The sequence below is a fragment of the Rhipicephalus microplus genome, chromosome 9, assembly GCF_043290135.1.
Source record: "Rhipicephalus microplus isolate Deutch F79 chromosome 9, USDA_Rmic, whole genome shotgun sequence".
NCBI classification, from domain to species: Eukaryota; Metazoa; Arthropoda; class Arachnida; order Ixodida; family Ixodidae; genus Rhipicephalus; species Rhipicephalus microplus.
The window spans coordinates 40,106,029-40,172,588 of record NC_134708.1 but is presented as its reverse complement, the minus strand read 5'-3'; the positions used below and the strand labels follow the sequence as shown (position 1 = coordinate 40,172,588).

Below are 66,560 nucleotides of genomic sequence, written 5' to 3'. Positions count from 1 at the left end.
AGCCTCACCAACGTCACTCTCTCGTCGAACCGCGAGAGCGTCCCTGTCACCTACAGCGCTTTCTCATGCGGCTTGCCCCTGCTCGTCGTTGCTTCGGCAGTGGCTGTGGACCTGACTCTTCCTGACAGCGCGCTGTCACCCCGTTACGGCCACCTCGTCTGCTGGATAGGCTCGTTTTGGGGCCTGGTCGTCTACTTCCTGGTGCCTGTGACGATTCTACTGCTGTGTTGTCTCGCGTTTTACTTCAGGGTCGTGTTATACGTCCGTCAGACGTCTATTGCACAGAGAGCCTTCAATGGAATCAGGGACCACAAGCGGGCCCACGCGGGGCTCTTCGTGCGGCTGGCTCTGGTCATGGGATCTCCCTGGGCACTCGCCTTCCTGGCAACCTTTGTAGAGTCGGTCGTTCTGGACTGCTTCGTGAGTTTCTTGGTTGGCTTGCAGGGTGTCTACCTGTTCGTAGCCTTCAAGGACTACCGCTTCTTCCTGTCGTCGATTCGGAAGCGGGTCGCAGGCAGTTACTCTAGCGATGTTTCCAGCTAGTCCAACGGTAAAGAGCGTTCCTCTGGGAAAAGTACGGGAGCGTAACAACACGGTAGATGTACTAAATTCGTGGTCAAACAGACTGAATACGAGCACCGGTAGATTATGCACTGTTCACAGGCACTTTTCAAAGACAGAAGTACATCTTGATGAGAACCTGTACTGTTCAAAGCCACGTCAGGTGCAGAAGTGCTTTCACGTGCAGGCTGAGAACTCCCGCTGCAGTTTCAGGTAAACCTTTCAAAGATTGAGAATGAGTTGTAGGTCACATTGTACGGGCTTAGAAACAACGATACACGAGCCTAGCTTCAAGACAGCTCCCGCTTATACGCGTCTTGAAGTGTTCTCTAGTTATGGCGTGAAGCACGAGAACTACCTTTATCTTTGAAGAGTCGCCCCTCAGCTGTACGTAAAAGACCTATGCAGGGCCACCTCCTCTAAATACCACCACCAGATCTGCTAGCGCAGAGAAAAGCCGCAGCAACTTCACAAGGCGAACCTGGATGATGAAATCGGAATGATTCATTCCCACTAATCGAAAGAATTGTCGATAAAGCTTGATTGGGGTGCCTAATAAATATTTAGAACTACAAATGATTCTGATGCTTTTTGTGAAAAAACATTATAACCTCAATGATGCCAACACATTGACTGCCTTTGGGCGTCACAGGCAGCGGCTGCACTTTACGGTATATGTCTCACAACAAGACCTGCCTCAGCGCTAATTTGCGCGTTAATTTTTGTAATGGACATGTGTTTCATAGCAATAACTTCAGAAAGCCATGGAGCTGTTCTGGAGTTACACTTGAGCAAGTGGGTTCAAGTCTTCTGAAGGTTGACGTAACAGCGCGAAATTCTCAATGAACACACCACCATGGGTCTACAACGGTGATGGACAGTTTTGGCGTGACGCTGGTTTATGTAGACTAATTACAGTGAAATAATTGAGATATGTCATCCAGTGTGTACTGTCCACTGTGTTTACAACAACGGTGGTGTCATTCCGTGCAAGCGCAATAATGTTTGCTCACTTGAAGCTATAACTACCTCCATTGGCTCTGTCTTACATTTTCTTAGAGCAATGGTCTAAATCGTGCAGTTCGCAGACCTTTTCCTGACGGTCCGCGGCTTTACGTCGTATAAAATTTTGTCACCTTGCTAGACATACTATTGCACTATTACTATATATTTGTGACCTTGCTAGACATGCCTATTGCGATTATTAGTGCCTTGCTTTGGTGCGCCACGGAGGTGGAACTGGTCTCAAGTGGGCTTTTTTTGAAAGAGCACCGTGGAACGAAGAATCGATATTTTAGAATTGACGCATAGATTTTAGTGAGTGGCAAGGCTGATATCAGTTTGTTTCTCGAAACCTGAAGTGAAATCTCTTTCAGAAATGACTCATGCACGAGATACGGGAAAGGTGTTCTTTCAAATGGCCACATTATACCCCATTTTGTTCAAACTCTCATCCTCAACCCTCCCACTGCTTTATCCATCTTCACTGTCCGGGCCCTTGTAGGGCTAAATTTTGGGACTTCGTCCCATTAGCTGAGGTTAATTTGAGGCCCATGTTTTAGAGCGAAAGCTTTACTGCACCATATCTCTTGAAGTCGTGCATCCCGTCCTAAGGACCTTTAACCTGTGGAACACGATAGTAACAGGCGTGACGTCCCACCACGTCTTTCACTGCAGAGAGGTCTCTGAAAAACCGTCTTTCTTGGAGTTTTTTTTTTTTTGAAAAACAAACGAGACGTACTTTCCGCTCGAGATAAATGGGTCTACAAGAGTTGAAATTTCATCGATATATTTTACTTCAAAGCCGCGGCTATTCAACACTGGGGTAGGTATATGTACTTTACGCAGTATCTAAAAACATCGACTTTTCGCTTCGTTCTTTGTCCTAGGTAAGTTAGGCATGGTCTCGATGCAGGGTGACTTTGTGTTGCAAATTGAACAGGTCATATCTGTCAACCTTCCTAATTCGCTTACCTCACTGGCAGCTTATAAAAATTTTGATAAAGTTGTAACGTTCGTCCAGGAGAGTGCCAAAAAAACAAATGCTTCGGGTCACTTCAGCTAACGCTAAGGAGATCACTGGCCACAACCCAACCAGGATCACCGGCACCCTTTTGATCCAGTGTAGAATGAGAGTCCTTTGACATAATTGTAGCAGTATCGATCGTAGTAAAGAACCTTGGAGTTCTGTAGTGTTGACATTTTGAGTACGTGCCGCGTATTTCCGTCACGCTTATCGACTCTTTTGGCCACGGATAACCGACGCCGATAACTCGTACTCCATCACCCACTTCTATAGCTTGAGTGTGCGTGCCGCCGAAGCCACGTTATCACCAGACTATTGCGACCTTCACTTTACACATCCACACGCGTGTGTATGTTTTCTTTCGCCGTCACACGTGCTCTATTCTCTTGCCTCGTATATCAATATAAATAGCCTAAATTTTGACTTGCGCCTTTACCTGTCTTTGAGGGTCTAGACAGCTTGACGATACGCGGGAGAGCGACATCTGCTCGGTCATATTCAGTTTCGCTGAGCGAGAGTCGTTAAAAGACGATTTGATGACAAAACGTTAGAAAATGTCGCTGGACATGACGTGCTCACTTCAGTGCACTTTTATTACAAATAAGGCTTGCTACAAAAGCGAGGTTACAATAAGGGTATTAGGTAAGGGCTCTTACATGACGGCTGTGCGACGATTTCTCCTGACCTCAAGTGGCGATATTATATCCTTACATAACTTGCACTGGTATAAACACCGTTCCGCGTTATACATACATACATACATGCATACATACATACATACATACATACATACATACATACATACATTCATACATACATACATACATACATACATACATACATACATACATACATACATACATACATACATACATACATACATACATACATACATACATACATACATACATACATACATACATACATACATACATACATACATACATACATACATACATACATACATACATACATACATACATACATACATACATACATACATACATACATACATACATATATTGTGGCAGTACTTGTAGTGGCCTTTATTACAAGCGCATGTCTGGTTTCCTCATTGAAGCGTGAGCAAAAAACTATTATTTTCAAAACCCAAGTGTGATGATTCACTGACCTACACGAAGAGGGTGAATATTATAATAAAGAGTGTTGCCTAAGAGAATGTTATCTTGTACTGATTATGCCACAGAACTTACGCGCACAACCTCCTGACCTGACGCTATCAGCTATCAATATAACGCGATGAAAGAAGTTTGATGGGAAAGTAGATTACAAAAGGTGAGCCAGGAAATGCTTATTTTGTACACCAAGCTGTTCATGTTGGGCTCGTGTTGACATTGTTTTCCTGTTCAGCTCTGATTGTTAGTTCTCAGAACCCAGGCTGTCAGCCGAGAAGCAGTGATATTCTTTTGGTTTAGCAGAGTGTAAGGTTGGTCGAGTTGTGCTGTTTGAATGGACGTCGTCTGCTGGTTGCCGTGAGCTGAATACACAACATCACAGGTTTACGTATGCACTCACCCAAGACGACTGCATGGAATACGCAAGACATCCTTTTTTTTCCACTCCCATCGGGCATATTATTGCACCCAATGTGGTTTCTTACCGTCTCAAGGATCGGAAACACTGCAAGGTTTTGGACTCCAGATGCATATGCACTGCTTTCGGAACAAACGAAAAGATGTCATGTTATAACGTCATCATGTAATACCACATTATTTGACGTCATGGTGACCTCCCTGAAGCTTGGGATATTTGTTACACTATTATAACTTCATACAGAGATCTCAGCACGTGAATATGAGTATTGAATTAGACCGGGTTGTTGCCGCAGACGTCGACTTTCAGTTTTCGTGTTTAACGAGGCACCTAAGGTGTACGCCCTAATAAGAACACGACGTACATCTAGAGATATTGAAGGGTGCTTTCTCCACCTCTAATTTTGTCGGGGTGCCGCCGTAGCCATCCTAGTCGATTGTCAGAAATTGGAAACTTGAGTATTGAGCTGAGAATGCAGTGCCCGAAGTCACGTGGTCGCGTTTGTTTCGCCGGCATCTTATCGTGCTACGCCTTCAAGCAGCCAGCCTTTTTTGACATGCGAAAAGATGCAATTTCAAGCACATTACCAGAAGCACAAGGAGCTTTCGATCCGTAAAGACAACGGCTAGGAGCAAATTGTCTCCACAAGCGCGTGTTAAGTTGGGCACACAAGAGATACAACAGGGAGAACCCTCAATGGTGGAAATAATGGTGGCATTGGCAACCCTCAGTGGTGGCAATAAGCGAATTGTGTTCGCTTTATGATAGACATTAAGACACAAAGAATCAGCCGAGCCTGGTGGCCAGGGTATTGTCGGCGGCCAAGGCCGATGGCATCCTGGAATCCTGGGCTGATGATGATGTCCACATAGGGCGAAGATATTGCCTCCATTTTATGTAGATAAAATTAGCAGCTCTTATTTAATAGGCTAGTATTTCATCTGAGTGTTAAAATGAATTATATGCTTCGTTAGTGGTCCTAATCTTCGCGATGATTATATGTAAAGGTGTGAAACGTACGGGGAGCAATACAACAGCACGTCTTCTTTCTCTTTGTTGCCTGATGAGTCGTGGTTTTGTGTTTTTTTCGCTAAAATGCAACGACTTTCGATCAACCTACTGATAGCCGCAATGCTGACACTTACTGAAGGTTTTTTTTTTGCATCCTTCGCCAGCTGTGTCTGGATGTGCCAGCATCGTCCTGAAAACGTATACGTTCCAGTGTGAACCTTAAGATGAAAAGAAAAGGCGTGTCTTGCTCCTAAATTTGTTCTTCATCGGGCATGAAGTGACATCGCTCCCCTTAAAGTGGTGACCGAAAGGTAGAAACACCTGCGATCGCGATCTTTGATATACCACCGCCAGGTGTCGTCCCGTCAGAAACAGGCTTCTGAAAACGGCTGAAAACACGCCGGGCCATACATTTTGCATAAATGGTGCTTCGACTGATCTCGTAGTTGCCCAGGTCTAAATATTCTTGCTACAGTGTACCTTCATAGTATTAAAGCCCCTAGTGCTATAAATATATAACCAAACAAATGGGAAACGCGAATCTGCGGGCACCCATGCCATACGGCGTCATCCAGGTCTTATCTGGGCAAAAGAAAAATACAAATATAGCGTAAGTTTCTCATTCATCATCTTATCTATATAGGTCAGAGTTCACTTGAATGGGCTTGTTTGTTTGAAAGCTACGTACTCAGGTAGCAGTCACAGTGTGATGCTCATTTACTGAATCCGGCATGAGCGTTACTTTTAGGCGGCAAATCGGCTATACGGTGACCATCCTCGGCTGGACACTGTGGTTAGTCACAACCAACACCGTGACTGGCCACTTCGCTCCCAAGACCCCAGAGACAAAGAATCCATGTAACAGCAGCTTCCAATTCACCATGCTCACGTGGTTGCACAAGGATCTACCGGCGCCTGATCTAAAGAAGCTCGCTCACAGCGTTCAACAGTTTTACGGCTGCTCAGAAGACCTCATCAGCTGCCGCGTAAACGTGAACCTGGTCGTGTGCACTTGCGCACATAACTGCAGAAAGTACGGCGACTGCTGCTGGAACGTTTCTGTTTCCTACACTTCAGGTACGCAGATGTCAAGAACTTCGTGCGCAGAAGTACAAGTCTCACCCACAAAGAAGATTCAGGTTAACATGATCACTGGCTGCCCGGTTACATGGCCTAACGACGACATACGACATGCGCGTGAAAGGCCGGAGTCCTTTGCGGATACGTCTTATATTGTCCCAGCAAAAAGCATCGGTAGTGCGACATACAGGTAAGCCCGGCGCTTCGGCTTGTCACCTTAGTATGTTTCACTGTTTTTGGAGGAAAACAGCACGAAGGATGAAAGCGCAGGCAGAGAGAGACACGTGCAACAGCGCTGCAGCGTTGTCCTTCTCTCCCTGGTCTTTCGTCCTGGGCGTTGTTTCCCTCTAATATGTCGCACCAACATGCCGAAGCGACCACTTTAGATGTTCCAGTAGCGCAGAGTTTCGAGTGGTCTTGTTATTCAGAGTGTTAGCGCATCCGTACTTGCTCTTATTAACAACACACAGAATGAAAAAGGCAAGAGGCACCCAGCAACATTGCAATGCGAATTTAATGTTTGGACAATGATAAAAAAACGCATCTCTTACGAGTACAGCTCTTAAAGCTTGAGGTGAAACATCGTCTTCCACAAGGATTCTCTGCGCCACTGCTTTTAACGCACCGTTGCTTACCCAGCCGAGACAGTCCGAGCAGCCGCCGCGCCGATTTTGCCGCAGTGCGAGCCGAATACGAATGACGAAAGTCCCACGCTACTACCAGGGCAGCCACACCCAGCTTTACACGTTACCTCTCGCGCTGAAGTTTGAACATTCTCACGTGGTCTGTTTCGCATTATCTATCACACGGTTTTTCGATGAGCACTGCATGGGCCCGGCCCAGCCCGAAAGCCCGGGCCCGGCCTGGCTCACGGGCTGGGTATGGTTTTGTTGGATCGGGCTCGGGCTTTTGAGCATCGGGGCCGGGTCGGGCTGGCGTTTGCGAAAGCCTCTGATTATGCTCGGGTCTCATGCGCATTGGTATGATGGCGTTTGTGCGCTGTTTTGCTTTTTTTGTGGGGTTTAACGTCCCGATGCCGCCCAAGCTATGTGAGACGCCGTGGTTGAGGGCTCCGGGCAGGTAAAAACACCTGGAGTGCATCACCATGCACGGAAATTGCACAGTACGAGACGTATGGCACTTTGCGCCAACGCTATGCTACACGTGATTTCAAGAAACTCTTAATGTGAGTTTCCACCATTCATTGAAAGGCGGTCTTGGATACTGTTTAATAAAATACTTGTAAGGTGCCATTGCTGCAAGAGCAATGGTACATTGCCCAGATTAGTGTATATAATATGTGCGCGTTTGTATCCAGGGATACATTTCGAGTATGCAGCTATGCTCTCATAACCGCCACGCCTATTTCCGCCTGCGTCACTTCGTAGACTGATAAACGCCATCGGAGAGTCAGTGATATACCAGGAGCTTTTTTAGTGTGTGTATAAGTGCAAGATGCGGAATGACTGCTCTGCCAGTCGATGCAAATGTTGCCGATTTCTTGTGCTCCCAGGGTAGTTTCAAATGCTTCGCGTTTAGCAAATAGCAAGTAATAATTAGCATTTAGCTCAGATGCCCATAGTATAGAGCATATTATTGCTTACTTGTACGATTACCTTCGTTTTTGCAATATTTCGTCAGTAATTTCTAAGTGTCCTAATTTGTCGAAGCGCGAGCGCATGGCCCTCAATGACACGGACGTGCTCCAGCGGCAGATGTCAGAAATAACTCTAAGAAGTGTCATGATTATGATGATAATTTGCTGCTGTTTCCATTGTAAGATGGTATTGTACTGGCGCGGGTTTATCGACACATTTTACGGCATAAATGTCTAAACGCTTAAGTGACATTTCATGTTAACGAGTTTTTCTTTATTTTTTGGAACATTTTCTATCAGCTTTTGTCGTTCTTTGATAATAACGGAAAAGTAAAACGCATCGAAAGTGGATAAATGATCCGAACTAGCCCTTGTAAAGAAAGATTACACACACAGGTTGTACGTGCTTGGCTTATCTCTCGTTGGTGTCCGTAGAGGTACAAATTTCTCACGTCGCATACTTTCGCGAGTTCCTTAGTTGCTGCATTATCGGAACCTCAAGGGGTCCACATGCACTGAGTACCATATGTTTGTTAACAATTCTAAGAATTCCTCTCGCTTTGCTTATGGAAGTGTGTCTGCTGGACATGGGGCTTTTGAATGCGAAGCATTTCTTTGGGTGCTGCAGGCAATTCTAGTATCTATCTATATTTCTATATATATATATATATATATATATATATATATATATATATATATATATATATATATATATATATATATATATATATATATATATATATATATATATATATATATATATATATATATATATATATATATATATATATATATATATATATATATATATATATATATATATATATATACATATATATAACGATGCTACCGTTGCCATACACCAATACACTTCGTACAAACTCTCGTATACCACTAACCACTACACAGTAACCACTATATTTCACTTTCACATTGTACCGGCTCCTATGAATAAGGGATACGCCATCTTTTCTTTTTTTTTACTTGTCTATTCTCGGCCATAGTAAATCGCGTTATCTGTACACAGAGTTACACCTTCGCACTTTTGTAGCGATTGTGGTTTATTTTTTCCAGATGCACAGTCGTATAGAGTGAAGAGGTACTTAGTACAGTTGAATCATAACTGAATATTTAGTTCGTTTTCTACAAGCTGATTACGCTACTGGCAGTGCGGCCACCCTGACCTCGCATGTTACCCTGATATTTTATCAACTTGGTGCTCTGTGGTTTCAGGAATGGATTCTGCCCCTGGTGTAACAACGACATCGTTAATGCGACCTTCTGGAGAGTTGCGCAGTACGAAGCTGATAGAGGAGTCCACAACTTGCCTCTAGAAGTCGCTAACGTGGTTGCTTGGGCGATTCGGTACGACATGATTCACACAAAAAACGGCACCAATAACGAGGAACAAGAAAAGAAGGAGACAGACAGCGGCACTGTCACAAGTAACCCATCCCTCAGGCCTTGTAACCAAACCATTGCTGTCAACACATGCCCTGAAAACGTTACCGAGGTCGTGTCCCTGAAATGCAAGGCCTGCTATGCACCTGTGCGGAACGCAAAAAACCCAGATTCGCCAGTGTGCAAGAATGCCTACTGCGCCCTCTGCAACGCCGTAAAGGTGTTATTGCTGTCTCGCAGTCCACCTACCCACGCTCCATCTCTTCTACTTCGCACGCTGAAGCCAGTCATACGGACACTTCAATGCTATGCTAATTACGGCGGCCGCTGTTACATCAGATGCTCTCCAGAAGATTTTATCGCACGTGAAAGTTTAGAACTTCACCGAGACATCGCAGCAAGCGACGTGTCAATGGAACTGCATTCTCCATTGGGATACAGGCCAAAGTGGCAAAGTAAACACAGTATTGAGCACTATGTCGTTTTCATTTGCACGAACCTCTCCATAATATTTCTCGTCCTCAAGATTGTCGTGTTCTGCGTTTACAAGGAGGCTCGCAGATCCTCGTCCGTTTGCATCATGTGTCTCGTAGTGACCTTGCTGGTCGCCCAAGTGCTCTTGCTCGTCACCAAGTGTGCAAACCTCGCGAAGTACTTTTGTTTCACCGGAGCTGTGCTCGCCCACTACTTTTTTCTCAGTACATTCTTGTGGACATGTGTTCTCTCTTACGACATCTGGAAGAGCCTGACAACCACCAAGACGTCTTCAAGCAGTGGCGGCAGACTGAACTTGTACTGTCTTCTCGCCTGGGGCGTGCCCTTGCTTGTAGTCAGCGCTGCCTTAACCGTGAATCAAGTGGCTCCTGGTTCGGTGTTGTCTCCCAGATACGGTCACCCTATATGCTTTATTGGCTCTTTCTTTGGGCTCATGCTCTACTTTTTTGTGCCCATGGCTGCTCTAGTGTTATTCTGTCACGTTCTTTACTTCAAGACGGTCCGCTACATTCGCAAAACATCTTCCGCGGCGGTATGCGCGGACAGCACTCGGCAACCCGTGTGTAAGGACAGCCGGAGGCATGGTCAACAACGGATAAACCTCGCGCTATTTGTCCGCCTGTCCTTCATCATGGGCGCACCGTGGGTGGTGGCCCTAGCTGGATCGTTTGTTCACAGCCTAATCATCGACTCTGTAGTGAATGGCTTGGTCGGTTTGCAAGGAGTGTACTTGTTCTTCGGCTTTAAGGACTACCGCTATATTTGGTTGTCCCTTCGTAAGAGAACCACGAAGCCAGCTGCTGTCGTGAACGCTTGAACGTTGACCACAGCCAAGGAAAAGTACGCAACAATCGGAGAGTGTCTTCCAATAAGTAAATCATGTGACCACCACGATGACCCTATGATGCAAGGATTTCTGTGTTTGTTTCGTTAAGTTAATAGCAACCTGTGCAATAATAAGCAGCCTTGTTTTCTTGTGTGGGACGGTGGCATCGTGCAAGGTATTGGGCACACACTGTCAAAAGCCAAAGAAGACTGTCTAACAATCGCGTATAGAATGTCTCACTGTGGCATCGCTTCCGAGACTTCCGCTAAGTATGTTGGTCCGGAACGCAGATCTCGAAGACGCGTTTTTGCTTTGACAAGACAGTGGTATCGTTGTTGCAGCTCTTTTGGTGATAAAGATATGAAGGCAGCGAAGGCGCGAATCGCCCACGTGACAACTGTGAGACAAGAGTTCGTGCGTATATATGCTGGATTCGTTTCTTAAATTAGTCTTGTTTGTTTACTACCGATAAATAGTGAGCTGTGACTTAGAGAACTGCTGTGCAGGCACACTTGATAATGTCTAACAGCACCAGTGTTCTGCAGCTTTTTCAATGCAAGGCGCTTCGAATCAGAATAGTATGCTGCCTTCTTGATGCCATGCTAATATTTTCGTAATAAAAAAATATGTCCAAGCTTGGTTGCTCAGCAGAATGATCGCTCTTTTTCTATCGTACTTCGGATAGTTTCCAAGCCTTTGCGACCGAATAGCGATAATTACAACAACTTCACAGAACAAGACGTGGTATATAGTTGCGCGTGTAGAATAACAGCAGGAAATTTGGTGATGCTATCATTCAGCTCTCGGGTAAACGAACGTTCAAACAGACTTGCTACCAATCTGGAGAGACTTTTTTACAAATTGAGTAGCACTTACTTTATTGTTTTGTTTGTTTGTTCCATAAACACATGAGCAGACATACCGAAGTTCTCTCACAGTTTTAGATCCTCCAGAGTCTGTATTTATTTATTCACGTATTTGTTGGTATATGCAACCACTGTTACTGGGTACAATTGCTGGACTGCACGGAAAAGTCACGGACGAAGGAGGGTGCACAGAACAGGTGCAAACTTTAACTGTAAAACGAAAGTTAAAAACAGCTCAATGTCAACAAACATCAGCCTCAAACGTGCCCATAAATCACTTACAAAAATGAAAAAAAGTATTACCATATCAAAAGGCAAACAAGAAACAGCTGATAGTGATACGAAATATAACAAGATCGGCAAAGGCATGCGCACAGAGTGCAAACTGGCAAAACTCACTGTCCAATAGGGAGACTATGTTTGATTACGCAGCACCATCTAAAATTTCAGCTTCTTAGGAATCAAAGTGAGCGAAAGCGTCCAAATGCATTTGTCACTTCTAGCAACGAAGAAGGCCTCAAATATTTCCCTTTCGATTTTATCGTTGAACCCGCAGAAGATTAGTGTCTCCCTTTGGTGCTAGAAAAGATTCTAACCACGTAACGCTTGGCAACTCTTTCACATTGAAAAATGTTGTTAAGCATTATATTAGATAGGTATATATTACCGCTAGCTTGATTGCGGGGATTAAAGGAATAGCGTTACCGTGCCGCAAGTGTTCGTCAGACAGCGCCTTGTAGTTTAGCGGGGTAAGTTTTACGCGGTTGACTTGTCCCAGCTGGGAACGTGGCAAGACCTAGCGGAGGCTGAATAAGTTAAAAAACAGTGAAAAGCAAAAAAAAAAGAAACGGGAATGTTTGTTTGTGTCACTGCGCGAAGTAATGTTACAAGTTTTTTAGTAATAATAAAAATAAATAAATATGAAGCATGCACCAAACGTGAAAGTATTTACGTTGCCGATATGTTCACATTGATATTCAAGTTAGGCCTAGACAACGTTTATAGAGCCTGTTCAGTTTGAAAACTCGGCAGTGTTGCGCGGTGCCAATGCAGGCAGTCGCTGGAAGTGGCGCCGTAGACGCAACAGGCTTCAGCCAGTCCAGCAACGTGCGCCGGATAGAGTGTGTGGTTAGCTGCAGTAGGTCTGTGTCCACGTGTACGCAGACTGATAATATTTTGCATGCTGTTGTGTTCTATGCAGCGTAGATGTTCGGTCGTCTGCAATGCCGACTTGTTGTGTGCGTGTATACACAAGCGGCTATAGCAATAACAAGTGCCCGAGACACTTCTGACCTTCACATGATCCGTCTCTCCGTCCAACCCGGGCTCGCGCTATTACCCCGTCTTTACAGAAGGCTGTTGCAAGAATCACGAGTTTGCGATGTGCATTTTCACGCCGAAGACACCTCGAAAACCTACAGCAGCGTCGTCCATTGGCAAAATGTCGAAAACGTTCGCGGTAATGAAGTGCCGCCTTGTACGGGGAAGTGTGCCTCATATTTTTCCTAAATGCCTTAGCACCTTCGAAGCACCAAAAAGTATTCCAGATAGAGAGAGGATGGTCGAACAAAAATAAAAGTGTTTCAAGTGTGGTTAACCACCATGCGAGCCGTGTGCCCATGTCTTTGCTGATCATTGTTACATTTCTTATGACTCTCGATAGTTTGTTGGTTTGGCGTTTGAACTGTAGTCTTTCGATACGGTATCTTTTATTCACTTATTTTATTGTACTGATTTATGACACATGATTTATGATTTATTTTATTGTACTGATTCATGATTTATCGCGGATCGGGATGTAGGGAACGGGCCCAGAAGGTCCATTCCGATCCTCGAACAAATGGATTGTCGTAGCGGCAGACTACATGACGCGCTACGCAGAGACCACCGCTCTTCCTAGGGGAACTGCACAAGAAGTTGCAAAGTTCTTTATTAACTAAATTGTGCTGCGACATGGAGCCCCTGAGGTCCTAATCACGGACCGCGGAACGACCTTCACTGCGGAGCTCATGCAAGGAATCTTACGCTACAGCAACACAGATCACCGAAGAACGACGGCGTACCACCCCCAAACGAATGGACTAACGGAACGGCTCAATAAGACAATCGCGGATATGCTGTCTATGTACGTCGACGTTGAACATAAGACGTGGGACGAAGTCCTCCCGTACGTCACGTTTGCGTACAACACGGCTATCCAAGAAACCACGCAGATGACACCGTTCGAGCTCGTCTACGGAAGACGGCCGACTACGATGCTCGACGCCATGCTTCCGCACGTAGAAGACGACGGCCTCAACGCCGACGTCCAAGGATACCTCCAACGTGCGGAGGAGGCCCGCCAGCTCGCTCGAGCTCGTATAACGGACCAGCAACTGGTGGATGCCGGACGCTACAATCTCCGACGCCGAGACGCCGAGTACCATCCTGGAGATCGTGTGTGGGTTTGGACTCCCATTAGACGACGTGGACTCAGTGAGAAACTTCTACGACGCTATTTCGGACCCTACCAGATTCTACGACGTGTTGGTGAACTAACGTACGAAGTGATCCCCGATGGGGACTCCCGTACATCACGACGACGCACGCGGCCCGAAGTCGTCCATGTGGTTGGCTTAAAACCTTTCTACGGACGATGACGAACTTTAATTTGTGTGGACTGTCCCTTATGTTAGCATCGGGTCGATGCACTCTTAGAGGGGGGGGGGGGTAATGCCGCGAACCATGCATTAGGTTTGTTTATTTGTGTTTTGTTTTTTCGGCCTGGCTGCGCCGGCCTGTGCTATCGCCGTTTTCACAGCGTTTCGAACAAACGGTACCACAGCGTTTCGAACAAACACTATCGAACAACGATTCAGGCGTTGTTCGATAGAAACAGAGCAGCGGTTAAAATCATGTGACTACCAGTGAAACTACGGCAATTGTGCAGGAAGACGTCAGGTACACGCTGACACCACCTTTTTGGACAAGCGATCCCGGTTTCCTCTGGGAAGTGAAGACCTTCGGCAGAGCATGCCAACCCGCCACGCTAAGCCTCGCGGCGAAGCGGAACGCGGAGTCCTGGCAGCCAGCTCTCGGCCGACGCGTTGCGCTGCATCTGCCCGAACCCCAACGGACAACGACCCGGAACTAGCCCAGGCACTTATGGACATGGATGACCAAGACATCGAAACCCAAGTGAGCTCTGCGGTGGACGCCAACGAAGATTTCCTTTCACCTGACGAGGTGCTACAAGGAGAATCTACTAGCGACGCCGAGAACAAGGAAAAAGACTCTGCGGAGGAACGCGACGACGAAGCCAAGAATGGTCAGTGGCAGGTAGCTATGTCATTGCGACAGCGAAAACGCATCAGAAAACAAGAACGCGCTGCGAAAGATGACAGCGTTGCTCGAGGCGAAACTGAGAGCAACAGCTCCGGCGCTAGAACGCTTGCAGAAGAGCAACGCGGAAGAGCATCTGAAAGGGGCCGGCGACGAACGCGCGCAGCGCCGCTGCCCAAAAACGATATGAAGATTATTATGCGGCCCAGACCAGGGTTAGTTGTGAAGGAACTGAAAGCATACCAGGTTGCGCGAGCGATAGAACTTGCGAGCGGTGACCCGGAGGCCTGTAACAGCCACAAATTTCTGCTTCGCCTTCGCAACGGATCAAACATAATTATTGCAAGCACTCCGTACGAAGATGTAGCAGAAAGGATCTTGAAGATAAAGACACTGGAGCTCAATGGCACCAACCATCCCGTGAACACCTACATATCCACTCCTGCTGGATACCTGAAAGGAGTGGTACACGGATTAGAACGCGAAACGCCAGAAGCTGAACTCCTGAGCCATCTCCGAGTGCGCACTCAAGGAGTGACAATTGTTCAAGCCCGCATGCTCGGACAGTCACAAACTGCAGTGATCACGTTTGATGGACCAATACTGCCGCGCTTCGTGTATTATTACGGTGGCGAAATGCCGTGCGTGCCTTATCAACCCACACGGCAGTACTGTAAACTCTGCAAGAGCCAGGGACATAGGACGGATGTTTGTCCCACACCAATGACAAAGGCGTGCAGTAACTGTCGCCTAAGAGACCCACCTGAGGACCACACTTGCGATCCGGAATGTGCCCTGTGCGGCGGACGCCATCCCACGGCGGCATCGGAGTGCACCAAGAAACTCAAACGCGTCCCTCAAAAGGGCCGGTCGCTGCTGTCGCACCAACACAGCACACCAAAAACCACTGGCATACTCAAGAGACGCTGGTTCAGCACGGACCGCGAGGACTCTGCACCACCAAGCAGGGCCCGTTCCAGTTCCCGATCCAGATCTCGATCTACATCCCGATCCAGGTCCGGCTCTCGAGACTGCTCCAACTCCAGGAATGGTGGCCACAAGCAGGCCCAAGCAAAGCAACAGCACAAAGGCAAGAAGGCGCAGAAAAAGGAAGAGAAGAACCAGGTGAGCTGGGCAGCAAAATCCTCCCAACACTCACACCAAACACCACAACTCACGCGCTTAGAACGTGAGTTAGAGATAATGCGGGTGAGAATAGGTGACCTAGAACGCGAAAATAGGGAACTAAAAAAGCAACAAACGCAGCACCCGCAACAAAACTCTATACCCACCCAGAGTGGCCAGAAATCGCAGACGCAACCGAATGCAGGAGGTGACTCAATGATTACGTCGTCGATGCTGAAAGAAACATTAAAGGAAGTTATACCGACAGTTATAGAGCAAGTAATGATAAATGTAGATAGAAAGCTCGAGATTCTGGACAAGAAAATCCAGGCACAACACGTCGAATTCACGAAAGCCTTGCGAAAGCATGCCACAGGCATCAACATCAGAGAAAAAGCTGAGAAAATTTACAACAGGCCCGGATTGTCGGCCATGAACCAGGAGACGCATAATGGCTAATCATCAAACGCAGCGGTCAGAAAAGTGCGAAATATGGCAGTGGAACTGCCGTGGTTTCCGGCGGAAAAGAGTGCAACTGTTGCAGCTGGTGGCGTCGCAACAAAAGCCACCTGCTGTCATAGCAGTCCAGGAAGCCGGAACACAACCAAAATTACGGGGCTACGAAACTTATAGTACCAGGGACGCAGAATGGAAAGTTGCTACATTAGTCGATAACTCAATTACAGCAATATGTCATCAGCCCATTGAAGAGGCGGATATCCCGCATATCATAACAGAAATAATCTACAAAGGAAGCCATGGAAAGAGCGCCTTCATACTTAATATCTATAGTCCCCCAAGACAAAAGAGAGCAACGTTCGACAAGCTCTTTCAAGAGACAGCAAAACTGGCGAAAGGGAATCCATTAATCATAGTTGGGGATTTTAATGCCAGGCATGCAAGCTGGGGATATAAGATGCAAGACACCAAAGGCAAGAATATCGCAAGACAAATAGAGAAACTGGAAATGACTCTGTTAACTGACCCTGCAATACCAACGAGGATAGGCAACAGCATATCCATGGACACAAGTCCGGACTTGACGATAGTACAAAACTGCTACAGCGTGGACTGGTACAACACCCTTGAAAACCTGGGCAGTGATCATTACATACTAAGCACCACAATCCGCACCAGCCGAATCCGCAAACACATCGGCACAGCCAAAATTACAGACTGGCACGCATATAGAAAAGCGCTAAAAGCGCACGTGACCGCCATAGACGACTTGGACGAGTGGTGCAAAGTAATTCGAAATGAAAAGCAAATGTACACCAAAACTGTCGCCAGAACAGATGATACCCCTGAAGTAGACGCTCACCTTCTCCACCTGTGGGAAGCAAGAAGAAACCTCACTAAAAGATGGAAAAGGCAAAAGCGAAATAAGAAACTCAAAGCGAAAATTGAAGAAATAACGCAGCAAGCCGAACAGTACGCTAATCAACTCGCGACAGCCAACTGGGAACAATTTTGCGATTCACTAAATGGAACCCTAGGAACAGCAAAGACATGGAATATCCTAAGAGCCATGATTGACCCTCTGAAAACTAAACGCGAAGGACAAAAATCTCTAGAAAGATTATTGCACACATATCCAGGCACAAGAGATGACCTGCTTCAAGACATCTATATTAAGTGTTTCGGCGCCCGAGCCATCACAGCCCCTTACCAGGCTAAATACACTGGGCTCCCAAACTCAGAACTGGATGCACCTTTCACGCATGCCGAGGTCAGAGCGGCAATCGTCAGCATGAAACGCAACACAGCGCCTGGGGCGGACCAAGTCACCAACGCCATGATTCGCAACATGAATGACGAAGCCATAACAGCGCTTCTAAACTTCATTAACAAACACTGGGTGAATGGCACTATACCACAACAATGGAAGCATGCTGTAATCATTATGATACCCAAACCAGGAAAGAAATTGGCAATAGAAAACCTCAGGCCAATCTCTCTTACCTCGTGCTTAGGCAAAGTGTTTGAGAGATTAATAAATGCCAGACTTCAACGGCACCTTGAACAAAATAACTTGTTGCCAAACACCATGTTTGGTTTCCGCTCGAACCTTTCGACACAGGACATCCTTCTGCTTTTAAAGGAGGAAGTACTAACAAATGTTCCAAAAGCAGGAGAAAATATTGTCATGGCCATTGACATAAAAGGCGCTTTTGACAACGTAAGCCATAAGGCCATATTAGATGGGCTAGCAGCGACAAACTGCGGTCAAAGGACGTACAAATATGTACAGAACTTCCTTACTAAAAGAACCGCTGTTATCAGATTAGGAGAACACGAATCCAATGTCTTCCACCCACCGAGCAAAGGCACACCACAAGGCGCTGTGATCTCGCCTACGCTTTTCAACATAGCCATGATTGGTCTAGCCAAAAAACTGGAAGGTATTCCCGACATCCGACACTCCTTCTATGCGGATGACATCACTGTATGGACAACCAAGGGTAGCTTGGCGGAAAAAGAAGAGCGGCTTCAACTGGCAGCTAAAACTATCGAAGATTACACTAAAGAAAGGGGGCTTCAGTGCTCAGCAGACAAATCGGAACTCATTCGGTTCTCCAAGAGTAAAAAACAAAGGACAGACCCGAGCCTCCGCCTTGAGGTCAAGCTAGACGGCAATATTATACCAGAGAAAACAACTGTTCAGATCTTAGGGATGTGGTTACAGTCCAATCAACGATGTCTCCACACACTGAATATGCTTAAACGAACAGTTCAACAAATTGTTCGTATGATAGTTCGAATAACGAACAATCGTGCTGGACTGAAAGAACAAGACGTGCTTCGTTTGGTAAAGAGCTTAGTCATCAGCAGATTAACATACTCGCTACCCTACCACAACATGAATAGAGAGGAGAAAGAAAAAGCAGACAAAATAATAAGGATGGCGTATAAAGCAGCTCTGCGACTACCACAAAGCACTTCAACTGCGAAGCTATTAGCGCTCGGACTTCACAATACATTTGATGAGTTGGCTGAGGCACAAGTAACCACCCAGATTAACCGCCTGCTACAGACGACAACCGGCAGAAAACTTCTTCAGAGGATCGGCCTCGGCGAACAAGTACAGGCACGTGGAAGAGCTAAGGAATTGTCGTGCTCAGTCAGAGCCTGGTACAAAATATGCCCCCTACCGAAGAACATGGACCCAGTTTTACATGCTGGAAGACGTAAAGCAAGAGCCGCTTACATAGATAAACAGACAAAATATCTGAATACGGCGAGGTTTACTGACGCTGCACCATATCAGGTAAATGCAAAGAACATGGTGGCCGTGGTCACAGACCGAAAAGGAAACGTCACAAGTTGTGCCTCAATAGCCCAAGCCTCTATCACAGAAGCGGAAGAGATAGCGATTGCGCTGGCAATCAAGGAGGGCAGGGAGCGAAAAACCCCAATGACAATAATCACAGACTCGAAGGCTGCATGTAGAAATTACGAAAAAGGTAGAATATGTATGAAGGCCTTCCAAATTCTAACCAAAGCTCACAAGGACTTCCCAATTGAATACACCCAAACCATTATCTGGGCGCCGGGGCACGAGGGCGTCACCGGGAACCAGTTTGCGGATGAGGCGGCTCGAGGCTTCACAGATTACCGAGCTTCCTTGCACACTGCAATAGAGGATCCAACGCCCCTAGACCCTAACTTTGGTGCAATTCTTCAGTATTACAGGGACAATAGAAAAGTGTATCCAGCACCGCATAAGAAACTTACAGCAATGGAATCGGTGGCATTACGCAGAATCCAAACAAACACATACACGAACTTACACAGGCTGCATGTATTCTACCCCACAGCATACAAAGATATATGTCCGTGGTGTGGGGCCACACCAACTCTGTTTCACATCACGTGGGAGTGTACGCATCACAATGAAGAACACCACAACATGAACAACACAGAGGAACAATGGGAGGCGCTGCTGTCCAGCTCGGCCATTGTTGATCAGCGCTGGCTGGTCCAACGGGTAGAGATGATGGCTAGGGCCAGCGGAGCCCTGGAATAGGGGCCCGACCATTTGGAATGCTCCGCGTTATGCGCAAATAAAGTTTTCTCTCTCTCTCTCTCTCGATAGAAACAACGCTTCAAGCGTTGTTTGTTAGAAACGCTGTTAGAACGAACAGCGTTTCTGACAAACGCTATCACGGCGTTCCCGATACAATTCGACTATTCGAGAAACCCTCGCACCGAGGGATATAAATTCCCGCACAGCCGATGCCGCGTCATTCGATCGCCGACGCTCACTAGTGTGCCCGTCGTTTGGCTGGCCGCTGCTTCGCCGCCTGTGTATTTTTTCAGTTGTAAGGGGAACACAGGTTCGCCCCAATAAACTTGTTTTCCTCATAGACAACTGTGTCGTCCTTTGCTGCGTGACAATATATATGAGTGGTTAGATGAGCACGTGTTGACGAAACCGTCAGATGAACAGACAAAGATTTGTCTTAATGAGACGCTTCCAGGAAAGCTAACTCAGCGGCAAGTAACGTCACCTTGAATCTAGATTTCACTGTTGTATCACCCAACAAGGGTGTCCAGCCGAATTCAGTATACAATGCAGAGAAAAGCAGGTCGAGAAAGACAAAGATGAGTTATCAACTCTTGCAGCTGTCTGTGCTTCTCAAATGAATAACATCGTATTTGACATTCAGCAAAGCTTCAACCTGGGGCAGCCGGTACGATGTTCTAAAGTAAACAGTTGCGTGAGTGAAGGGCAGGAAGGATGACAGAAAACAGTGCAGAGTATGAAATGTCTCGATTGCTCAGCGCAACTACATTGCAACGTACTTGCAGTGGTATTTCATTTGGGTTATCTTTATAAACTTGCTTTCTGCGTAAAATACGCTAAAAAAGAGGTTCCGCTTCATCGGCTTATCTAATACGGCCTATCTATACCTTCAAGGTCTCGTGCCAGTCAACGCTACGAGACGTAGTGCCCTTTCATAGATATCCATTAGGCGTATTTGTTTTCCCAAAAGGTGCTCCGTTTCTGTTGCTCTGGCTGCGGTGCCCTCAGAGGCAGCCTAAGTGCGATATGCGCGGAATGAATCATTTCGTGTCAAAGGCGCTGTGCGCGTGCGTGCGTGTGTCCTCGTGGGCCTTCCTTCATCCTTGTTTTTTTGCGGCACCATACTAATCATATATACGCCATATTGAATGGCCCGCGTGTGAATCTTGAATCGTGCAAAGCGTGACCCTTGATAAAGCGTGGGGAAGTTCCGCATCTTTCCGTGGAGGTGCTTCGACGTGCCCCGGCTGAGGAAGCGTCAAACACCAGAGACAAGAGGATACCGAAGGCTTCGCAGTTGGGGTATAAGGAACACCATATAAAGTTAAGTAAGAAACGTTAAAAAATTGTCTTTTGAGTTGTCAGTAAGTGCCTACTGCTGTTCTTTTGTTACAGTCTTGAGTCATACGACGCAGATCCAGTCAATTCCCAGAACAGATAGTCAAGGTAGGTTACCCTAGTTCAAAATACATTTCATTGAAACATGAGACAGAGTAGTGCACTGAAGTAAACGGTGTGTTGCACGTAACCAACTGATAACGTGTACTACTCGATGACTGACATTATTATGAAGAAGACTCAGGTTGACACGGACCAGATGGGCGTCAGGAGTTTTGTTTAGTTGGGGTGCGGAAATTTTCCATCTTTGTGTATATTCGTGCGTGTCATTCTTTTAGCGCATCATTCTTTTTTGAATTCGCGCGAACCAAATCATCCCAGTGATTGTTTAATTTATGAGAGACTTGTTTCTGGGCGATTTGGCTGACGTCTGAGAAATACATGTTGATGATGATTGATTTGGGGGTTTAACGTCCCAAAACCACCATATGATTATGAGGGACGCCGTAGTGGAGGGCTCCGGAAATTTCGACCGCCTGGGGTTCTTTAACGTGCACCCATATCTGAGCACACGGGCCTACAACATTTCCGCCTCCATCGGAAATGCAGCCACCGCAGCTGGGATTCGAACCCGCGACCTGCGGGTCAGCAGCCGAGTACCTTAGCCATTAGACCACCGCGGCGGGGCGGAGAAATACATGTTAGTCCAACAAGGAACAGTTGCTTAAGAAAGAAAGTTAGTAAAAAGCAAAGTGTTTTCCGTTGGACAGTTTGTTGTTATATCAATTCTACGGATATTTCGGGAGCACTTTTACAGTCACCCTATTGTTTTGTGTGAATTTGAAATATGTAACATGGCCCCGCACGTTTTATGTTCTATGCGCTTGTGGGAACATGCGAGGGATGCTGACAGTCACTGCTTAAGCTTAAAGGAAACTGGCCTGCCGTATTTCATCGCTTGAAAGGTTAATGAAGAAGAGGTCTGAGTTGGTGCGCTGCACGACTTCAGCAACATATGTGTTCTCCAACCAAATAGACGCACCTTTCGTGGTTATCAGCAGCTGGCTCATAACTTTGTACGTGTTGTACTTTTATCGAAAAAGTTGGCGTTTAAGCCATAAACAGCTCGAAGTTCACTTCGCTTGCTGCATCAATCGTGATTGCTGAAGGAGCGAGCTGTTACTCTTGGTGCGAAATTCATATTTGTTGCTATCGCATTCATTGTTTTGCCCTTTCTACAAAACGAGTGTAACGAGTGGACTTGGTGGCACCGCCTGTGGATGGATGGCTAATCCTTTCATGTTTTTCGTCCAGCTTGCCATTTGGCTCGTCGGACCGACCGAGCTCGCCGCTGTTCTAGAGAACCTCTTTCCTCATCAAGGGTACTTGGATGAAGCCACCGCCTTGGTGCGAAATTCAAATTTGTTGCTGTCGCATTCATTGTTTTGCCCTTTTTACAAAACGAGTGTAACGAGCGGACTTGGTGGCATCACCTGTGGATGGATGACTAATCCTTTCATGTTTTTCGTCCAGCTTGCCATTTGGCTCGTCGGACCGACCGAGCTCGCCGCTGTTCTAGAGAACCTCTTTCCTCATCAAAGGTACTTGGATGAAGCCACCGCCTTGGTGCGAAATTCAAATTTGTTGCTGTCGCATTCATTGTTTTGCCTTTTCTACAAAACGAGTGTAACGAGTGGACTTGGTGGCACCGCCTGTGAATGGATGGCTAATCCTTTCATGTTTTTCGTCTAACTTGCCATTTGGCTCGTCGGACCGACCGAGCTCTCCGCTGTTCTCGAGGACATATTTCCTCATCAAGGGTACTTGGAAGAAGCCACCGCCTATATCTACGTAGGTGGTGGTATTGGACAATCTACCTGCACATTGCCACGTGTGCTGTACTGATATCACCTGGCGAGCACGGTAACATCATTTATCAAGCATCGCAAATATCATATAAACCGGGAGCCTGCTGCGAATCCTTTCAGTGGACTTGGTGGCACCGGCCGTGGACGGATTGCTAATCATTTCATGTTTTTCGTCCAGCTTGCTATTTGAATCATCGGACCGACCAAGCTCGCCGCTGTTCAAAAGGGCCTGCTTACTCATCTAGGGTACTTGGATGAAGCCACCGGCCATCTCTACGTAGGCGGTGGTATTTGACAATCTACCTACACATTGTCACGAGTGCTGTATTGATATCATCGGGCGAGCATGGTGACGTCATCTACCAAGCATCGCAAGCATGATATAAACGGGGAGCCTGCCGCGATTCCTTTTATTGGACATGGTGGCACCGGATGTGGATGGATGGCTAATCTTTTCATGTTTTTCGTGCAGGTTGGTGATAAGTTCTCATACGTACGAGATAACAGCTGAACTTTGATAGTGCTACCAAGTCCACATTATATTGTTGTTATGCTATATTATTGTGTTGAAGTTATTCGTACATTGCTGCTAATCTCTGGCGATGTAGAGTTGAGCCCGATGCTTAACTCTGAAGGTAATTCTAATGATCAAATGTTGAAAAAGATCTTGAAAGAACAGACCAAAACAAATGAAACGTTGAAAGATTTGAACGTGCAATCTCAAACATGTTGAATCATCAGTGGAGGGTATTAAAGAAACAGAAAACTTGGAAAAAGACCTTGGACACTTGAATCAATTATATTATAAGCTCGCGGAATTAAACCAAGCCTGTCATAATACAAACAATCTTTTTCTGAGTCTTGAGGCTAAAGTAGACGTTTTAGAAAATCGGAGCCGACGTAAGAAACTCGTAATTTATGGCTTCAGTGAATATTTCAATGAATAGAATTGATCACTGGAGGACAAAGTGAAGAGATCCGTATTCAAAGAATTCCTTGGTTTATATGTAAAAACAATGAAGAGCATCCACAGAACTGGTACTAAACGTGGCCTGAGATAACGCCAAGTGATAGTAAGGTTATTACACTTTTCTGAAAAATCTAACATTTTATCACATTTTTTTAAACTAAAGGCTACACGAATTTCCATTAGCGAAGAATTCTCGCTGACAATAAAAGAAGTGCCGTCCAAACTGTGGCGCTCAGCTCAAAGTGAGAAGGCAAATGGCTGTAAATTGTCACTAGTATATGATAAGCTCAAAATCAATAGAAAAACTTTTCTTTGGGATGATCTCCTGAATCGTAGCGTTGAACATCCTCGTTTAACGGGTAAGTTGCCCAAAGCGCAGGATAGTCATGCCAAAACCTGTCAAACGAACGTAAATTGACTTCGAGTTATATCAATTATTGCTTGTAGCGTTTTGAATAAAGTAAACCTTCTTTAAACATTTTTTGTCTTATCATCCGCACGCAGTAGTAATAACTGAAACTTGGTTGCACGAAGGCGTTCAGGACACTGAAATAAGTCCTCCAGCATATAAATTGATTCGCAGTGACAGATCTTCTCGCGGTGGTGGAGTTGCCACAGCTATAAAGAACAGCATACCTTACGAAGTACTTGAAGAGATCCCTGATCATAAAAGTGTTTGGTGCAGATTAACATTTCACGGCAAACGCATCCCCCTAGATGGAATTTACAGTGCACCAAACTCTCCTCCAGAATATTCAGAAGCTGTTAATCACTACCTTGTCAAACACGCCAACTCTGAAACTGACCTCATTATAACAGGCAATTTCAATCTACCAGGCATAAATAGGGCTGACATGTCTCACGATAGCATAGAATTCAGAAGAGTGAAATCCCTGTTGTGCACAGTTTTCAGTTTCTCATTAAACCAGCTTGTTAAGTGTGGTACAAGGTTTGGCCATTCGTCATCATCTCTACTTGACCTTATGCTAGTACGCCCTTCACTTGATAACCGCGCAGATAGCATTGTCGAAGGCATCTCAGATCACAAATTAATAGCCATGGCTTGCCCCGTGTCGAGCGGAAAGAAGTGCAATAATCCTGATTCTATTTTTTTTTTTTAAAAACTACACAAGCGCAGATGATACTGCTATTCTAGTCTTCCTAGCAACCAGTTATTCGGAGTTCTAGGAAATAGATGATGTGGAAAGCCTCTTCTCTAAGTTCAAAGAGATAATAAATTTTTGTGAGCGTCGTTTCGTTCCGTTAAAGAAAAAACGTAGAAACAGGCAGAACCTATAGGTCACACGTGACATCATTTATCTGAAACACGGAGGAAGGAAAAGGTAAGGAGAGGCCCTGACGTCACTCGTTGTGAAGCCGCGATGAAGCCGGAAGTCGGCCATATTGAGTAGGCAAATTCTCCTCTCTTGTTTACATATGAGTGCGAAGCAGAAGGCACGACTCCCTCTCCGGCTCGGAAAGCACGTGGGCTGCGCAGCGCGTGTGTCGTGACGATCCGAAACTAATGGAACTGGGCTCATCACTCAGAGCCAGCGGGACACCTTCAGCGAAATCGCTTCGTCCGAGTAATAACAAAGAGTAACAGCTCGCTGACAACGAAGCAACTACGAAAGAACGCGCGCTAGATGCACTGACAACGGCGAGTGCTTTCACGTCATTAATTGAGCAACTGTACAGACAACACGATCGGTCGTGCGCCTTCTACGGTTGCATTCCGCCACGCGACTGACGCAGCGTCCTGCCACTGTGTCCGTGTTTCGCGTGAAACTCACCTGCGTCAGCATTCTGCGACCGTGGGGACTTTGAGCACGGTGCTAGTGACAGTTGAACGTGGTTGCTGTTACGTTGAGATTACATGCAATGCTGGTGGAGAGTATACCAAGCGGAACAGAAAAGGTGTTTTAATACGCACATGCAAGTTGTTACTGTACACACACAACACGAAACTACGTATGTGCACATGGTCCTCACGGCGTCTTGCTGGGCTCAACAGCGTCGTCCGTTGTCACAAGCAGGAGCACTGCTCAACCGTCACTGACCTGCAAGGCGTTCGTCGTCATTCAGCTTCGTCATGGTGCCCAACGCCATTTCGCTGAACAATAACTGCTTCATCCGCGTCATCCGCCGCACGACACATGGATATGCACTTGTTCTACGCACTGTTGAAAACCCGTGATGGACAAAGAGATTTGTAAACGTTGCTAAGAGTAATGTAACAGCCAGACGAACACTGCGTAACCAATAACGCGGCGCCGAGCACAGATATTGTCCGCCACGGCTCAGCACGAGACCGGCGGAGGCACACATTCCGCCGCCAGCCGCGGCCGCTCACTGCTAGACCAGCTTCACTGCGCAACACGTAACCATAACAACGCCGCCATTGCGCCTACTGAATATGGCCGCCATGATGTCATTTCCGCCACATTTTTTACGCCCTGCGCCGGCTGGGCATGCCCTCTCCTTACCTTTTTCCTTCCTCCGTAATTTGAAACGAAAACTCAGACGACGGCGCAAAAGTGCTCACCAACATGATGCTTCTACTTTGACAACCGTGTTGCGAGCGAAGGTGGAAGACGCCAAAAATTGTTGTTGTTGTTGTTCTTTTCAATACAATTCTACCCTCGTTCATGGAAAGTGGCCCAAAGAAATTCTGGCGTTACCTTTCTAAATATCAACACACGGTTTCACAGATTAAACTACGTGATCACACCATCATTGAGCCTATATATCTATTGCAAATGAATTGAATGTATACTTCCAATCAGTATGCTCGCGAACCACCTCTTTTTCCCCATTTCCATCACAAGACGTCAAGACGCCGATTCAGGAAATTATGATAAGTGAAGATGGCATCTTAAGTCTTCTGTGCAAGTTAGACATCAAAATTGTCCTGGTTTTGACCATATCACAAACGTTTTTCTACAGAGATACGCGGGTTCGCTATAAAAGTATCTGCACAAACTTTACACTGTACCTTTGAAGACGGCATCTATTCCTGATGACTGGCGCTGTGCAAATGTTGTGCCAGTTCACTAATCCAGTTCCAAATCAGATCTGAATAATTACGGACCAGTATTACTCACGAGCACGTGTTACAAAGTTTCAAAACATAATATTTATAAAAAGATTGTTACCCACTTTGATAAAAAACGACCTTTTGTGCCATAACCAGCATAGTTTCAGGTATGGATTGTCAACAGTGACGCAATCAGCAGAATTAACGCATGACATTGCTAGCGAACTTAATATAGGAGGTCAGATCGATGCTATTTTGTTTTGGATTTATCAAAAGCGTTTGATGTCGTCCCTCATGTTGACCTCACTAGCAAATGTTATGCATATCGTATTGACAGAGCCACATTGCCTCTGACTTCGAGTTATCTAAGGAATAGAAAACAAAGTGTTTTTGTGAATTCCTGTTCATCAGATAAACTGAGTGTGTTTTCATCAGATAAACTGAGTGCCACTTATTCACATGCACTACTTTTGTTACCATCCTACTTGGGCCCAGAATGTGGCTTGCAGTATATGTAAATAAATAAAAAGAACTGTCATAGTTTTTAGCTATTTCATTCTGAAGTCTATAGTTTTTGTTTGAGCTTATAGGTATCCTCGAGCGTCGCTTTCCTGTTCTCAACCTTTTGTGTGACACGCCTTTCTTGAGAGGCCGATGTTTCGAGATGTGTTTTTTTCTGTGTGTTTGTTTTTTTTTTCATCAGGCAAGGCTTCCCAGCAGTAACCTGTTACAAGGTAACGCGATGGCCCACTTGTGGTTTTTGTGGTCCCTCTCAGTTCACGCCGTGACTGCGTTGTTACCGACAAAGCCGACGAACGACGGCCAGCCACTGTCGACGCCAAGCTTGACGCACGGCGACTTGCCGACTAACATCGCTCATACCCTTACTCGATGTCCCGAGAAGTTTCACGACTGCTCATCAGCGTTCCACAACCGCATCAAGAAGGCAAACGTGATCACGTGCTCCTGTGCCGCAAACTGCCGAGTCAACGGGGACTGCTGCTGGAACGTGCCGTTTACCGATCAAGTGCCACAGAAGAGCAAGGCTTCATGCATCGGAGTGAGAATTTCCAACACGGCCAAGCTTCGCGTCAGCATGATCAATAGCTGCCTTCCAACGTGGCCCACCGACAGCGTGCGATTTGGGTGTGAAAGACCAGAGCTATTCGAGGATAAATTTTATGACATCCCGGCTACTACCGTTACTGGCGTCACGTATCGGTGAGTTTGACGTTTGGTCTTACGTGTTGTATGAGCATATTTTGGCACAAAATTTTGCGTGGCCATGCAATGCAAATTGCAAAGTAATAAAGCCAGAGAAACACAAAAACACCCTAGCAATACACAGACCAATACTTCAGAATTCGTTAGATCTGTTCATCATATTAAGCACCGAGATATATATTTTTTTCACTCGCGTGGACTGCGCTTCTACAGTGTAAAGCACCTAGTTCGTAAATACAGCCAATATAATTCGGTCTGTGGTTAGCTCAGTCACGCTTCACTTTTGAATTTTTTCGAATGTCTGCTGTTTTAGTTCCCAAAACCATGATATGAATATAGGAGACGCCGCACTGGAGGGCTCCGGAAATTTTGACCATCTGGCGTTATTTAACGTGCATTGACATATCACCTCACACGGGCCTCAACCACTCCTCCTCCATCAAGGTGCGACTACCATGGCCGGCGTGGAACCCGAGACAAGCTCACTTCATATGCCCTATATTACTTACATTGACGTTCATACATTCAGGTGCACATAAGCTGTGAAAAAACTCGCGTATGTTTGCCATTCCGTCTAGGCTTGTTAACTTTCTGCTAATTATTTTTAGTTCACTGTTCTTATCAAGATGCAAATAAACCTCACTGCGTTACTTTGATTAGATGTTTAGTATGTATAATTTTTCCATGTCCATCTTCTAGGCCATTCGTGGCATTTTGTGCTGTATGTACTAGTAATTACGTTATCACACTTTTTTACGACAGCTGTGGTGCGTTGGCCCTAAATAGACTGGTCTTGTATTTGCGCGTAGTGAGAACTCACGCTGTATTGCACTGCGAGAAATTCCATTTGCAGATGTGTACGACTCGCCACTTTGAGACACTGGTTGGCCTGAGAGCTCTTCCGTTTATTCTTTGGTATTTCAGGAATGGTTTCTGCGCCTTGTGCAACGATGACCTCGCAAGTACGATCTTCTGGAGCGTAGGGCATCTCGCAGAGAATCCAAGTATCGACATCGTTCCTCCAAGGTTCGTTCAAAATAATCAGTCGTTCTACTTAAGGCCGTGCGATCCAAACGTGACTGTCGACGCATGCTCAGTAGACGCATCTGAAGTCGTTTCTCAAAAATGCAAGACGTACTACGCGCCCGTGCGGGACACCAGCAGCCCTTATTCACCCGTCTTCAAGAACGTCTACTGTGCCTTGTGTAACACCGTAAACGTATCCCGGCTGTCTTGCAGCAGGACTGTCAATGCCTCCAAGACGGCATACAAAGTCGTAATACCTTCGCATCCAAGAGGCCTATTGAAGCCAGTCCTACAGACACTTACATGCTACGCGCATTACGACGGCCAGTGCTACATCGGACGATCTCGCAGCGCACCCAACACGCATCGAAACTTCACAGATCCACTGGACACTCCAGTCTTCGAAGAGCCGACGAAGCTGCTGCACGCGCCATACACATACATATTGGGGCCTGAAATCGGCGCTAGACTCCTAAAATCTATCGCAATCGCGTGCATAGCTCTCTCAATATGTGTGCTCCTTCTCAAACTCATCGTGTACTGCGCTTTCAAGGAGGCACGCAACTCCTCCTCAACGTGCACGACGTGCCTGGCTGGTACGCTATTAGTCACCCAAGTGCTGTTTGTGGTGCCCAAATGTGTCGATCTCGAGGAATGTGCCTGCTTCATCGTCGCCGTCTTCTCTCATTACTGTTTTCTCAGCACATTCCTGTGGACGTGCGTTCTGTCCTTCGATATCTGGAAAAGGCTGACAACCGTCCAAATGTCCCCGACCAGCAGGAACACCCTGGCCTGGTACTCCCTTTTCGCATGGGGAGCACCACTGCTCGTAGTCAGCGGAGCTGTCGCCGAAGATTACACCGCTCCTGAATCGGTGCTGTCACCGCGATACGCTGATCTCGCCTGCTTTATCTGCTCCTTCTGGGGACTGCTGGTGTACTTCTTCTTACCCTTGGTTTTGCTAGTGCTCTTCTGCCTCATTCTATACTTTCACACTGTGTGCTACATTCGCACGACGGCTGCGGGAATGGAACGCGGAAACGACGTCGCAGAACCTGGATGTAGAAACGGCTCAACGCGTCAACAAAGAACTAACCTTGCTCTTTTCATGCGCCTCTCTCTCGTTATGGGCGCTCCCTGGGCCGTCACCCTTGTGGGAACGTTTGTGCCCGACGACACTGTGGAATCTGCTGTGGACGTAATGATTGGTGTTCAAGGGGTTTACCTTTTCTTTGCATTCAAGGACTACCGCTATATTTCGGTGTTTCTTCGTAAAAAATTCGCGACGACAGCCACCAGCATGGCCTCTTTACCTTGACCTTCCCCGGTACTATGGGTTGGAGGAGTAAACTGCATAATCAAAGCTTACAAGGTTGAAATGTGACAGTTAAGCGCAGGTTGATTCAGGTGCCTTCGTTCAATCGATCTTCACTTTATGGTACGTCGGCGTAGCAGTGGCTCTCGTACGTGCATGAAAGCCGGTGTCACCTTTCATGGCCAAAATGATGGTTGTAAGAGGAGTTCGTGTTTCCTGACTGAACCACGAGTAATCTTGACGTATATAATAAAATAACTTCGATACACGTCATCTTTCCCTCCATGTGTGTCGCCTTGTGTCGCTCTTAGTACATTTTGATTTTAATAAATGACGACGTGCGCAACTGTATGTGCTGTAACTTCGAACAGTCACGCCTAACTGTCAGCATCTTAAAAATAAGGAAGTCGTGTTTGAATCCACCCGTAGTGATGGGTTACGCTCGACTGCTCATAGCTGTCAACCAGATCTGGTTTGGTTCGTTCTATATTTGTATACACTCAAACCTCCTCATAACAAAGTTGCATTTTACACAAAAATATGTTCGTGTTATCCGAAAATTTGTTATAAAGGTATATGCTAACACTGTATCTATCGGTAGACTATTCTTCAGTTAATTTGTTATTACCAATATTTTATTACATCTGGTTTCCTTATATCGAGGTCTGAGTGCATATACCTAGAACGCATCTGTGTTGAGAACAACTCTTCTGTGTTAGGTTTTTTTTTTTGTTTCTTGTCCTGTTAGAATGGGAAAGCGCGCCTCGTAAGTACCGAACGAGGGAAGCAGGTGCACCCATTACAAATGAATCGCTACTCGAATGAGTTATTAAAGCAATCAGAATTGACCAAGAACGCGGCTCCTTTACTTCTGTTTCTGAGATATCTGGTCATCCTGAGGAGGACCTTTTTGTAAGTGGCAAGCTCTTTCTTTTACCGATAGTCAGTTTTACTATGGTGGCTACATGGACAGAACACTAGATCTCTGGTATGAGCTTTCTTTATAGCCGAGCAATAGTTACCGGTCAGAGTGCGACGCTATAAAATGCCAATGAGGTAGATCGTAACGAGAAAATGGATGCTTCAAGAAGTTGAAAATCTTTTAACAACGTTCGATATCCCATCGTTTCGGTGAAAGTGAAGTACAGTGATAAAAATTGTTTGTGCAATGGCAGTGCATACTTTCGTCTTGTCGCAGTCCTTTTTGCTCTTTTGCTCTCGGCATAGAATATTCACAGATTTGTAGCATTAGCGGATAATGCAAAGTGTGACTTGGAGACTCCAAGACATGAAGACGTCAGCTTTACTGACCATCTGCGGCTTGCTATAGAGTAGTTTGCCCCAGATGTCAGATCAACGACAGCGAACACCACTAAAAATGAGGTTAAACGGTTCATTGCACGCACACCCAGCCATATGCGGTTTTCAGGGGAAAATATAAGTAGAGGGTCTGTTGTGCATATGTATTGCCACATGCTTACATATATATATATATATATATATATATATATATATATATATATATATATATATATATATATATATATATATATATATATATATATATATATATATATATATATATATATATATATATATATATATATATATATACGGTAAAATAGTGAAATAGACAAATAGACAAGATATATTTTATGGAAAAATGAGCCCCATAAGTCACCCGGTCATGGCATGTGTGACGTCATGTCTTGCGTGTGGTGCGAAGTCGTCATCTTTTAGCCAAGTTTCAGCAGCTTCAGAGAGTTCAATTTCAATGCAAAGCTGAAGAAAGCTTAAGTAGCTCGGTTGCACGAGCGGAATCATGAGCTCGTGACCGAAGTTGCTCGCCAAAATGGAGACGCTCGCCCAGCTAGCAGTTTGCTACGTCATGACTCACCGGGGCGCTTGTAGGATTGTAGAAGCCGCCCGCGTGATTTTAAAAATATTTAATTATAATTTATGTGTTCAACAAAATGCGCCAAAGCTTCTTCAGCTTCTTTGTTAACACAGAAGGATTATTCTACATAACACAAGTCCGCATAAAAAAAATAAAGTTGCTATCGTGGCCCCCCACTCTACACGACCACTCATTGAGCAGGGAGAGAGGGCAAAGGTTTATCAGAGCTCCTTCCTGCCTATCAAGTCCATTTACACAGTATATTTCAACCTTCCTCTTGTGCATGCCTAAGACTTTACCTGTATGCCATGTAGTGACTCGTCGTGATCGGAGTATTGTAGAACTTCCTGTGAAGCGGTCCGAAATTTTTGCGCAGCTCTCGCGCGTCTTTGCTCTACCAAAAGGTGAGTCACCTGACAAGCACATGTAGAGCAAACTTTCCCGTAGGTTTCGGATAAACGTCAGTCTATGTGTGGTTCCCATGCAGTCGCTCGTTCGGTGAGCACACGGCGTACTCTTTGCCGCAAGAAGTGCACAGTACAGTTTCGTAATCAGCGTTTCAGGAAGCTCGTCGATGTCCCGGAGGCCATCGCCGCAGGCCGCACAGTTCAGTGCGAAAGAGCTCGTGATCGCGTTCGTGTAGACCATAGACCCCAAGTTCCTCAGAACTACCGTGCAAGTTCTCGGAACACTGCATGAGTGAGTGAAAGACGTGGTCACGAAGTTCTCGGTACGATTTTGTTGACACGAATATTTGGAGCAGACTTCGACGGTGGGGACACTCTATAGGCTGGACGTCGAGACCGCGCGTAGTTCAAATCTTTGAAGCCAGGATGGTTCGTTTATTCTCGCGTTACTTCGGTTTGTTGGATACCGAGATGACGTAAGAATGCATGAAAACATCACAACGTAACGAGCGTTGCTTGAGCTCCAGTACAGCATTCTGTCTCTACGCTCGACTAAGGTACTGAAACAAAATGATGCCCTTCCATGCTTGGCAGCCTGGTTTTGTAGCCACCACTGGTGACGTCGGCCTTGTGTAACGCTGTGGTCGCATTGCGGCTTCTCCGATTTTGAATTGCAGTGGAGCATGCGGTCGTGTCTTCTCGGGCTGCCTGATAGCAAGTTGAAGGCTGCGTGGAGTTCTGCGCAGATTGTGTCGCCACAAAGTAAGGCGTCCTCTCTGGACATCATCAGCCACACGAGGCACGCGCATGCTTTCATCGTGGACTTTCGAAGCGATCGATTGCCAGCTCATGGTATGCTCAGTCTTGACTTCTAAAAATAAACACTCTCGTACGGATATCCACGAAACAGGGGTCATTGCAACGACGGCTTGTTGCGGCGCGTTGTCAGTGAAGGCATTCACGACCATAGATGATAAAATGAATGATCGTAACATTTGTTCTTGAGGCACTCCCTAAACTTTGCAGATATCGGAAATGGAAGGGTGCCACTTGGTCCGATATCCTGTCGTTTCGGTCAAAGTGAAGTAGAGAGATAAAAAGTGTTTTCGCAGTAGGGGTGCATTCTTTGATGTTGCCGCAGTCCTTCTTGCTCTTTTGCTCTCGGCCCTATATCCTTCTTTCGCGCGTGTGTGATTGGTGTATCACCGGCACGTGACGTTATGAAGGGTTAGCTGCGATATTTAACATATTCCGGAATATTTCAGTAGAACTCGTACGTGCCAGTTGTCTATTATTGCGTGACAGAGTAGATAAAAGCCAAAGCGTAACATCGTTCTCACAGCACCCACTTTGAGAACCTTCAGCGCGGCTGTTCATTTGTGTAACAATTCTTCCGCAAGTGTACGTACTTGTAACATGATTAGGAAGGGCTCACAGCATAGAGTTCAGTATTGTAGTACACTAGAGGCAAATCTGGTGTAGTGCGGAGCAGCAACGCATCCAGTATTGGAAGGTTAGGTAGTACATGGATTGGCCAAAGCTTCGTTCTCCCGGCTCCGCGTGGCACCGTGGTACGTCCTGCGGCCGCTTTGTAGCGACACGAAGTTGAGCCGCAGTTTCGCACTCCAACTTCACGACTTGCAGCTAACCTTTTCAGCTGACCTGTTCGCCGGGTTGGCAACGAACGCAAGCGGAAATACAGTAATGAAGAAAGCCGCAAGTGCGTTCAAATCACCAAGCACGAAGGCTATAGGCTTATACTTGTGCTACCCACGATTTCCGGGAAAGCTGAACAACATCAGCGCCAGAGGTTTCTCTAATTAAATGTCGTAAGCAACTCCATAACTCGAAGCACAACTGCGTGAGGTACAATGTCGAACGGCTACTCGCACGAACTGCAACATTTCGATGAGAAGCTGCAGCAGACTACAACACTCAACACGCGCGGAAGCAACGGTTGAGTCGAAAATAGTTCGAGTGAGTAAGCATGAAGTCCTGAACTCGGTGACTATGAAACCTGTAAACATGGTTACAGGGGTGCTGCATACCGAGACCGCGATAAGATCTTGAGACACATCGTAGTGGGTAATCGATGATTAATTCAGGCACTATAGTGGTTATTTAGAGTAAGCGAACGGGAAGGCGTGTGTTTCTCGTGGTATATATTGCTTACCCGTGTTTGTTTGCACGATCATGACGCATGCTCAAAGTGCGGGCAGCTCACAAGTGACTGTTGTGTGGCCCCATTGATCAATTCTTCTCTGACAGGCGAACGGTTCATGCGTGTCTTCCTTTATAAGGTGTGAGCACTGCTGCAGCATCAATAATCTTATTGTCATAACGGAATCTGTAAATTTTGTACTGTCTTGATGGTTCTTAAAAACTTCACGGCGCACACGATCATGTGAGACAGGATGAGTAGCCGAATTCGCACATACCCACCAACTTCACTTTTAACACATTTATTTAAAAAAATAGTGGGTTATAGTTCGTTTGTTTTCTTATTTGTAATATCCTTCGAGACAAAGGAATCATGTAGAGTGGTATAACCATGATTCTGATTACTCGTACTCTGGCACGGTAGTGTTGGCATACCAATTAACAGCGCTCACTGCCACTAAACGCCAAGCCACTTTCATACGCATGCAAGGCAAATACGTAAAGACCGATTACTGCTTTAGAACATCCGCAGGCAGCATGCAGCATTCAGCAAACAGGACTTGACATGCGCGCTTGGCTACGTACGCTCTCACTACGAAGCAATAGCGCACCTTCTTTCTAACGCCTAAGACCACGGATACTCAAAGCGCACAATAAATTCCTGTCTTTACGCTCTACGCTCTAGTGGTATCGCCTGGTTTCAGGTTAACAAGCCACTTTCCACAAAGGTTCAATAGTCAGATTCACAAAGAGTGAGTAAATTGGAGGACAACGCATGACACAGAGTCAAAGCGCAACGCAGACGTCCAGCAAAACCTTGCTGCAACTGCCCAGCACAGCGCTGGCTATCCTCTCAGTAGCGGGAAACGAGGGTTTCAATGCGAGCTTGTTCGTGATTTATTTGAGTCTTAGATGCAACGTGAAGTGATCCCAACGGAAAAAAGGCACGTGCGAACACTACATAGCAATGTCGTGTTGTTACTCGTAGAGCTGTTTGGTATCCGTAAGTGCCTTTTTGTCAGCGTACGTCCCTTCGCATTACACCTAAACAGTTGAGATGATTTCACCAACAAGCCCACGTTGCATACGCGTGTCGTTGAGCACTGCAACAAAGCTGACGAGTAGTTGAAAACGGCGCAAAGTTGGTGATAAGAAAGAACGATAAGACACGTGACTAGAGCCTCATGTGCTGCAGGCGAATATATTGAGGCCGAGACAAAGGATAACCAGGCTACAGTAGTGAGGCTTCCTGCGTGACTTCCTCGGGCGGCCAATCATCGTAGTTTTCGATGTCACTCGCAATCAGGTTTGGGTTTCTATCATCACTCTTCCTAAGGGTGTAGCAGTGGCCTTCGTAGAAGGCGTGGCAGGTTGACGTGGTCGTCACGAGCTTAAACCAGGACCGCAAAACTTCTTCCTGAAACTGCCACTTCAAACGGGCCGCCAACGTGGAAGTGGACCTTAGCATTACATGTCGATTTCGACACGTCAGCCCCATTGCAAGTGGCGCAGTAGACATTCTTTTAAGCCATCTCGTCTCTGCTGTCTTTTATTGGCACGTAAATCATTTTGCATTTGCGAGAAATCTCTCCAAAGGCATCTCGGTCACACATGTCTGTTGCGAAGTCATGTCTTCAGGGTCGCTGGTGGTACGCTGCTTAATTCTGTGTGGACTGTGTCTGGAAGCAAGAAAGTGGTTCCATATTCCTCTGAAAAGGAATTATAGAAGGTACCAGTCACGTTGTCGTTGTTACATAATGCGAACAAGCCGTTTCCGAAAAAGAAATAGTTTTATATTGGTTATTATCGGGGATGACAAATGGTTCTATCTTCATATGCAAGTGCGCGCTGCTTTGGGATAGACCTGAAATGTGGTTCCGTGATGTAAAGTAGTTTTATAGAGCTCTTACAATAGCAACACCGTGATGCATAGTGTTGTAATGAACGCTGCGAAATGAAAAAAAAAATGAAAGAGAAATTCTGCATCCTTGTATAATCGTGGAGAATCCGTGCAATGTCCATGTAACAAGTTACTGCGAAATGTCCATGTAACATCGACATTTCGCAGTAATTTAGCCGTAGTGATATTTTGTCATTTCTCGTCTATTTCCTTTTCCTCCTTCGTCAGATTAGCCAGGTGCAAACATTGTTTGCTCAAAACTCGAGAAATTATTGAAAGAAGGCAAGAGCGAGAACTGCGCGTTTGTATAGAACGTCTTAGAACTTTTTCTTCTCTTCGCACAAGCTTCGTGCGCAGCCAACAAATAAAAACCGTTTGAAGCCACAGTATGATTATGCAGGATGCCATTGTGGAGGGCTGGAGAAAATTTCACCCCACGCGGTTGTTTAACGTGCGCCAAGACCGATGGATAACAGCCTGAAGGTCTGTGTACTTAGATTTCAAACAGGCAAAATGTTAGATCGAGCATTTGCCTGTATTAAAATATGGCTGCCTTGGTAGGAAATAAATTCCGTGAACCCTGTGTTAGCAGTGGAACAACGTGACCACAAGATCGTCACAGGGAGTGTACTGCAGCCAACACAGAGCACCAGTAAGCGTATCTTTTTAGTGCCCGTAATTATCTGATTTACCTATACGTCACATGACAACTCGACGTGGTCGGAATGCTATATAACACTTCTTTAAACGACTGGTGCTCTTCGCGTGCCTTTCTGACGTCTTTGTCTGTCCACGACGCTGGACATCCAACGACCATGCGAAGGTGGACCTTTCCAAAATAATGTGGGTACGATGAGACCATGACGATCTCGGTGTCAATCTCAAGTTGTCCCTCGGTTGGCTTCGCGTTAGCTCGCACGCTGACGCAAGAAGTCCGCGGCATTTCAGTGATCGGCGTTTCCGGATGCACGACGACGTTCCAGCAGCAGTCCCCAAGACCACGCAGCTTCGCGCTGAAGAGAACGTGATGACGTTTTGGGTTACGGCATTTTATGAGCCCTTCGGAGCAGCCGGACAGGTTCTTGAGACACTGCATGAGTGAGGGAAAGGGGTGGTCTGGAACATCCCGGTAGCCACTCCTGGACACGTTACACGGTAAACAGCACTAATCTTTGGAGGAGCCGTCAACGGCAGTGGCGCTTGTGGTAGACGATGTTACCATGCGGATAGAATCTTCGAGGTCGTGCTGGTTTGTCGAGAGTACCACGTCTGACAATGCGAACGTTTTTGACAGGAGTAACCACGCCAGGCATGCGTTTATCGTCATCGCGCGCCTTAGTAGTGAATTATTCCGTGCAGATGATCCAGCTTACGCCATTCTTGCACTAGAATCAAACATATTTGTATCGGGTTCAACTGAAAAGAGCACACTGCCAAGAGCGCACATTACGAAGCGCTGACAGACGACGCAGAGATAACATGAATGTTTGGAACTGTTGTTCGGGAGAGTCTTTCTAGGCATAAACTTATGCACAACGATATCGGAAACATAATTGTACCACTCCATCTGATGTCTTATTGTTCCCGTAGCAGAGAAGTCAAGGAATAAAAACATTTTCATGTGAACGGCCACCTCTCATCTTGCCGCAGTCTAGCACACTCTGACCTCTGCTATCTCCTCTTTCCTTCTTCCGTGATTGTAACTGATGCATTGTTGCCACGGGACGTTTATAAACGGCTAGCTGGGATTTCATATACTGCGGAATACGTGGATGTCATTCGCTTGCGCTAGCATTTGGTGGCATTTGTTGAGCTTTCTCCCTCGACAAACCAAAGGAAGACGTCCTTATCGTCAGCTTTTGCAATGTCAACAATCAAGTCGCCGATTGTAACCAGCGGCGTTGCCAGGTCGGCCGTGGTGGAGCAGCATTCATAGTGCTTGGCAGCTGACCCTAAGGTAGCGGGTTCGGTCCCTGCCTTGGCTCTCACATTTTGATAAGAGCGAAATGCTAGAGCGCTGTGTACAGCGGGATGTCAGTGCACGTTAAAAACACCAGATGGTGGAAATATCCGGAAGCCTCCACTGCGGCGTCTCTCATAACCATATCGTGGATGTTAAGCGCTAGATATTATTATCCGCATAATGCAGGTTATTTATAGGTGTCTTACATTGACGTCACTGAAACAATTGCGCTGGCACACCAACATGACGGGACGCGAACTTCGTTATGTCACGTTAGTGTTATCAGTACCTCGCCTAATCTGGTTCCTTCGCTATTCACGCACATAGACCCAACATCGTTCCAGTGATGTCGTCCTCACCCTGAAGCAAGTCAGTGGCCGCGTGCTTATACCGCTTTGACGTCATCTGAGCTTTCATGTTGGAGCCATGTCGGGCGTTTATGACGTCGCGTGCAAGCTATCTACATGCAAATACCTCATGATGTCACCTTTTTACGTCCCATGCAATGCTCACCGTTGCAGGCTTGCGCAGCGGAAACTTTTACAGGTACACGAGCACAGAGAAAGCGGCACCTGCCTACCACGACTTATCGTCAATTATATGGTTTGTACGCTTGTTTAGTGCTTTTTTTTCTTTATTGAAAAGAATGATGTGTTTTATGCCGTACGAGTAATACCGAAAAAATGCTGTGCACTCTTCGCTTCGGAAATAGACGGATCCTTTTGCTGTGATTACAACGCCGCAAAATATCTCAATCAACATGGAACTTACTTCTTCATTGTAGTAATCAAGGAAACGTAGCGGAAAACCACAGCACACACTTGTTACACCGTACTTGTCATATACGGTTATTCTCTCTACACGTGCCGTCGGTGAAAGAGACGGAAAGGTCAAGGTTCCGCTTCGTCGGCTTATCTGATGCGGCTGATCTGTACTCTCAAGTCCTTGTGCCAATCAACACGGCGTATTGAGCGCTCATGGCATAGTGCCCTTTCATCGAATACGGAATGCGTGTTTGTCGCCCCAACCAACGACCCATTTCCCTTGCATTTGTTCGCGACACCACCGGAGGTAGCGTAAGAACATTAAGCTCCCAGAGTAACCCTTACTGGTCTAAGGTTTCAGCCCTAACGCAGTATACTGTGACAGGTATGGTCTCGTGTTAAATACGTTACTCTTAAGAACTGCAAGGAAGTTCTGTATTTCACCGTAGAAGGGCGACCACTGTTTCAACGTGGACCAATTGAGAAACCGTCTGACACCGAACCAAAACGGACGAGCAATGACTTCGCAGCCATGGTTGCTGCCTCCTTTGGTACCGTCGCTTACTTCCGGTAAGGAACCCGCCACCTACTATAATAACAAACATTAGAAAAGTGTATGTGCATCCTAATTGAGCATAGATTGCTTTCTCCCTTTTTCAGTCTTGAGTCAAGCGATGAAGCCACAGTCTCTTCTCGGAACAGGCAGTCAAGGTAGGTTACACGGGCTGTCCAAGCTGTAGTGAATTGATAAATTTCAGACGGAGTAGAGAGCTGAAATTTGCGATGTGTTGTGCGTTCTCAGCCTGGCCTTTATATGAGCCCATCGACGGGGTGACGTCATGGGACTAAGGCGGGCATGCGTCATTAGGATAAATTGCAACTTTCAATTCTTTCATTTGCATACGATTTTCACATGCATGAGTATATAGCGTACACGTAAAATAGGTACGAACCACGAATCTAGCATAGTCCTTTCACTCGATTGAAAGTCGACGTGACCACAGTCATCGGTTCAATTTAGTGGTATTTGCTGCTCGATGAGTCAGTTGGCACGTGAGAGATTCATGTCAGTGCAAACAAGAAGTTAAGATTTCACAAAGAAAGTTTCGAGAGCAGATGGTTTAGCTCCTGGCTTTCTTCTTTCTCTTGTTTGTTTCTGAAGTCTTTGTTTTCTCTTTTACTAGCCGGGATCTATTACAAAGGTATGGTATGTGGAGTTTCAAGTCTCAAAAGCCGTCATATGATTATGAGAGACGCCGTATTGGAGGGCTTCGGAAATTTTGACCACCTGGGATTCTTTAACCTGCACCCAAATCTGAGCACAGGGGCCTACAGCATTTTCCCTTCCATAGAAAATGCGTTTGCTGCGGCCGGGATTCAATCCCATGAATTGCGGGTTCTGTTACATAGGCGTGGGCGCGATGGGGCAGGGGGTGGGGGGCAGCAGCCTCTCTCATAATTACATACGGCATGGGGGCGAAATGTTACTTATCCGGACATTGACCTGCACTGTTCATCTGAGCGACGAAGGAGCGATGGGTATGGCCACGCAGTTTTTCATAATAGTGGCGGCTTAAAGATTTGGATTTCAAGAACCTCATCTTTACTTTCGGAAACTCACAGTCCAAAAGCGGGGCGTTGTGAGAAGCTCGCCATCATTTGATTTTTTAAAAATAATTCTGAAGCATGACATGTATTGGGGTTCAACCAAAAGCGGGGGGTGGAGGAGAGGTACTGGTGGGGTACTTTGTACCCCTAATAGAAAACCCTGGGCACATTTAGGAGGCCTTTAGGTATCACTTGACTGTTCTGAACAAGCCTGGAGTTTTTCTTTTGGGCGAACAGGTTCCTTTGAGTGCTCATCCCCTTCATAAAGTATTCTCTTTTCTTTTTCTCCCCAGAGTAGCCCACCCGGCACCACGCTGCTGCAAGGTGACATGATGACCATGTTCTCGTGGATCTCTTGGCTCGTCTCAGTTCATACTGTGGCTGGAATGTTTCCAGTAAAGCCGTCAAACCGCGGCTTGTCATTCATACCGCCCAGCGGGACCTACCATGACCGACTGGATAACATTCCTCGGATACTCTCGCACTGCCCCGAGCAGTTTCACGGCTGTTCGCGAGAACTCACCAGTCACAGTGACGATAAGTACGTGGTCACCTGCTCCTGCGCACAAAACTGCCGAGTTAACGGAGACTGCTGCTGGAACGTGCTGTTTACAACTCAAATGGCAAAGACGAGTGAGACTTCGTGCATCGGAGTTCAAATTTCTCAGAAGGCGAAGATTCACGTCAATATGGTCATTGGTTGCCCGGAAGCGTGGCCTATTGACGACGTGAGATTAGCCTGCGAAAGGCCGGAATTCTTTGCGGACAGATTTAACGTCATCCCGGCGACTACTGTTACTGGCGTAACTTATCGGTGAGTTGGACGTTTACTTTTACGCATGTGACATGTGTGTGACACGTTATACAATTGTGACGTGGGTAGCACGTATGAAGGAGGGAAATTGTGAGGGCTTGTTTTTTTTTCTTTGTTAGTTTGTTTGACGAAATCGTAATGAAAAACATCAGATAATGAGGCCGTGTACGTTGATTGTACTATTTTAAGTGTGTTGCTGTAATTTCTATATATATGTGAAGCAACCAAAGTGAACGATCAGGTAACTAGCCGCAAGAAGGCACTGAACCAGCAACCTGCAGAATACGTTCCCAGCAGGATGTGGCTTTCAACAGCCGAATACACTGAGACAAACTGAACATTCGAAGGAAATGCAAAAACTACTAATTAGCGAAAGAATATTCTGACAAGATATTTTTATAATAGGTGCCGTTTCATATATCATTCATGGGTGATTCGCTTGCACCGTGTAAAACATGCAGTTTGTAGATGACGGACAAAAGAGCATAATATACCAATTTGCTGTTTCCTACACTGCTGTTCATATAATGTACAAGTCATGTGCATCCAAGTCGGAGTAATGTTGGTGTCAGCGTGCCATTTTCAGAAAGATTGTTAACGCTTGGATTCCACCTTTTTATTCCGCTATTTTTTTCAATGCGAAGTGAGCCTCATTGTGCTCTTTTGACTGCTTTATATCTTATTTCTTTTTCTTATCATCTTGCAGCTCTAGACTATGGTCTCCATTATTTGCTTTTCCTACTGGCAATTTAATATGCTTATTCAATCTAGTGCTGCGACAAAGGCTCTTAAGAAGGTTAACATTAACGCTAACATCACATACTAGCCACGCTTGACAAGTTTTCCTTCTATTCTCTGCTGTTTCAGGAATGGTTTCTGCTCTCTGTGCAATGATGACCTCCCAAATGCAACCTTTTGGAGCGTAGCAACTCGCGGAGTCGATGGAGGCCTTCACATCCTTCCTCCTACGTTCGCTCAAGGTCATCAATCACTTCATCTAAGGCCCTGTAACCAAAACGGGACTGTAGACATGTGCTCTGAAAGCATTTCAGAGGTAGTTTCTCAAAAGTGCAAGATGTATTACGCGCCCGTGCGGGACCCCAGTGACCCATACGCACCGGTTTTCAAGAATGTCTATTGCGCCTTGTGCAACAACTTAAACGTATCTCGCATTTCCTGCAGCCCGGCTGTCTTCGCTTCCAAGATGCCATACCGGCACCTGCAAGCTCCTAGTCTAAGTGTCTTATTGAAGCCCGTGTTAAAGACGCCTACATGCCACGCGAAATACGACGGACGGTGTTACATCAGACGCTCTCGGCACGTGTCGTACGCTCATCGAAGCTCCGAAGTTCAGTTCGACACTAAAGGAAATGGGCGGCCTGCAAAGCTGCGACACTCTCAAGCAAGATACAGGACGGAGTGGCAAAGCAACTACAGTCTGCGAAACTGCATCGCACTCGCCTGCACAGCTCTCTCGATATGTTTCCTCATTCTCAAACTGATCGTGTTCTGCGTATTCAAGGAGGCACGCAGGTCGTCTTCGTCTTGCACGATATGCATGGCCGGGACGCTGCTGGTCGCCCAAGTGATGCTCCTAATCACCAAATGCGCCGATCTCGAGGAACACGTTTGCTTCGCTGGTGCTGTGTTCGGCCATTACACTTTTCTCAGTACATTCATGTGGACGTGTGTTCTCTCCTTCGACATCTGGAAGAGCTTGACAACCGTCCAAACCTCCTCGACCAACGGGAACACACTTGCCTGGTACTCTCTCCTCGCTTGGGGAGCACCCCTTCTTGTCGTCAGCGGAGCCGTGGTCGTCGATCAGACGGCTCCTGATTCGGTGTTGTCTCCGGACTATGGTGACCCTATCTGCTTTATCAGCTCCTTCTGGGGACTGGTGGTGTACTTCTTCGTGCCTATGGCTTCGTTAGTGCTGTTCTGCCTCGTTCTCTACTTTCACACGGTGTGTTACATTCGCGCGACGTCCTCAGCAGTGCAGGGTGGGCACGACGTACAGAAACCTGGACGCTGGAGCCGGCCTAAGTGTGGTCCACAAAAAAATAACCTAACACTTTTTGTTCGCCTGTCTCTCGTCATGGGGCTTCCGTGGGCGGTGACCCTCGTGGGATCCTTCGTACCCAATAGAATCGTCGACTCCGTCGTAGACGTGATGGTCGGTTCACAAGGGGTCTACCTGTTCTTCATCTTCAAGGACTACAGCTACATTTGGGCGTCTATTCGCAAGAAAGTCGCGGATAGAGCTCCCAGCGTGGCCTCAATAACTGTCGATTCACGCGGTAATTAGTCAGATGGATTCGCTACATAATGACATCATACTATCACGATAGAAATATACGTTACAAGCGGAATGTGGCTTACAGCCCAGTCGAACTCCTACATGTCGTGCTATTCGCTGGGTCAATCCGTGTTTCAGGTTGTATCAGCGTAGTGTTAGAACCACGCTCTGGCTTTCGCTATCATACAGCATGTGGTTGTAGTCTGCTATTATTGACTGGCACTCGTAATTACCACTCGTGGTGTAGTAGCGCCAGCTGGCGCAAGATTCCAGAGCAACGGTGACGCTGGTTTAAAGCCCAGATTGCAACTAGCGACAATCAAGGCACGTCAGAGTTCAGGTGGGCCGAAAGCAACGTTTTTGCTGTTCCCGTCTTTCTATCACAATAGTACGTGCTCTGCGACTGAAACTCGATAATCGGAGCACGTGGCGGCCAGAGGGGAGCCTTCGCTGCACACGGTGACTTGCTTCCGGTAGACTACCGTTAAGTCTTTGTTTCCCGATGGCGCTGCTGGAGCATGGCTTGCCATGGCTCCAATACACGGCGCCCACATGCCGCACCACTCGAAATGGCAGGAGCTGGCTGGCCTGCGTTGCCACGGGGTGAATCGATGTTCCTCTTTCTCAGCCAATCCGTTCAGGGTGGCGACATTCGTTGTTGGTACGTCCGCCATTTCAGGGCCCACTCCTTTAATCACACTTCACGCAGTTGTCAAAACAGGCTCGAACGGTGGCTTGGTCTCAGCGCTCCGAAATAGACGTAAGGATGTCGTGCTCTCCCGTACACAAAAGTTTGCTTCGAACCATGTGCCAACCGTGTGCTACCAATAAATGAGCACCGACATGGTACAGATGTCGCGACCCCGCACAGAGTGGCAGTGAAGCGAGAGCATTGAGGCATCCTACGTTACGAAGAAATGTAGCGCTCCTCCTGCACCCATGTGAACCACATACTGAAAGACTGTTCACCGGACGTAGTCACCATGCGTCATAAACACTCACGTCCTCATCGACAGTCCTCCCCACCAGCATCCACGCGCTGCGAGCATCGCAATTCAGTCGCTGAGCACTGTGCCTGCTATATTTAATGTGTAATTGCTTAGCCCTGTCAAGCGCAGCGATGTTTTTTTTCTACAAAGAATTCACACTTACCATCAATCTATATAAAGATACCCGTGTTGCTATTACTTTGTTCTCCTTTGATTATTTTGTCGTGTGGTAAAGCAGAAACGGGAGCCGTTGGTGCAACGAACAGCGATAGCTACGTTGAAGATTGGATCTCGAATGCCGCATGCGAGACGTGCATCCTGTTGCAAATATAATCTTCAAACTGCTATATCTTATATGCACTTGTAGCGCCGTATGTGCCATAAACGTAGCTTCTGAAACCACTGATTGCTCCACAACGGAGATCTCTGAGGCACATTTGTGCTTGGACGTGTCTCACTGTTCTCGATTTTCGTCGCAGCCAAGCTTTGAGTGGCGGCTGCATTATACGACGCTCTTTAGTTGGCTACAACGGGCCATATCACTATAGCTACAACTTCAGAAGTGCGTGGCATTTACTGCTCAAGGGCGGATGAACACAAGTCTGCACCAATGGGCACGCACTCTTGGCTGACGTCATGGGACGAATAGTTGGTCACTCTGCCATCGAAAAACGTTGGCGCGTCCGTGGGCGGAACTGTCCAGTGGCGTAAGCGTTGGCCGCTGCGCTTAGGTTGCGCGGACTCTTCAGACTTATTCATATCCGACTATATACGAGTTGCATAAACGCCAGCAACACTGTAAAAAATCGCGAAATGTTCAAGCTACTCTAGCCTATGCTGCCACTGTGCATGAAACAAATAAAAAAAACACCCAAGAACGTGGCGCTATTGCTAGTGAAAATAAGTTCGAACGTGAGATAGACGTTTCATTTTGATGCGAACATAATATGTTATCCAGGTATAGCATGCATTCCAGCCAAACGCACGAAACTGCTCATGCACTATGGCGGCCGTTCGTTATATCCTGTACATACGTAAAGATGTGCTTAATATATGCCCATCATAGAGTTCCTGTGTGTGCTACCTAAAAGAAGCATATAGAGCAACTCTAGCCCATCGTGAAGTAGGCGCTACATTTGTAGAGATGGCGTGGTGTTTCGGCTTGTTGCGGGAGAATAAAACAAAAAATACAATGAATATTTTTTGCGTGCACTAAGTTCATCATTCCCGAGTCGCTCATGAATGCATACATACTTCAGTATACTAACTGCGAGCGGTTATTATACACCATTTACCATCTAACGTGACTACATCGAACTCGGGTAAATCGCACTATATTTATATATGAGGTTTAACGTCCCGAAACCACCATATAATTGTGAGATACGCCGTAGTGGAGGGTTCTGGAAATTTCGACCACCTGGGGTTCTTTAACGTGCGCCCAAATCTGAGCACGCGGACCCACAGCAATTTCGCCTCCACCGAAAATGCTGCCGCCGCAGCCGAGATCCGATTCCGCGACCTGCGGATCAGCAGCCGAGTACCTTAAAATGTACTATTTTTAAACGCCACATTGTTTAAAGTTCATGCGTAAGAAAGTATGTGGCTGCGTAGGACGAAAATAGGACACCGAGTGGCGTGAACCACCCCAGTAAGTTTACAGTCCCTCACAAAAAGTTTGGTTTTCCTTCGGGAAGGAGTCTTTCGTAATTGCGCTTCAGAGATCGTACGAGATGATCTAAAGGGCGCTACATGGAATGAGCATAGCGAGAAACAAAACAGGAAGGCAGAAAAGTTCAGTTGTTTTTATGTGGCATGTTACAGAGACAGGGTCCAGGAAATATGAGATTAGACAGGGAGAGACATAAAAAATATGATCAAAGTGTGTATACACACATACACACACATACAAACACACACAAACACACACAAACACACGCGTGCGAGAGAAAGAGAGAGAGAGAGATAGCTTCACTCAGAGTCGTTCAGACAGGCCTAGCTCTTAGGAAGCCCAGCAGAGCTTGCACGGGCCTTTTCTGCGATGTCGAGTCCGGACTATGGCGTAATATTCTTTCATCCGACAGATACTGGTCACCTAACTTGTTTAGTGCATTACAAAGAGGTTGCTTTTGAGTGCCATATTCTGGGTAATCGCAGAAACTGCTGTTCTTTGCCAGTCTGGTGATAATTATCGTAGTCGAACGTGGGGAAACGTGTGAACTTGCCGCCACTTACAGCATCCTATGAATAGCGATGATGAATGAAAATGCCGACATTAGGGCCTTAGAAGACTAGGGGCTTCCGGCCGCCGCGATCATGAACTCTATAGGTCTCATCTTGTTGCTATCGTATTCACTACTTCGCTCCTACCGCAAAACTGTGGCTTCCTTGAAAAACCATCAATGATGTATTACTTCGAGGGGTAGGTTAAAGGGTGGGCCAGATGACGTCATTCGGAAGTAAGGTTACTTGCATCATTCAAAGATTTTGGTGGTGCAGTGCCTGCTGCAGTCTGGCGAAAAAAGCCGCGCCTATCTCATGCTGCTCTTGTAGCTTGATAAAGGATCGTAGCGGTGTGGCCACGTGGACGGGACACTTGAAGTTCGCAGCCGATGGGGAACGATGCAAGATGTATGACCGAGATGACTGCAAGGAAATTGCTTATATAAAGATAGCGTTAATGTAGTGGCGAAGACAGATGGGATACGCCAGGTCGTGCTTTCGCAGATGATAGCAACTTTATGCTGATAAGTGTGCTCGACCAATGCATGATCGTTGGCTTTTGCCGGGGGTAGAACACGGAACTTGTAGGGGATAGAACACGGAACTGAAGCAGGCCATTTAGAATAGCAGCAGAAAAAGAAATGTAGTTCCAAGAGAGGGCTAGTCGCCAAGACACTGCTTGTCCAGTATCCGAGTGTAGGACAGCTTCCTGGTGCTGCACCGTCAAGTGCCAAGGCTGCAGAGGTGGTACCATCCTCAAGGTAAATTGTAATATTAATAATCTTACCTGAGGTTCTACGTCCCAGAACCACAATATGCATGTGAAAGACGCCGTAGTGAAGGGCTACGGAAATTTTGAGCATCTGGTGTTGTTTAACGTGCCCTCCTTTTGAACAGAACACGGGCCTCTACGGCTTCGCCTCCATCAATATGCGACCCCTTGGTCAGGATCGAACCGGCGACCTTTGGGCCAGCAGCCATGCACCGTAGCCACTGTTACACCGAGGCGGACTCAAGGTAAGTGGTTGTAGGCGACAACCGCGCTAAGTATATTGGACAAGACCTTCAGCAGAGCGGTAATTCTGCTCATATTGAAGCATAAGGCGAAATTCAAGCAAAATTTCGCTAGGAAGCTGAAGTGGACGCGTACGCATGCAACGGTCCTAAGAGGAAAAAAAGCTTGTGTCCTTTTAGACGGGAGTTAGGATGCACTGTCTGCGAACGCACAGCGTAAGTAGTGCGTAGACTGAGGTTGCAACGAAACTAGCTTGAACTTGTGGGGAAAAGCTATGACCAACAGCGTAGCAAGTGCTCGGGCTCCTGACGAAGATTCTGCCGTCCCAAACATGTTCTTTCTTCGTCTAAAGGGGCCATGACATCACCAGTGTCACCCAACAATTTGTGTTTTTCGCCAAAAATTAGAGTTGAGGATCTATTATGCCCATATAGGTGTGAAAAGTTGGCCGTGAGAGAATATTTCGGGGCAAAACAAGCCCGAGGAATGGCCGGCAATAAGAGCCGCCTACCGCCAGCAAACCGGCGTTTCGCTATGCCGCATGTGACGTCATGAGCATCAAGGAGCGGAGCCGTCGCATTTTGCCTAGTGTTTAGCCGTCGCAAGTGACTCAATCTTTATGTCAAGCTAAAGAAGCTAAAATATCTCCAGTTTACGCGCCGCCTACCACGAAACAATATCATTTGTCCGAATGCAGGGGCTCGCTCAGTTGATAAAATAGAGGAGGAGTTGGCTCAACCAACTGCTTGTTACGTCACAGCTCGCGAGTGCACCAGTGTAGCTTGACACACAGGCCAGTCGTGTGCTTACAATAATATTCAATTCTCAATTGAGTGCTTGGAAAGGTGCGTTTAAATTTCGTCAGCATATCTGCGAATGTGATATGATTAACCCACATAGCGCATATTATTATCGAAAATTCGCGTTGGTTGTCCCATTAAACGACAAGAGTTCGGCGGTAGCATGTCACGTGGCTAGTGCTACGTGACCTTACGTCACGCGACTAGTGTCACATGACTGTGTGACGTACCTCTCCTCTTCCTTCGTTATCTCTTTCTGTTGGTCTTTATCTGTTACTGTTCTCGCTTTCCCTGCCCATCTCTGTTTCTATTTCTTTCTCTATTTCATGTCCATCTCTCTTTCTTTCTTTGCGCACGCGCGCCCCACTATCCGGGCTATTTTATCGCACGCAGAAGAAAATCGTCCCAGTGGAAGAAATCTCCGGGCGCATCTGCTAAAACAGATGAAGAAAACGACGAATGTTAGCATGATCATGACAGTCTATCGTAACACCAGACAATCTGCGGCCAGCTACAACAGATTCGCTGTGAAAACACTCATGCGGCAGGCTCACATGTGACTGCAAAATTAGTTGTTTCTTGTACATGATTTTAAACAAAGGTATAATACCTTTGACGTGTCTCCTGAAACGCGACACGTCGAACAACCCGCCTAAAGTTGGAGTGCCTTCATTACAGCGGCTGACAACAACCACACGCAGAACAGTGAACTCGAGACAGGGGGTATTTGTTAATAGGAATTTCCAATTCAGTCAATGCGATCATTTAGTTTAGGACAAGACGTCGAAACTCTGCAGAATATTTAGCCGTTCAATTCGTTCTATGCCCTACGTATCTTGCTCTTTCATCGGTAGTCAATAGCCCTGGCAAAAACAAGTTGGGTCTTAATGTGTGATCTTTGCGCTTCAGTAGGTTATGTGTACAGCCAGGGTAACAAGTTGTACGAGCAACAAGCTGGGCAACATGGCTCACTTACAAAGAAAGCACAAAAGAATTGAGTCGATAACGATAGAAAACGAAAAGGAAACGCATGTCGTAATCGCGTACTCTCCTGCGTCACTTCCTTGGGGAAGCAAGCTTTCCCTCGAGGGTTTTGGTCATTGCGTATTTGATGGGTCATAGTCATTTGAAACATTGTAGAGACACTAAGTCACTGTGGCGCATGATGAAGCAGCGGCCATTGCAGAAGGCGCAACATGTCGTAGTCATCATGGGCTTAAACAAGGCTACCATATTTACTTTGTAAGTCGTTTGTTCATACTGGTCCTCGAAGTCAACGTAGAGCGCCCGTTCGCTTGACAATCCCGATTTGTCAGTTCCATTGGACATGGCACAGTGTACATTCTTATAGACCATGTTTTCTACGCTGTCCCTGATTGGCCCGTAATACAATTATCATTTACGAGAAACTACGTCAGACACTTATAGGCGGCATGTATCTACTGCTTTACGACGTACGCAAGGCCGCAGAAAGCTCATCTTGTGCGGACAGTGTCAGGAAGCAAGTAAACAGTGGTATATCCGTGAGGCTTGCAATTCCAGAAAGCGCCATCAACGATTTCGATGTCGCACAATGCGCAGAAACCGTTTCTGACAGAAAATGGGTTTATTTTGGCTTAAATTTCAAGTTCTTCAACATTAGATTCGATATTAGAGGCCCGCAGAGAAACATCACGGCGAATGGTTCGAACAACCATAGGTAATCGTGACCGCATGCGGCAAAATCAACAGGCGTCGGAATGGCGCCGAATAAAGCAGTGGCCAACCCATAATTACATATACCTCACACGGTATTATCACACTTTAACGATGTATATTAATAGGTATTCATGTATTTTCAGCATATATATATTACCTCCAAACTCGAGCACACAAACTAACAGTGCACGAAGCTTCCGGCACACGCCGTAGCATCACAAATTAAGGACATGATTTCTCATCAGAGGTGTGGCTCTACGAACTCTACTTGGAGAAATAATTCGCAACCCTTGACGAGCCACGATGAGTCGCTATGGTTAGTGGGATCCTGAATTAAAGGCTCCACCAACAGCAAGTGAGCTGACTCGTTATATTAAGCCTACTTCTCTTATAATGCCAGAGAGATGAGCCTATAGTTGATAGGTATTCATGCTTGAAGTATAGGCCTGCAAGCAACGACGCAAAATAAGTCGTCACACCACAAAATTCATCTCTCCTTTAATAATATGGCAAACGTGAATATACAATCCATAAGAAGCCAATTAGGCAAAATGAGGTATCATCGGGGTGCAAGCAATACTTGTGAGACGACCTCAGAAGACGGAAGCGTGTGAAAAGGAACTAGGAATATGAATTGTTTTAGGTTGACAGCATTGACAACTTGGAATTAGGTTGAGTCTATGCTATCTATTTTTTTTTCAAAGTGGGGTTGCTTGAATTAAAACATCAACCATGCTACCATACATTATGGCTTTTCTAAGCACAAGGCAATCACGACGGTAACTTCGCTAATGCCTCCTGTTGGAATAAAACGCGGTACATGATATAGCTTCACCAGCAGCTCTGAGGGGCGTAGGTAAAGGATATCAAGGACAACTCAGTTTTACTTCATTGACGCTAAGTCAGTGGGACGCCTCTATCAGTGTACATTTGTAATGTCTATAATGCCACACTGTACTGATGGCAGAAGAACAGAAGTGTGCGGCTGCTGTGGACGAGTAAACAGTTGTTTGCTTCGTGTGCCTGGTTCCTCTTGCGACAATGTAATATTGGAGAGCCAGCACTGCAACCACAAATGGTGTTTCACGAGCATTGCACCTGCATGTGGTCTTTTTCCAAAGCAGCAGGAAAACCCGTTTTTGCTCTGTGGTTGAATTCTTGATTGCCAAACAGAATGCTTGCGGGGTTGGATTCCTGTTGGAAGCTTGATATATTGTCATTGCATACTGCACCAAATCAACGCTGGGAAACTACGTAAAACATTTGTGCTATCGGCGTCAAATACAACGTGGCCAGTGGAGTGTGTGGATCAAGCGTTATCAAAGCTAAAGTGTGCGCCGTCCCCTCATCGCGACATAAAGGCGCGCACATATGGTTGGGCAGCACTGTGCAATCCCAGGCTAATATTTTCGCTTGTGCTGCTGTTAAGATATGGTGATAATGGTAGCCGGCGTGTGTTCCAAAAGTTTTTGTTCATTTCAATTTCCTTTTTAATTTGTTTTGATTATAAAAAGTAGAAAAGACGTGAAAATATCGGACTATAGAGGGACGCGGATTACTTCCACGCCGGATGTGTGAGCCTGTCAGTGGTGATGAATGGCCTGCAATCACAGCACCTTTGGTAGTCTTGATCTACGTGCTCCGCTGTTCACGTTTAAATTGACGCCCATGGTGCTTATCTTTAGCGCCCCTGTGTAACTCTTCGCCCGATAAAGTAACTACTTCAGTCACCTTCCATGGGAACGCTTCGCATCAAATAGATCCCTGTGGTACGTGGTATCAGCCACAATTTCATTTTCGTTAGACGCGTGTAATAAGCATTGACCTTATTCGGATGCCATAGTTTTGGGCTATACGCCATTCTCTACACCTGTGTTGTCTCCGCCTCCGAAAATGCACAAAATGACGCGAGATAAGTTGATCACGAATGATATATGCATGAGGAGGCCAAACGGGCGCGTGACTGCATGGGAAAGCAGGGTAGGGGACAGTTCACAGCCTACATCATTCGTATAAAAGTCGATCGCGAGCCTATATTCTCATGCTGCCAGATTTCTTCATGTCATCATGAGTACACTTCCGGCATCACGGATTGTACCTGAAAGGCTAGAAAAATCGGGGAAGAATAGCGCGCTCCCCTTCATATTTTAAGAGCCTGTTTAGGGGTCCTTCAATCAACCATTTTAGAACCTGTACGTCACGTGACTGCTTGTCGCCACCGAAGAAATCTAGAACATGCCATGAAGTATCCCTTACTCTTCGCACGTCTTTCGGACGTCTTCGTCGTACCACGACGCTGGACATCCGATGAGCATGTGCAGAAAAAAAAAACCTTTCCAGAAAGTTATCGCGGATTTGCGGAGGACGTGCTAGTCTCGGTTCGCTCCTCGGCACGTCGTTTCCTCACCCTAGACCAAATATGCGCCGCAATTCAAGCTGTCCGCTTCAGTTCAAGGATCGGCGTTTTGGGAAGCTCGACGACATTCCATCAGAAATCCCCGTAGACCACGCAGTTTTGGACGCAAGAGCACGTCATCGTGCACTTGTTCTTTCTATGGCATTCCACGAGGTCTCTCGAGCAGCCCTGCAAGTTCCAGGGACACCACAAGAGTGAGGGAAAGACGCGGTCCGCAAGGTCGTTGTAGGTGCTCCTGGACACGTTCCACGACGAGGGGCATGAATTCTTGGAGCGGTCGTCTCCAGTGGTTAATCTCGCCACGGTGGATGATTCTGTACAACTCATACATTCGAGGTTATGATGATTCTTTGATTGCTCTGTCGCTTTGGGTAATGCTGAAGCTCTGGACCAGATCAGCCATGCTAGAAATGCGCACACCGTCATGGCGGACCTTATAAGTGAGCATTTACCGGCAGATTATCTAGCTCCCCGGTTTTGTGCTACAATCAAGCACACGTGTGCCGCTCTCTATACAGAGGAAAGCACTTACCACTACTTTTTATTATGAAACGCCGAGGGTAAAAACATTTAGACACCGAAAGATAGCATGAATGATTGTTTCAGTTGTCCGGGAAACACTTTCGCAACCTAAAGACATGCTGATGTTGAAACTGCACCACATGGTTCATTATTCTACGAGTCCTGTTGTAGTAAGGTCTCCGGGTAATACGGCTTTCAATACAAGTGCTATTCTTTTACTTCGCAAATATTTTCTATTACTTCGTAAATAGACAGATAGGTGAAATTGCCAGAACAGCCGTGTGTTAAGAGGTATGAAGGGGTTCTTAGCATGGACATCTGCTGACCATAACTTCTTATTGTCTAGGTTGCCTTCACTGAGTCTTCTGTGCCAACTCTAGGTGTTGTGATTCTGATCATATCGAGACCGTTTCCACCATATCCTTACTAATGGCTGATTTTCTACATCTGGACGCTGTTATATATTTTATTACTGGAATTTTCAAAAATATCAGGACATTTTGCAATGCACGCGCTAAGGGGTGAGACACTTTATTCTCGATTGATTGATATGTGTTGTTTAACGTCCCAAAACCAACATATGATTATGAGAGACGCCGTGGTGGAGGGCTCCGGAAATTTCGACCACCTGGGGATTTTTTACGTGCACCCAAATCTGAGCACACGGGCCTACAACATTTCCGCCTCCATCAGAAATGAGACACTTAATTCTCATCTTGGTCGATCCCCCTTTGTGGCTGATTGACCCCTTTGTTTCTGTTTTCTTGCTTAAAAGGTCTTGGCTCATACACGCAAAGAGGATCGGCCACACTGTACCTTATAACGAAAATAGAAATACAATGCTCGTTAAGAGAGAGAGAAATCAGATAAGAACCAGACAACATACATAAAAAGTTAAAAAGGCTATTGACTGTTTTAACCTGGTGCAGCTAGGTCAAAAGGGTCTTCTTCTTTATTATCATCAAAAGGTTCTTGTTCTTTAGCATCAGTGTGGTCTCTGTCGCCATCATCACGCGTCACGAGCACGAGAAGCCAATGAAGAAGATGGCGAACGCCAACCGCCCTGGTTCGCGCTCACCCAAGCTTATCAAGGCAAAAGAAACCCCAGTCACGCTTCCAAATATCAAGAGCTCATCTCTGAAAGGCGCCGACTCTCCGAAGTCATCAGGCAGTGAAACAGCGAGGCAGAAGGCCCTGCCAGCACCGGCAAGAGACTCTAGAGCCAAGCCCCCAGCAGCCGTTGGCAAAGGCAATCCAAGTTCACCCAAACGAACTGGCCCCCCAAAACAGACCATCTTGCCAAACTTCCTCGAAGGCGCAGCGACAGTACCAAAAGCTATGGGGTCGTCGAAGCCTGTTAAGCCTGACCTAAAGTCTCTGAAGCCTGGAGTTGTGCCACCGCTAAAGACTGCGCCTACACGTGGGTATCCACAACAGAGACGTGGTGGCACAACGCCAAATAGAAGCGGAACTCCCAATGTTATATCCGGCTCGTCGTCACCCACCAGGAATGGTCCTCCCGTGGAATCTGGAGTCCCAGCTGAGCCCGGCGCCGCGGTAGAAACTCAAGGCCCGTGGAAGTGGCTTGACATGGTGCGCAAACACGTCGGCACACCGAGCCTAGGAGCAGCACCGACACCAGGTGGATCACCGAGGGTCCTCGGATCGCCAATACTAGAGGGAACACCTGCCCTCCGAGGTGTGATATGATTTTCACTTTTGACATAAGCTTAGTATAGAACTCTACGTGCTGCTCACTCCTGTCGCGTTTGTCTTAAACTGACAACATTCGTTGTTTACTCTAAGACTATGTGAGCAAGCACACGCTTACAAGAGATGGACTAAAAATGGAGCCTTTTTAGATTAGAATCAGCTTTGGCTCGGGAGCTGTGTCCGTTCCTCAGAGACCCCCCCCCCCCCCCCGCCGCGCACGCGCCAACTCTCCCTTTCTCCTTGCGTGAGCACGAGGAAGTAGGACTTACCCTCGCATAAGGTGGCAGGAAGTTGGGTGGAGCAGGTGGAAGAGCGCTGCCTCCGCTTCGTTTCTCCTCTCCCTTTTATATCTCCGCCACAGCTGTACACTCGTATAGACCTTTTCAAGGTCACAAGCGTTGTACCAAAAAAAAAACTTTGTCACATCATTTACCGGCCCCTAACGTCAAAACTGAAAGCACCTTTTCAAGTTCTTTTAAAATAAAAAAATTGTCTCTTTAGTTTTTCAGATAAAGAGAACGTGCGTAAAGTTAAAGAGAATCTTCTATAAGTTCTATGTAGCTCAAAATAGCAATTATTCTAATATATCTTTTCAAATAGAGAAAAGAAGTGTAGAAAATTCGCGGGCTATTTTCTAAAGCACTTCTCGCCCACCGATGCCATTTCGGCACATCGGGGGGCGAAACCGAATGTCATCAAGGGGCTGAGCTATATTATGCTGCTTGCGCTCGCGCCGTTGCACTCTCCTAGCAGTTATGGGTGTTCACTTAGCGGCATACACACGATAATACACACAGATGGAGCAGCGTAACATAAGTGGTACACAATATATACAATGCTCCACGCACGAATCAAATATACATAGAAACATAAATATGAAATCTACAAATAGAAACGCAAGTGAACACCAGCGCTGCTTCGCATCCCCATATGGTTCCCTTTCGTGGGATTCCTATCCCTTTCCTTTCTCCCTCTCTCCTTTTTTGGAAACTCTGCTTTGGCCACTGTCCCGTCATGAATGTCATCTTAGAATAATGGATAGCTGAGCTAGTTAGGCATCCAGGTTAAAGAAATGGGGTGTCGAACATGGACACATGAGAGTAGTCAAGGCGTCGGTGGACATTGGTGGTGCCTTGACATCTGTACTGTGTCCATGTTTTCACGCCGGGTCTCTGTAACAAGAATACTATGTCATGCTGATAAAATGCATGTCGTTCGTGATTCAAAAGTGTAGCGTGCGTGATATTAATGCAATGAAAGGAACGCAAGACATGTGGCAGTTATTGTAGGAGGGGAAGAAAAAAAAATCTTTTTTTACTCGCACCTTTGTAGGCTGTTGTCTCGACCGGCAGGAAGGCAGCCGATCGACGGCGGAATTGAGTCTGGCCGCGAATGTGAAGTCAGAATTCAAAGCTTAGCCCCACGACGACCCTATTGGTCCAAAGTACTTCGTTTATGTGATTCTCTCACTGAAGTAGTCACCAAGCTATGCAGCCTGTGCTTGTTACCGGGTGTAGCAATTTAAACTGTCCTACCGGTGTTTGGTGAAACCGTAGACCACTTCACGGGCCCGACGAAGTGATTCTATCATACATCGCCAAGGCGTATATTCGAAGCCGTTACGATGCATGGTAATATTGCTACGGAAGCAACAGTGCTCGTCCTATGATCTCTTGTTGACGATATATACACTAGCAATGAATACGTACCTTTTCTTTTACCTAGCTCCTGCTGTACACACGTAGCTCATGCTGTGCCTTAAAGTACTTCTTTAAGGTAGCGTGTGCATTCATAATTTATTTAATTTGTCATCGGATGATTGAACGCTGTGGGCCACGACAGGTCACTGACATGGCTCTAACTGAAAAATCTACGCGATAAAAAAGTTGGAGCAGACACGCACTTTTGGTGCGAACGCCGAGGACACAGCGGAACCATTCACGTCCACTTTTTCCCCTCCTCACTTTTCTTCTTCGCTCCCTTGCTATACTATGGAAAGCTATGCTATTATAATTTATCTCCTCCTTTTCTTCCTCCTCCCCGTCACATTGCTAATCCTCTACTTCACTTCCATTTGTCCCTCTCTCGCCATAGCATACTATGCATGGCTATGAATTGCAAGGAGCTGCTTGCCATTGGATTTCGTGACTTCGCTACGTGGACAAACCTCAAGCTTCAAAGACACCGCTGCAAAAAAATGAAGGCCTTAACTATTGAAAATTTTTGCATCATAGTAATGGAGTTGTCAGATTAGTGCAGGAGTCAAACGAAAACGTCACAGGCCCTCGAGGCGAACGCTATCTATTGGGCCTTGAAGAAGCTGTTCTCGTCGAGTGCTTCGAGGCCTTTCTCTGGCACATCCTTGTACTTTCAGGTTCACTGTTAGCCAAGCAGCATCCCCAACGAGGAGGTGGTTTCTCTCCCCGGTTGCCTAAGCCCAACTCAGCTGTACCTGAGGCATCTAAACGCAAGTCCGAGTCGTCGAAGACCCCACCCGCGTCACCTCAGCCGGGCTCTCCTCGAGCCCAGCTTCAAGGCAGGCAGACTCCCGGATCCATGTCACCGACTCCCGGGTTGATGTCACCAACACCAGAGTCGATGTCACCGATGCCCGGGAAACAGTCACCAATGTCGGCACAACGGCAACGTCGACCAACTATATCGACGAAGGACCCGAGACTGCGTCACTTTTGGCGCTCCCTGAGGTCTTATCTGCGGCGCGAAAACGAAGCTGTCAGCCCCGGCGAAAAGCCTCCCAACGTCGGTTCGGCCAAGCGTTCACCAAGACTGTCCATGGTGGATGCTGCAGCTGCAGCAGCGGGGTTCCCCACCCGGAAACGACTGCAACCAAACGCCGGTAAAAGGCCCTCCGGCTCGTCGTCACCAGAGAGCGCTTCGCCCAGGCAAGTTCGAGCACAACTGCGTACATGTGTACGAGCTTCTACTTAGAACGTTTCAACTGTTCATTATGTTAAATATGATGCAGTACTCTTCCTTTGATGGCAAACGCTGCCGGAACACATTTAGATCACTTTATAATTGTGTTGCACAGTTGTTTTTGTACTTTATGTTCGAGTATTTCGGCATGAAGTAGTACGTACTGACACAAACCAAGTTACCACAACTCTACCTCACGAAACATTCTTGATGTTGCATTGTCGCTGGAGCCAAAGTCTTTCCCAGAGCTTGTATTCTTTTCAAGGCAGCAACCCTAACGTGATGTGTCGCTGTAGGCAACTTTTCAATTGGTGGTATCGCCTTGAACGAGACCCAACACCTGTCGAAACATTCCCTCCAGCGAAACCTCGTATTCATGTATTTGACATGTCGTAATTCCCCATTGTCTTCCAAATTCCTGCCTCGTTAAGTATTATGTTTTCTATAATTACTCTTACTGCTTCGTTTTTGAAAGAGTGCTTCTCAAGATATAGCCAGGAGAATATGTGGAACATTTTTCTTACTCTTAATACATAAGCTGGTTTTGCGTCATCCCCTTCTTGCCCTTTTTCCGATGGTTTGAGCGAAGAGCTGCAATGACTCACCGATAGGTTCGTTTGACATGGCCGGCAGGCTCTGATTAGTTCCCGTTAACTCCAGCGGTCACTGGCTGGATGGTTTGCTCCGTGATCAGCGGCTTCTTTAGTAAACGGCTAGGATAATAACAAACCGTGAAAGCTGCATTCGCGCTGACGCAGCAAAACATTCCCGTACATTCACTATTTTTGGCACGTGTACGCTATAGTGTAGTACAATATAATTCGAAATTGGTAACAAGTGAACAGAGTAATAAACAGATTAGGTATGACCTTTGCACAGAACCGCGTCAGTGTATCATCATAGTTCCACTGCGGTTTACGTTCAAATGCGATCTCGAAGTCAATAACATAGATCTTGTTGCAGGCACAGTAAATTGTATCTAAAGATATGGCCGAGGATTAGCTCGTGGTAGCTGCAGCAAAACACAGATTAGAACATAAGCTTGAGTGAGTAGATATCGGATTCATACTTTTAGTAGTGGCTTGCTTCGCGATATTCGGACGATTGCACCCTCCCCTCTACAAGTCCTCTCGTCTACCGTCCAAACATCGTCAATCACACTTTAAATTGCAGGTATGTACCATGCATAATTTTGCTCACTGACCACGACGCTCTGTCTTTTTGCAGCAAGGCCCCGTCTCCAAGTCCGAGCAAGAAAGCTGTATCACCGACAAGGTCCACGAAAGCCAGAGTGCGCAGAAGCCGGTCCACGTCTCGGCTTCGTAAATCGCAAACCCCGACTGGCGGCGAGTTCTTTTCGTCATTGATACACTACGTAAGTGAAAAAACGTTAAAAAATACCATTGTCAAGGAGGCACAAACTGTGCACGCACGAAGGCCAAGAAAAAAATCACAGCATGTCCACGGAGTGAATGATGATTGGCGGGGCGAAGCGTTCGTCCGTCCGTCCATGCTTTCGTCCGCCCATTCGTTCTTGCTTCCGTCCGTCCATGCGTCCGTCCGCGTGTTCGTCCATTCGTGGGACCGTCGGGACACCTATCCTTGCATGCGTCTATCCATACGGCCATTCTTCCGTCTGTTCATCCATCCGTCCATGCGTCTCTCCGTGCTGCCGTCCCTCTATCTGCTTGTCCATCAGTCAGCCCATCCGTCTATCTGTATGTCAGTCCGTCCATCTATGTAGTGTACACTCCAAGTACAGCCATCTCGCATCTTTTCATCATGTATTCATCATACACAGGTGCCGCCATTTAGCGGACATTCTAAGGACCTCCCTGGCTAACCTCCCTGTCCTTCCTCATTTATTCCTTCTCCTCCTCCTAAGGACCGCTCTTTCGGGTATGTGCCACCGGTGGCTACGTACACTATCGGAGGATGGACAGACCCACACCCTAAGGAGCTTCGCCCCTAAAAATTAATTACAGCCGAAGAATTGCCGGTCCACTTGTCGGAAATTCGGTTACAGCACACTTGTTTACGAATTTCTCATCTCATGTTTTCCTGCATTTCGTTTCATTGTCAAAGTGCCGCTTGACTTGTTACTTAAACGAAAGGCCTGTCGTAAGCTCAGGAGCTTTTACTCCGTGAAGCTTTAAAACGTTCCCACCGAGTTCAGAACGTATTTTCGCTCTGCTTTTTTTTTTTTTGACAATAGTCTTTCTTGCCTAGAAAATTAATCTGTCTGCATGTCAGTTCGTCCGTGCGTCCATCCAGTGAACACTCCAAGTAGCGCCATCTACCATCTCGCATTCTCTGTGGCACATACCCGCTCTAGAGCGGGTATGTGCCACTGATGACTCTGTACAACAACGGAGGAAGAACACACACACACCCTAAGGAATATCGCCCCTAAAAAACGGCTGCTCGCACTGCACAACCTTTCGCTGGCCACCCTGTATATGTAGGCACTCAACCACACGTTAGGGATTCAGTCAAAGGCGCCTTGGCTTTCGCTTGACGTTGAAGAAAACACTTCTTCTTCATTCAATAAATACGAATAATGATAAAATAACAATGAGGCATTCCCAAACCACACTCAATCGCACAACGTTCGTGCGATAGCCCTCCACGTTAAAATGCATTTAATCGAGTTCCCCGCCTTAGGAAGATGCTGGCGGCATTTTTAAAATCTGTTCAGTAATGCAGAGGCGTAGCAAAGTGCCGAATAATGTGCGTCGCCGCTGCTGCATGGTCAATTATCGCCAGCTATAGATGATAAGCAACAACTCATAAACTCAAAATATAGGTCCTCCGAGATTACAGAATCGTCCCATTAGGCCTACACCATTGGAAAATTTCAGTATGTTTTTCAAATATTGTGTCGAAGCTTAAGGACATGAATGTAAAGCCAATAAAAGCACCAGTTTCAAGGCTACCGTGCTACAGAGTGCACGACGGCCACTTGATAGATTCCAGGTGGATGGCGACCGCTTTCAGCGTTGCAGCCTGTGCACCAGCTTCTCGGCAGTGCATAGTCGCTAGCGGCGTTGGAAAACAACTGTGTTACTCTGCTACCTAAAGATAGCATATACAGTGACTCTGACGCAGCTCTTTCAGGATCTCATTCAGCGATCTTCTCGCGCAAGAAATCAAATGAACGTTTTCTTTTCTCTCCAGACACAAGACTATCGTCTTTGCAGTGAAATACGCAGATAGATGGAAGCTTTATATGCCTAATCAAAAAGGAAAATTGACCGTCAGCACGAGTGACACGAGAAATCATGACGTGATGACGGCCCTATGGTGATATATAACGTGACGTCCGTCCCTAATATTATCAAACGGCGTCGTTGCATGGTCAAAGCTTGGTCAATCTTGGTGGCAGTGCATAACAACATTATGTGCAGAAAGCTTTCGGGGTGGGGCAGGTAGGGCACACGCGGAGGATGACTTTTCTACCCACTAAGAACAAAAAAAGGGAGGGGGGATGGCTCTTGCCTTCCGCTAGTCGTAGGCAACTACATAAGGAAGTTTTTTAGTCAACCCTACGTTTCCGCAATGCCACGGTGGACCAATTGTCCACATCATTGAGTGTATAGTTCACCGTATTCTAAATCGCCCAACATTTCTTCTAAACACTTTTCAACGAGTATGCCACAGTGTGGAGTCGAGTCCCCTAGGCAGTTATGGATAATGATGTCTTAAGCACTCGGATAACAGAGCAGGTAGAACATTCGATGCGAACTTCTTATGCGGGTATTGTCAGATGCTGCGAGTAGTTCACATTGATCTCAATCGGTCAACGCGCGACAACTTTCTATTATTTTGATTAGCTCAGATAGCAGCACTAACACAATTATAACTCAGCCATACTGGCTTCAGTCCTCAATTATTTGGTTCTAAACCCACAGTGCTGAGTTTCTAGCCGTGGTATTTCCGAGACAGTTTTCACCTCTACTGCTGTAAAGTAACAGCGCGTACTGCTTTGAACATGGTTACTTTTTTTTCTAAACAGACACCCACGGCTGCTTAGTTTTATGTCCTTTGTTTGTTGTTTTTTTCCTTGGTGGGGCAGTGGAGGGTAGACGAACAGTTACATAAATAGTCCCATGATAAAAAGCTTCGTTTTAAAAAAAAGTGCGCTTATTGAAAGACGTCATTTCCTGCACGGAAGTGATGTCAATCACTTAACGAAGCCATACATGAAACTCTATCGTGTTTCACCAAATGCAGGACACGTCACGAAGCCGGCTTGCGAAGAATTCTGCTAAGAAGCAGGGGTCCTCGAGACAGACCGTTCTAGCCATCGCCTTTATCACCGTCATATTCGCTCTCGTCCTCATAGCCATCGTGTGGCAAATCGTCGCCCTCTTCAAGGCAGATCCTCAGCGTGGTTCCGGTGCCGCGGCAAACAAAGGAAAAACCAGCTCGAGGAGTCCACATTCGCGGGCGCGCGCAGTCGCCGCCATAGCCGAGGACTACTCCACACTCGTTCGAGACGCCATCGACAGAAACGCCGATCCGTGCGACAATTTCTACACGTTTGCCTGTGGATCGTGGGCTCGTAGTCACCCCGAGACTTCGTCAAGCGTGGAAGCCCTCGTTTCGTTCGTCAACGCAGCTCTGTCGAGGTTGCGCGAAGCCAACGCTTTTAGCATGGAAGGGGAACCGATTGGCAAGGCTGCAGGCTACTTGGAGGTCTGCCTCAATCCCGACGAAGGTGTCGCCATTGCCGACCTCACGGCCGTGCTTGCGGACGCAGGTTTGACTTGGCCAGACAGGAGCGAACGCTCCGATTTCCTCTCTACCGTGTTTTTCATGGCTAAACGCGTGGCACTTCCGGTGTTCTTCAACGTCGATGTACGGCTTCAGGCGGATGAAGGCGGGCGTCACCTACTGGCGTTTACCACGGACGCATCATTCAGGACGGTCTTGAAGAGGCTCTGCATCCTCATCGCATCACTTCAGGTGGTGTCCTACCTCCGCGTCGCTTACGAAGTCGCGACGGGCCATGGTGTCAACGAAACCCGTTTCATGGAGATCGTGGAGGTCCTTGCCAACGCGACCGATGTTTTCGACACCTACCTGCGATCGACCGATAAGTTAGAAGTCGTGCTGAACGTGTCGTCTGTCTTCCAGCATACAACACCGTTAATTACGGAAGGCAAATGGAACACGATTCTTCAGCAATACACTAAGACTTCCACCTCTGACATAAGCTCAGTTGCTGTTTCCGACTTTAGGTCGTTCGCCGCCGTACTTGGACTTCCCAATAATCACGGCGAAGCCATGGCGAATGATCTTCTCGGCTTTCTTGCTTTCCAGGCAGCCATTTTTTATACGAATGCGCGCTTACGTGATAGTTTCTTCGACTCGCCGGAGGAAGCTGCCAGGCAACACCAACTTCACTGCTTCCGAGACACATACCGGTTTTTTCGCGACGCCATGAACGAATTTCTTCTCAACGGAACTGAGGAAGCAACGAAGGAAATCGTCGCCGTCGCGCGCAGGGTGAGGAGCGCTTTCGTGGAAGCTTTCCACACTAGAAGCAAGTTGCACGGAGCTCTTGCTGAGCAGACACGTTTCGTCGACGACAGTCTCAATACCACCTTGGCTCTACTGGACGCTTTGGAAGCTGACCATCACCTGTTTCAGAACGAATCGTTCCCGAAAGTCGGCGCAGGGCGAGCTCTCCTGAACCACATGGCGTTCGAGGATCATGCGGTGCGAGCTGGCGAGAAGCCTGGTGGTTCCGTAGCCGCTTCCAGGAAAAACCGTCGTCCCTGGCCCGGCTATGACGACTTCTCGGTCTCGTACCGAGATGTTGTTCTCAACCCGTACCATCTGAATTTTCCCTGGTACGTCGACAAAGCACCGCGATCGGTCCTTTACGCGGGGATTGGTTCGCGCCTGGCGGCGACTCTGCTGTTTGACTGCGTTGAAAAGAGTTCCGAATGTCGCGCTGTTCTGGACGACAACCGCGGTTGCCTGGTGACAGACGGCGAAGATCGCCACCAAAGGACGTTTGTTGAAGACATGCAGGCTGTAGTTGCAGGCATCAGCGTGGCATGGCGAGCCGCGCGAAACGATGGCGACAACGCGACTAGGCACGCTGTCCAGGCGTCCTCTCAGCACGCGTCGACCCGAGATAGAGTCGCATCGGACGGCCTGTTTTTCGCCTTTGTCTGCTACTACTTCTGCGGTGAGGACGGCGGTGAAGATATGTGCAATTTACCGCTTAAGCACGTTGCGGGTTTTGCCCACACGTTCGAATGTGGACCCGACTCTCCCATGAACCCTGAGCGAAAGTGCTCTATTCTTGTTTAAAATGTTCTCTTGGCTGGTTACGTTGTTTCTAGATTACTAGGCGCCAAGATGGCGCAATTTTGTACTTATTTATTGCAGATTATGTTATCAAAAAGAAAAGCATCACACTTTTGTTTTTCACGGCTAAAGAAAATTGCATAACTTGTTTCTTCGCCTTGCCACTACCGACACATTTCTTTTGCGTATGTGGAAGGTGTACATAAGTGAAAATGAAGTACCGGCCAATGTTTTGTTAGAACTGCTATGCGCACCAGCTAATGAAAACTTTAAGGACAGTTGGGCTTCCCCGTCAAGTGTAGAACACGATAGCGCAATCTCAGTTCAGGGCTCCGCTTGCAGCTATTGCTCTTTGGCTCTGGTCGATGCAGACTCGGCTTAAAGAACCCCAGGAGGTCAAAATTTCCAGAGCCCTCCACTACGGCGTCTCTCATAATCATATGGTGGTTTTGGGACGTTAAACCCCACAAATCAATCAGACTCCGCTGATCTTCCCGCTTTTCGCTGGCCAGCAGCTACCCTCATTGCTCGGTTGCGAGATTTTGTATTGATGCTAATGCTGTAATAACTTTGCATTCCCGCGAAACTTATTACAGGGTAGCTTTAGCTCAGAATCACGGGCAGAGGGAGAATATGCCGAGGAATGCAATTTATTGAGGGTGTGCGAATTCGGAAACGTGCCGACTTGAATTCGGCTTCAGGTGACCGATTTCTTGATGTTCGCGATTCCCTCGAATGGCGGGTATACTCATACACTCGCTTTTTATTCTTTCTTTTGTGAATCGGCGAAGAGCGCTCTGCACGCCCATGAAGAAACGCGTGAACCAACTCGGCGGCTCATTTTACTTATGCTTTTGCAGCTAGATAGTGGTGATTGAATATGCCGTAGTGCTTTTTTTAAGGGTGAAAATTTAACACGCCCACTCCTTGCGCAGTCCACAAGCTTTTCACGTTCAGTGTCGTTCTTTCGCCACGTAATATTGCATCCTTTCAGGAAACGCGCACCACATCATGACATGTTTTTTTTTCGAATCTGTTTCCGTATCCTACATTAGTCTAAAATTCATGAACACTTTTTAAGACCACTAAACTCTTGGCCGATTCCCCGCTGTGTGTTGAGCCACAACAGAAGGTACAGGACCGGAACGGCATAGATGAGTGGTACACCTGCTTGCCGCGCAGATGTCCTGGGTTCAATTATTTATGGGGTAGTGGGTACCTTGCAGGTATTCTTCTAGAAGTCGCCAAAGAGAGAGAGAGAGAGAGAGAGAGAGAGAGAGAGAATCTATCAGGAAGCGTAAAGGTCGGCTTGAGCTTGAGTGCTCTTACCGTCCAAGTCCGACGGGCTCAAGGAAGGTCACCCTTTCAGCTGCGACTGTGCAGACGTTTTTTTTTTTTTTAATCTTCATTTACCCGCTTGAGCACGCAGCGCTATACATCAAC

The 66,560-nt window shown here is 46.7% G+C and overlaps 4 protein-coding genes across 4 annotated transcripts; all 4 read left to right on the top strand.

The window, feature by feature from the left end:
- Positions 1-9,066: 9,066 nt before the first annotated feature.
- On the top strand, positions 9,067-11,307 carry LOC119164985 (latrophilin receptor-like protein A). Its single transcript, XM_037417183.2, has one exon. The coding sequence runs from the start codon at positions 9,202-9,204 to the stop codon at positions 10,540-10,542; it is 1,341 nt and encodes a 446-aa protein (XP_037273080.2). The 5' UTR covers positions 9,067-9,201; the 3' UTR covers positions 10,543-11,307.
- A 16,501-nt stretch (positions 11,308-27,808) lies between these two features.
- On the top strand, positions 27,809-31,451 carry LOC142771307 (uncharacterized). Its single transcript, XM_075872783.1, has 2 exons — positions 27,809-28,324; positions 29,252-31,451. Exons 1-2 carry the CDS (start codon positions 27,846-27,848, stop codon positions 30,669-30,671), a joined length of 1,899 nt encoding a protein of 632 aa, XP_075728898.1. The 5' UTR covers positions 27,809-27,845; the 3' UTR covers positions 30,672-31,451.
- Positions 31,452-40,022: 8,571 nt separating this feature from the next.
- LOC142771305 (uncharacterized) lies at positions 40,023-46,824 on the top strand. The gene is made up of 4 exons (XM_075872782.1): positions 40,023-40,329; positions 40,420-40,470; positions 41,661-42,181; positions 43,049-46,824. Exons 3-4 carry the CDS (start codon positions 41,697-41,699, stop codon positions 44,487-44,489), a joined length of 1,926 nt encoding a protein of 641 aa, XP_075728897.1. The 5' UTR covers positions 40,023-40,329; positions 40,420-40,470; positions 41,661-41,696; the 3' UTR covers positions 44,490-46,824.
- Positions 46,825-48,119: 1,295 nt separating this feature from the next.
- LOC142771677 (uncharacterized) lies at positions 48,120-65,140 on the top strand. The gene is made up of 5 exons (XM_075873472.1): positions 48,120-48,453; positions 48,590-48,709; positions 58,231-58,759; positions 60,021-60,168; positions 63,027-65,140. Exons 3-5 carry the CDS (start codon positions 58,413-58,415, stop codon positions 65,118-65,120), a joined length of 2,589 nt encoding a protein of 862 aa, XP_075729587.1. The 5' UTR covers positions 48,120-48,453; positions 48,590-48,709; positions 58,231-58,412; the 3' UTR covers positions 65,121-65,140.
- Positions 65,141-66,560: the final 1,420 nt, after the last annotated feature.

Bases quoted from the DNA above. Each gene is read 5' to 3' on its own strand.
- LOC119164985 (XM_037417183.2), top strand. From the start codon at position 9,202: ATGATTCACACAAAAAACGGCACCAATAACGAGGAACAAGAAAAGAAG.
- LOC142771307 (XM_075872783.1), top strand. From the start codon at position 27,846: ATGGCCCACTTGTGGTTTTTGTGGTCCCTCTCAGTTCACGCCGTGACT. The intron at 28,325-29,251 runs GTGAGTTTGACG...TTGGTATTTCAG, and splicing joins GTTACTGGCGTCACGTATCG to GAATGGTTTCTGCGCCTTGT.
- LOC142771305 (XM_075872782.1), top strand. From the start codon at position 41,697: ATGATGACCATGTTCTCGTGGATCTCTTGGCTCGTCTCAGTTCATACT. The intron at 42,182-43,048 runs GTGAGTTGGACG...CTGCTGTTTCAG, and splicing joins GTTACTGGCGTAACTTATCG to GAATGGTTTCTGCTCTCTGT.
- LOC142771677 (XM_075873472.1), top strand. From the start codon at position 58,413: ATGTCACCGACTCCCGGGTTGATGTCACCAACACCAGAGTCGATGTCA. The intron at 58,760-60,020 runs GCAAGTTCGAGC...GTCTTTTTGCAG, and splicing joins CCAGAGAGCGCTTCGCCCAG to CAAGGCCCCGTCTCCAAGTC. The intron at 60,169-63,026 runs GTAAGTGAAAAA...CACCAAATGCAG, and splicing joins TTTCGTCATTGATACACTAC to GACACGTCACGAAGCCGGCT.